Source organism: Dasypus novemcinctus, chromosome 3 (genome assembly GCF_030445035.2).
Source record: "Dasypus novemcinctus isolate mDasNov1 chromosome 3, mDasNov1.1.hap2, whole genome shotgun sequence".
In the NCBI taxonomy this organism is placed as follows: Eukaryota; Metazoa; Chordata; class Mammalia; order Cingulata; family Dasypodidae; genus Dasypus; species Dasypus novemcinctus.
Window position 1 is genome coordinate 38,194,773 of NC_080675.1, and position 72,089 is coordinate 38,266,861.

The following is a 72,089-nucleotide window of genomic DNA, read 5'->3' on the forward strand; positions in this document are numbered from 1 at the left end:
GCTCATGGTGACTGTCTCAAACCTTATCCCATATTATACCCAGGAAAAGGAGAAATAAAGCATTGACACTTACTCACCCTGACCTGAAATGTACTCCTCTCTCACCACTGTGGCACCATTCCTCAGTCATTTGGAGCAACTGACATTTCTCAAAGTTGCCATGCAACCTCTTCTTCCAGGCCTTTGTTATTTGCCATCTGCGATGTTCTTCACTTGGTCAACTATTGTTGCCTTTTCCGTCTCCACCCAATAGGCACCCCATCAGGAAAATCTTTCCTGATCCTCTGGGTTTGGTATAGATGCCCCTTCTACATATGTCTGTGGTGTTTTTTGCTTTTTTTAAAAGATTTATTTTTTATTTATTTCTCTCCCCTTCCTGGCCCTTCTCTTCTGCCCCCCCCCCCAGTTGTCTGCTCTCTGTGTCCATTCTCTGTGTGTTCTTCAGTGTCCACTTGTATTCTTGTCAGTGGCACTGGGAATCTGTGTCTCTTTTTGTCACGTCATCCGGCTGCATCAGCTCTCCGTGTGTGTGGCGCCATTCCTGGGCAGGCTGCACTTTTTATGCACTGGGCGGCTCTCCTTATGAGGTGCACTCCTTGTGTGGGGGCTCCCTTAAGCAGGGGACACCCCTGTGTGGCAGGGTACTCCTTGCGCACATCAGCACTGTGCATGGGCCAGCTCATCACATGGGTCAGGAGGCCCGGGATTTGAACCCTGAACCTCTCATGTGGTAGGTGGACGCTGTACCCATTGAGCCAAATCTGCTTCCCTGTCTGTGGTGTTTTTGAAGCATTTATTACACAGAATTGAGGTTGCCTATTTTCTTTCTCCCCTAGTAAACTGTAGAAGAGGCAAGATCTTATTAACCATTGTATTACCTACTGAAGTTATAGGAATGATGAATTTTGAGTGAGAGAATGAAATGAATGAGGACTGTGTTTCTTCTCTCTTGAGAAAAGAATACATTTTACAGCATTAAAATACTTAAAAAAAAGTGCTTTATAAGTAAATTTTGGTTTGGTGGAAAGAATACTAAGTTTGTTGTCAGAAAACTGACATAAGTTCCAGTTCTGACTTTGCTACTTCCTAGCTATGTGACCTTAAAGAAGTCACTTGACTTCTCAGGGGTTGATTCTTCATCAGTAAGACGAGAATATAAGATCTCCAAGGTTCCTTCCAGCCCTAATATTGTGTGAGACTTTGAAAACAAGGCAAGTATAGGATTCAAATATAGGCTCCCATCCAAATAAGCAATTCAGTGGAACAGCTGAGTTCCCCAACCTTTTGCCTCCTCCCCTTCTTCCATCTCTAAGCAAATATTAATAGCCAAGTGCCTTGATGAGCATGGTTTTTAATAGAATCCAATTTCAGTCCATTTAGAGTGGGACTGTTCTTGCTGACTTGGTAATTTGAACTCTGTCATGCCTGATGGACCAAATGCATTTTCCCTGCCTCTGCTGCCCACCCTGGGCTGCTGGTGAGAGTGTGCAGGCATTGGGAGCAGGGAGAAGTGGCATCTTAATCAAAGCAGTCGCAGATCAGTTCTTTTGACCTTACAGCACAGCCAGTCTTGCCTTTCCTGCCCTCAGGTTTGTGAAGAGGATACCAGGGACATTGGAAGGTGAGAGGGGCAATTATCACTCTGTCTCCTTACAACCACCCATCTGTACCCTGACGGTGCAAGCACTTTTTCTTTGCAGCTCAGAGGCTGCTGTCCTCTAGGTGGACTAGTAGGAAGACATTGGTCCTGAAAAACATTCTAGTTAATTGCTGTGGAGTCTCTGATATGCTTAGAAAGGGCATGGAGAGGGGATATTGGGCTTCCTGTGCCTCCTAAATCTACAGCACTTGTCCTATATGATCAGAAAGTGACCTAAAGAGCCTGTTGGAAGGTCCCTTCCTTCTGGAGTGCAGAGCATGGGAATGTGGAAGGCAAACATGCAAGTGTAAGCAACCATGCTATATTTGAGGAAATTGAGGCTGAGAAGGGTGGGAGTAAAGGAAGGAATGTTTATTGCATGCTTACCCTGTGCCAGGCATGGAGCCAGAAGACAGGTTATTATTATTTTTTTAAGATTTATTTATTTATCCCCCTACCCCCAGCCCATCCCTCACTGTCTTTCTGTATCTATTCTCTGTGCATTCTTCTGTGTCTGCTTGTCTTCTCTTTAGGAGTCACTGGGAACCGATTCTGGGACCATCAGAAGTGGGAGAGAGGTGCTCAATCTCTTGTGCCATCTCAGCTCCTGGTTTGCTGCATCTCTTATTGTCTCTCCTCTGTGTCACTTTTTGTTGCATCATCTTGCTGCGCCAGCTCTCTGTGTGGGTCAGCACTCCTGCATAGCCCAGCACTCCACATGGGCCTGCTCTCCACCTGCCTTCACCAGGAGACCCTGGGAATCGAACTCTGAGCTTCCCATATGGTAGATGGGAGTCCAATTGCTTAAGCTATATCTGCTTCCTTTTTTTTAAAAAGGTCTGTTTTATTTCTTTATCTCCCCGTATTGTTTGAGGTCACTGTCTTTTCTTTAGGAGGCATTGGAATAGAACCCAGGACCTTCCATGTGGTAGGCAGAAGCCCAATTGCTTGAGCCACATCTGCTTCCCAGAAGACAGTTAATTCTTAATCCTCGAATACCATTTTAAGGGGCAAAACATTATATCCAATTATAAGTGAGGAAAATGAGGATCAGAAAAAGTTAAAAAATCCCCCCAAGGTCATACAGTGAGTAGATGTCAAAGATTGGATTCAAACAAAGCTCCTTCTATCCATTCCAAAAGATCACATGGTTTGAAATGGTGGAACTGGGTGCACTGAAGTTCATCTGCTGGTCTACCTCAGCAGTGGCTCCTTAATTTGGCCGGTCATCAGAATCACTCTAGAACATTTAAAAAAATTACAGTATCTTGAGCACTATCCCTGTCAGTCTGATTCAATGGGTCTGGGACAAAGCCCAAGATGATGTGTTTTTTTATAAAGCTCTCCAAGAGCTTCTGATGGTCAGCCCATTTTGGAAAGCACAGCATTGGAACACGTGGCTTCTCTCCTGACCTAACTGTGCTGGGATTTCTTCAATTCTCAGAAGCACAGATCCAGCTCAGCTCTGTATTTACCTCAAGTAACATTTGCCACTGAATTCATTATTCATTCATTCCATGCTTTATGCTCAATATTTATTGAACATCTATTATGTGCCAGGCAATGTGCTAGACATTCTGGCTGCAATATGCCACAGCACCGCCCCTTGAGGAATACACAAGTAATTTGGGAGATGGAAGTGTAAATAGGAAATTCCAATACATTGAGGCAAACTCTAGGCTGAGGGAGGCTCATGCTGCTTTAGGAGGACAGACTAATGGGTCAAGACAGCCTTTCAAGCAGCAGTGCCTGAGTCAAGTCCTATAGGCATTAGAGAAGTCAGAAAAGGGTTGAAGAGGTGAGGAGTGATGGCAGAGGGAACAAAATATAAAGGCACAGACTGTATTTCAGGGAATCATGAGAAGCTGTGTAGCAGTGGAATGCAGAGGACTTTGAAAAGAGGAGCAGGAGGTATGCCTGGAGAAGTAGGTGGGAGAAATCTCATTAAAGAGTTTGGGCTGTAGCCTAAAAGTGGTGAGAAGCCATAAAGATTTTTAAGTAATGGAGTGAAATGAGCAAATTGTGTTTTAGAAGGGTCTCTCTGGTGGAAGTGAGAAGTTGAACTAGAGGCAGGAGAAGCTGGCAAGAAAGGGACAAATAAATTGCAGGATTAAGAATTGATGTAGGGGAAACGGACTTGGCCCAGTGGTTAGGGCATCTGTCTACCACATGGGAGGTCCGCGGTTCAAACCCTGGGCCTCCTTGACCTGTGTGGAGCTGGCCCACGCGCAGTGCTGATGCGCGCAAGGAGTGCTGTGCCATGCAGGGGTGTCCCCCGCGTAGGGAAGTCCCACGTGCAAGGAGTGCGCCCGTAAGGAGAGCCGCCCAGCGTGAAAGAAAGTGCAGCCTGCCCAGGAATGGCACTGCCCACACTTCCCGGGCCGCTGACGACAACAGAAGCGGACAAAGAAACAAGACGCAGCAAATAGACACAGAGAAGAGACAACTGAGGGAGGGGGGGAGTTAAATAAATAAATAAATCTTAAAAAAAAAAATTGATGTATGTCAAAAAGCACCACAAACAAAATTTGAAAGCGAAGCATTTGGGAAGCACTTTTTGACAAAAATAATATTCTTAATAAAGTTACATATTAACGATAGAAATAAACATACTTATATCAAAGAAACAAAATTCACAAAGTACAGATGTTCAATAGCATATGAAAATATTACTCACTAATAATCAAAGAAGTGCAACTTAAAACATTGAAATATTATTTTGTTTGGTTGTCAAGTGGGTTAAGATGAGATGATAATACCCAGTGTTTGTGAAGATGCCAGGAACAGTGCATTCTGGATATTGCAAATAGGAGATTGTTTTGATACAAACTTCCTGGAAGGTAATTGACAACACATATCAAAATTCTTAAAAATAGTCAAGCAATTTTCCTCCTTGGATTTTATTTTAGGATATTGTCATAGCTATGTACAAATATTTAGCTATAAGAACATCTGTTGCAACATTATTTACAATAAAAATTGAGAAACCATGAAGTAATCATTAATACTAATTGTCTGCAAAATGAGGGTTCATCTGTGTAATGAGGTTGTGGTTGAAAACGTTCCTGATACATTCAGGGAAATATCAGAAGAGGGGCAAAGTATGTCCAAAATGCTATCATTAGCACATGATAAAGAGTATATATACATATATATTTGAAAATGCATCAAGATCTGTAGAAGATACAGGTAATCAGGACAGACAGGGTTGTAGGGAGCTTTATGTCTTACTATAGAGCCTCACTTTTTGGAATTTTTGAATATTAAATCAGTGTATCTAGTGCATGTTCTAAAATATAAATACACATTTTGAAAAGTAAATTATTAAAGAGTATAGACAGTGTGATCCAATTTTTGTTTCAAAAAGTTGCATGAGTATGTGCATTTGTAAAAAAAAAAAACAAAAAGCATATCCAAAATGATAACAATATTTATCTTATGGGTTAGGTTTTGTCTTTAATTTTTTTTTTCCTAAAATGTCTACAATAAACATGTAATGCTTTTATAATAACGAAAAGTAGATATATAAATGTGTGTGTGTATATATATATATAGTTTTTCTTTTTAACCAATGAATCTATCAGAAAAGTCCAGACAGGAGAATGACAAAGCAGGTCAAGTCCAGGGCTAGTGTTCTGTACATAGCTCAGCAGTGATGGCTGCAAACAATGTGTTAATTTAATGGCAGTTCCCATGTGGGGAAGGGATGGGGAGCAGCAAATCAAAGATTTGGTGATGTGAAGTGACCTGTTTTTGCTTAGTAGCTCTCTGAAGTCTTTGTTGGATAAACACACAGATAATTCAGCCCCACCAACCCCAAACTTCCTCAACCAATAACCCAGGCAGCTTTATTTTTTGGGATCATTGAACTTTAGGTCAGAGTGAACGGTGTTCCAGTAAGCATGTGATTCTAAGTCACCAAATAGATGGGCTGTGCACTTTTCTATGAGGTTCTTTGGGGTTGTCCTCACTTTGTACTGGTTTTCATTCCTCCTTGAAATGGCAACAATCTTATCCCCATCAATCCAGTTCTGCCACAACACAATGGTTTAGGCAAGACCTCTCTCTTACTACCATCTTAGGAAGTTAGAGACTCTAGGTCTTTCCTGATGGCTTGAAGACCAAAGGAAGATTGCCAGTTTGAACTGGTCCTGTAGGCCACCTCTGACCTCATTGTCATCCTTCAGATCTTAAACTGTTTGCCAACTCACAGACTTTCTGGGCTGGATGCCTGGGATGGGGTCATTTCCCTCTTATGCCTGTGCTATGCCTTAGCATGGGTTTGAGTTAGGGTCATGCGAAGCCATTTTGGAGGAAGAGCCAGAGAGAAGGATATGGGAGGGATAAGGAGAGAACGTGGCAACAGGAACAGCTTTTTCCTCTTACTCTTCTCCAGAGGATAAGCTATAGGCAATCAACCGTGGTTCTCTGGTTATTTCTAGCGCCTTCCAGGAGCCCCCTTCAAAAGCCTTAGGGAGCCATGTGCGCATGACCTGTGCGTCTGGCGTCTGGGCCCCTGGGCAGTGACTGGGTCCTGCAGGGATGGAGCCTCTGATTAAACAAATAACCCATAATTAGCTTTGTGTTTCTTTTCAGTCTCTACCTATAATTGTGACTCCTCTCTGATGCTGGGATGAGTGAGGAAAGCTGGGAGATGTACCCGCCCAATCAGTAAGTAGAACAAACAATACACAGAAATGTTTGTTGAGTTGAACTGTCTTTTGGGGCCTGCCACTGATTTGACTCATGAGGGAGTCTCAGGGAATTTTTCTGCTTTGGGCTAAATACAAGAGGAAGTCCATGTACCACCACTGACATGGTCATACCTTTTCATCTTATTGCACATTCTCTTGCACCCAAATGGTTGTAACTGCCCAATATTATAAGTTATGAAGAGGCAATATATAGGGTAATTAATAGCGAGAACTCTGGAGTCAGGCAGAGTTGGTTCAAATCCCAACTTGGTCACTAAGGGTTGTGCAATCTTGGGTTAATTTTTCTGGTTTTCATTTTTCTTATGCATGAAATGGGAACAGTATTCATAGGTAATTGCACGAAAGAAATGAGATTATACATATAAAGATCTGAGGATAGTACATTTAATAAATGCTAACTATTAACATTATTGCATCTGTATATATTTTAATTTTGTACAATATTGTCTCTTTCACTAGTCACATGAAAAATACATGAAAGTGCTTTGAAACTTTTAAAGCATCATATAAATTAAAGGTGTCATTGGTAATAATCTCATATGCCTATTTTTCAAGTCCTCCATCCCCTTGAAGTTCGAGACCACATTCTGTGTCCCACAGCATATTGCACCATGATGGGCAAGCAGTAAGCCCTCAGTAAATGCTTCTACTTTGACTGAAGCAACATGGCATAGCATAAAGAGCATAGACATCAGGAGACTAGGCTGGGATAAAATTAGTTTAAGGCAGGAGAGCCAGTCTGCAGTCATAATTTATTCATTCAACAAATATTTCTTGGACACAGTCTATGAGTTAGATATTGAGTTCAGATAATTTCGTCAAAAAGAGGCTGTACAAGTTCTCATAAAGCCAAGCGGCTGGGCAGTCTCCACAATCCCAGCCCACTCTAAAAGTACAAAGGCTGCAGCCAGCATGGCATACCACTGGATAAATGGCCAATTGCTTTGGGGGAAGCCCCATCCTGTCTGGCTGAAAGTAGCTCTGATGGAGGGCTGGGAAGGGATGTTAAAGGGAGGGAGTAGGCAGCTTCCAGCAGAAGTGACAGGAACTACAGCCTGTTCATTTATTTGTTTTTCAAAGATTTATTTATTTACTTTATTTTTCTTTATGCCCCCCTCCCAGATGGATCGCTCATCTGCCTGCTTATTGTTTGCTTGCCTTCTCCAGGAGGCACCAGGAACCAAACCCAGGACCTCCCACATGAGCTGTCTGCTGGCTTGTGGCCCCAGCTAGTTGCGGTGGGGGTGGCATCTGCTCAACTTCTTTTAGGAGGCACCAGGACCTCCCATGTGGTAGGTGGGTGCCCAACTGGTTGAACCGCATCCGCTTCCCTCATTTATTTTTATTTACACTTAATTAATCCACAGATCTATCCCCTAATCTATACAATGCTCTTTCCCCTAGGCATTATCTCTCCCTCCCCACATCATCTACATGGTCTGCCCTGCCCAACCTTTGCCCCACCCTGCCCTGCCCTCTGCTGTCACTGTGTGTAGGAGTATGGGAGAATGGTATGTATGGTCATCAGAGGGCGATGAGAGTAGGCTTCAGTGGCATGTGAATCCTGGCAGCTCGTGTCATAGATTCCTGATGGGGAGAGAAGAAAGCACAAGCCAAGAAAACAAGTGAAGGAGGGAGGCAGGGGCTGAGGTTACTGAGAGGGACTCCAGTGTACAAACTCATGGTCTCTTTGTTGGCTTAAGCAACACTTTTGGTGTTTGTCTGATCCCTGGGTTTGTCAGTTGGCTTGAGATGCTCTGGTCTGTCAGGGGGGAGTAAAGAAGGGTCCAGCTCCTGGGCTCAGTGCCTGCTGCCTAAGGGATGGTATACTGGCCAAGCTCTGCCTCTGTCAGAAGCACCAGCCAAGTCAAAGCCGAACCGTGAGACTCCTTTCTGGCTGTGCAGGTAGAAGTCAGTCCCTTCTCAGTCGCTGACCTGCTGAAGAAGACGATTTCTCCATTGTCCAGGCAACCCACCAGATTCCAAAGTTGCATCTCCCCTTCTTTCACACCGGGAGTAGACAAAGAATTGAGGGGCAATAGGAAGAAGGGGATGCTGGAAGAGGTGGGGGAGAAAGGAAGAGAACCCAGGGAGGAGCTTTCCACCAGGGGCTGCTGGGAGGTCCTGGGTCAGGCATGGGTGTAGCTCTGGAGAGGCTTCCTCGTTACACGGCTTCTTTCTCTCTCTGGGCGCATCTGCTGAGTTTCATCTCTGTCAGCTGGATATATCGAATCACGTTGGTGTCTGTGTGGAGAGAAACACACCTTAGGGAACATCTGCTGAAGGGAACCATTGCAGCTACGTAGACTGAGGCTAAAGCTACGTCTGTAGATAATGCACAGGCCAGACTCAGCCAAAGTGCCTGCAGCCTATCCGTCTCCTTTGCTGTTTCCCTAGCAGGTGTGGACCTGGTCACTGTGGCCCAGGGGGGCAGAAAGCAAGGAGAGGAGAGGGTATTTCTGCCCTTATTTCTGTATAGCAGCTTCTCCCCGCAGCCCTCCAGTCAGCATAGTCAGTGGCGACCCCATTAAAGTTTAATCTCAGGCAAGCTACAACTTTTCTGAGTCTCATTATCATGTCTGCAGGCCATGATAATGTCTTATCAGGTACCGCAGATTGAACCTGGGACCTTGTATATATGAAGCGGGCTCTCAACTGTGGAGCTACACCCACTCCAGCCTCTACTTTTTCTTAGCTGTTAAAAAGTCCTTTATTGTAAAACTGAAAAATAGATTAAAAGAAATTACAAATTTTAAAAGAGAGTACAAGGCCAGGTTATATTTAATATAATCAATTATAAAAAATAGCATAACAACAAACATTTATCAATGTAAATAATAACTCAAATACAATAGAAATGAATTATAATGGAATTCTAATTTTTACATTATATCTCTATCGGACTAATACTCTCTAAGAATGAAATAGATTATTGGTTCAGTTATTTAATTTCAATTTATTTATTTATTTAATTTCTCCCTCCTACCTCCCCGTTCCCCCTGTTGTCTGCTTTCTGTGTCCACTCGCTGTGTCTTCTTTTTTTTTTTTTAATTTTTTTCTCTTTATTTTTCTTAAAATGTTACATTAAAAAAATATAAGAGGTCCTCATATACCTCCCACCCCCCTCATCCCACTCCTCCCACATCAACAACCTCTTTCATCATCATGGCACATTCATTGCATTTGGTGAATACATTTTGGAGCACTGCTGCACCACATGGATAATGATTTACATTGTAGTTTACACTCTCCCCCAGTCTACCTATTGGGCCATGGCAGGACATACAATGCCCAGCATCTGTCCCTGCAGTACCACCCAGGACAACTTCAAGTCCTGAAAATGCCCCCACGTCATATCTCTTCTTCCCACTCCCTACCCTCAGCATCTACCATGGCCACTTTCTCCACATCAATGCTACAATTTCTACTATTACTAATCACAATATTTCCATAGTAGAATATCAGTAAATCCACTCTAATCCATACTCTATTTCTCCATCCTGTGGACCCTGGGATGGTTATGTCACTCCATCTCTATATCGAGAAGGGGCTTAGATTCTACTTGGATGCTGGATGCAATTCTCCTGCTTGCAGTTGTAGGCACTCTTGTCTCCCTGGTGTGGTGGTTGACCTTCTTCACCTCCCTGTTAGCTGGCCAGGGTAAGTCCAATAAACCAGAGGGTAGGAGTTACAAGTCTGCTGAGGCTCAGGGCCTGGCTGTCATATGGACAGTCCAGAGATTCAGGTCTCTTGAGTATACACCAATCCCAGGGCCAACCACAAGACCAGTAAAAGTGACAGAAGAGAGCGGCTGAGTAGGGTTGGAATCTTGCACTGTGTGTTCTTTTGTGCCTGTTGGTATTCTCATTAGGTGGCTCCAGGAACTGATCATGGGACCTTCTGGAGTAGGAGAGCGGTGATTACTCTCTTGTGCCACCTCGGCTCCCCGTTTTGCTACTTCTTCTTAGTTTCTCTCCTCCACGTCTTGTTGCATCATCTTGCTACGCCAGTTCTCTGTGTTGGCCGGCACTCCTATGCAGGGCAGCTTTCCCGTGTGGGGCGGCATTCCCATGCAGGGGGACACTCCTGTGCATTCCCACGTGGGCCAGCTCACTACATGGGCCAGACTGCCCTCACCAGGAGGCCCTGGGGATCAAACCCTGGACTTCCTGTATGGTAGACAGGAGTCCACTTGGTTGAGCCACATCCCATTTCCCTAATTTCCATTTAGGCCACAATTATTTCAAGATAATCAAATTCCTATTTGGGAATTCTTCACATCTTATTGGAATGAAATATAGCAGATAACAATTTGCCAACTCTTAATTTTATGTCCAGCTTCTATTTTTGAATCCTACTTTGTGCCAGGTTTTTTTTTTATCTTCATCATCTCATTTAATCCTCACTACAATCTCGTAAGGTATGTATCATCAGCCACACTGTGACAAAAGCAAAATCTGGGCCTTAGAGAGAGACTAACATGCCCAAGAAGATGCTTAGTAAGTAGTGTTGTCTGAGGCCAAAGTTTGCCTCTCCCAGGGATAATAACTTTCTTCATAAAATTGCTTTGAGGAACAAATTAGATAAACATAAAAGTGCTTGATACAATGATAAATAAAATATTAGCTTGAATGTAATTTTTTTAAACTTGAAGAGTTTAAAATGATTTTGGTTCATTGTCCTATTTTGTCCTTATAAACAGGGCCAGACAACTACCTCACCACAAACTGGGGGATTTCCTTCAATTCTAGTCCTTAAATAAGCAGTGCATGACATTGTATAGCCGCTCAATTCTGCATATACCAGAAGATAAGAATTAGAGACGTGATTGGGATATCACTTCCAGATGCAGGTGTGAATGTGGAAAAATGCTCTGAAATGGCAGGCATAGCACCCAGAACAGTGCTAGCATAGAGCAGGTGCTCAAGAAGAACTTATTGAATGAGTTCAGTTCTTAGTCCTCAAGTTGATTATGGATGGAATAGGGGGAACACAACTTATATACAGAAAACGAACCAACAACATAAAAAAATGAAGATCTTGATATGCTTAAAAAAGAAAGGAAAAGGTAGACATACAGTTGGATTTTTCCAAATTGGTCCTAAAGTTCTTAAAGACTCCTTGGAAGGAGGGTTGCAGTTTTTAAAAATTAAAATGAACCAGCAGCAGCAGCAGCAGCAAGTCAAAGTCAGTGTTAAAATGTTACTCTTCAGAGAGGTTTTTCCTGACCATCTGGTCTAAAATAGCATCCCCATCGCTCCATCTCTTTAGCCTGCTTTATTTTTGCCACATCACTTATCATTATTTACTTGTCCATTTGTTTATTGCCTATTTTCTTCATTATAACATATGCTCCTTGAAGGTAGCAACTTTTTATTTTTATTTTTTGAGGTACCTGGGCCGAGAATTGAGCCTGGGACCTCATATGTGGGAAGCCAGCGCTCAACCACTGAGCAACATTGGCTCCCTTGAGTATTTTTTTTTTATTTGTTGTTTGTTTTGTTTTTAGGAGGTACCAGGGATCAAACCCAGGACTTCCTATGTGGGAAGTGGGTGCTCAACTGTTTGAGCAACATCTGCTCAGACAACTTTTTTTGTTATTGTTGCTCTCTGCTATATACTCAACACCTAGAAATAGTACCTGGCCCATTGCAGTTGCTCAATAAATATCTGTGGAGTGAATGAATGAATGGGAAAGCTAGTGGATAGGATCTAAGTGTGTGGTACAGATAACATGTGCTCTTAGGAATGGGATCTGACTGCAGAATTCAGAGCACATTTCCTGGTGGATGGTGGGCTTAGCCCCAAAGTGGTCTGTTTGAGTTCTCTCTCACCAACCTAATTGTGAACTCCTTAAGGTAGAGACCATGTCTTCTCATCTATCTATGTCCCTGGTGCCAGCACGCATCTTGGCACATTATAAGAATGCAAATTGTGTTTATAAGAATGCAATTTGTGAGAATGAAGGGAGCTGGATTCAGGTTTGGAAAAGATGAAGAATTCTGTTCTCCATTTGAAGAGATGAGGCAGCCATGCTCCCTGGACCCGGACAGTATGGCCTGTGCGCTCTCCTTGCTTTGGATCCTAGCACATATCCTGACCTCTCATTTGCCATTTCTGCCCTTGCCTGGCCCTCATCTCAATAACATGGTCCCAGGAGCAGCAAGACAGGGTGATAGAGTGAAAATGGTATTTGCTGCCTTACCTGTTGGCTGTCGTGTTCTTGCTTCTTTCAGGTAGTAGAGTGCTTTGTCATAGTCCCCAAGGTGGTAGAAGGCCACACCAGACCGGTAAAGGGCCTTGAAATTCTCCCCTTCCTTCTTTAGGACTTTGAGGCAGTATTCCTTGACTCGCTCGTAGTTTACCAGTTCAGCCTGGAGCAGGCAGGCTATGCAAGAAGGGGGAAAGAAAGGGAAATGCCATCAACCAATAGCAGCAGGCGTGGAATGCTTCTCCTTGGTTCTTTCTCCCCAGAGAAGCTTTAGCAGTGTGGGACTGTGGTTTACAACATGAGATTTGTCATCAGGTAATCCTGGGTCTCACAACCAGTTTCATCATTAATAAGTTGTATAGCCTTGAGCAAGTTACTATCCTTGTAAAGCTGCAAGAGGCAATGATAATAACAACCACGGTTAATGTTTGTTGAGTACTTACCTTGTGCAAGATACTTGTCTCACTGCTTTACATGTATAACCAGATGCAATCCTCAGACTACTATGATGTAGGTATTCTTATTATTATTCCCATTTCACAGATGAGGAAGTTGAGGCCCAGAGAGGTTATATAATCAGAAAGGCACAAAGCTGGGTTTTAAACCAAAGACATCTAGCTCCAGAGGCCAAGTTCTTTCTCGTTGAGTTTTTTGGGGAATTTTATAAAATTAAGGCCATAAAATGCCTAACACAGGCTTAACACATAAGCATTCAAAGAGTGCCAGTTAATGTTATTATCCTTTCTGGCCCCTGTGCCAGTGACATCTACCTCTGACTCCCCTCAAGTTGCTCTTCATCCTCTGTCATGTTTGTCTCTGTAGTTCCTGAGAGCAGGAGCCTTCTGGTTGGCTAATGACCATCCTCATCCAGGGTAAACCTCTGGACATCAGAGGCCTGGACATCCCAGGGAAGAGGAAGCCATTGTTGGCAGGTGCCTCTGGTAGGGACCCTTTCCCATCCCACACACAGTCACCTCCCCTGGACACTTTCTCTCACTAGCTCCAAGCCACAGGGCCAAGACTCGGGTGGGGAAGCTTGCACGGTCCTGGCGAGGGAGTGCTTCCTTAAATTTTGTACCCTAGTCCCAGACCTGCTGAGCCACCACTGCCTCCATTATTCACTCAGTATTTAGTAGGCATTGACTAAGGAAAAAGAGGTGTTTTATACGCTTTCGAGGGATTACCAAAAAAGGGAAAAGCCACCCGACTGCCTCTTCATAGTGAGTAAGAGGAGGCAAAATGTTGCTTCCTGTCAAAACTTAGCTGGGTGGGGGGAGATGGGGGGGATGCTGAGGTGCCGCTCCCTCTCTGCATTCAGATTTTTCCCAACTTGGAAGCACTGCCCTTGGCATAGAGGCCAATCTCTGCTTTTAATATGGTGAGGACCTAACTTCAGTCGTTTTGATCAGTTAAATAGCTTCTCAGGTAAAACTCAGAATTGCTGAGTTTTAGAGACCAGTCCTTAAATTGTGCAAATATCCTTTTGCAGACGAGGAGGAGTTGAACCACTCAGACTCTCAAGGTGGAAGTGTGAGAATCAGGAAGTGCCAGATGAGTCCAGGTCTAGCAACTGACCCATCAGGTTTCACTGGCCGAGGGGCAGGAAGCCAAACAAGTCAACAGAAGCGACAGGCTGGCCAGGAAACCTTCTTATCTTTGCCTCTCCATTCCATCAGGGAAGAGCCCTTAGAAAGGTCTGCTGGGCATTGGGGCTTAAACGGTGGCAGGAGGCAGGGACCACAACTCTGTGGATGACTCCTACTCACAGTGAACCACAGTCTGTTGGTGGGCCTGGGGGTCAATCCCACCGAACTGACGTCACAAGCTCCCTTTTCTTCTCCTCCCTCAACTCTGCCCATCCTCCCCATCCCTACACCAGTGGCAGCTTTAGATTCAGATAGCTCTGCAGACTGGGAGGTGTTTCTGATAACTACCTGTGGGGAACTTGGCTCCATCTGTTTCCAGAGCTAAAGGATTTCCTGTCTGTAGCTTCTGCTGTGCCCTGTCTGATGTCCTCTCTGACCAGGCTGAGGTCTTCCTGACCTCCATCCTCAAACGGACACTTCTGTTTGCTGACCTAAGGAAATGGATCTTTGTTTCTTTTCAATACAGTTTTCAAATATCTAAAATGGGAGTGAGAGGAAGCAAAGGGGCCTGGAAATGGAAAAGCTCCCCACCCGAGGGTAAAAGGAACTATCACCAACAATGTCTGGAATTCATTCAGTGAAAATGTTTCCAGTTCCCCTGCAGATTTGGTGGGAACCGAGATACATACCTGACTGAGGGCTGGGGACACAGACCTGGTGGGAGGTGGGGTCAGGTTGGTTAGAGGGTGTGGAGTCTCTGTTGACACAAGGGTGAGCCCAGGAAGACCCAGAGATCCCTAGCTTGGTAGGGGCCAACTGTCCTCACCAGTAGATGCCTGTAGTAAACCACCCACCGTTCCCCACCAGTTGTGTCAATCAAAAAATACCTCCATTGTCCAGTGTCCCCTGGAGATAAAAATCACCCCTGATTGAGAACAACTGATCTTGGCAAAAAGAAGCAGCTTTTTCTTGGCAGAGCTAAGAGATGGAGAGGAAACCAGGGCCTATTTGAGGAATGTTAAGAAGCCACGTCAGGCTGGAGCACAGAGACAGAAGGGAAGGATGAAAGCGTGAAACTGGATAAGCAAGATGAAACCAGGACACACAGGCCCTTCTGCTCCAAGTTGAGGAGGGGATTTTATTTTAAGGGCAAGAGTGGACTGAGATGATGGGATGATGGTGACTAGGTTGACTAGAGGGGAGACAGAAAGGCGAAGAGAAATGGATCTAAATCTAGGAGGTAGGAAAATGAATGGCATTAGGGAACCTCTGAAATATTTTCCCTCTGTTTTCCATATTCACGTGGGTAGAGCTTTTCATCCAGGAGACTGGAGATTGCCATTTTTGATGGACTGATGATCCAGGCTTGTTCTTTCAAGTTGTAGTAACCCAGGCTTATTTGAATTAAGGTTCATAGTATGACAGTCTCCATAGTCTGCCATGTGGAATGAATCAATATATTAAAGAGCACTGGGCTAGGAATCAGAAGAGCCAGACCTAGACCCAACTCTGCCACTAGCCAACTTTATGAAAATTACTAACCCTTTTTGGGCCCTGGTTTCTTATTTGTAAAATGCGGCGCCTGAACCTCACTAAATAATCTTTGCTGTCTGTTTAGATCTTAAGACTATGAATACAAACTTTCACCATCTAATAGAAGGACAGTTTTCTCCCAGTGGTTCCTCTTCCAAAGGAATTCCACTCTCTAATTTAAGGACAGCAAGGTACCTTCTGTTGGGGATGACTGTTGTGGGAAACCGGCTTGCCTGTTCCTTATCGTAAATGTTACACCTGTTCTATTGTAGATGTTGCATTTGTTCCCTATTATTGTAGATGATGTTGCAGTTCTAAGAGCAAACAGGGAAGTGGACTTGGCCCAGTGGTTAGGGCGTCCGTCTATCACATGGGAGGTCCAAGGTTCAAACCCCGGGCCTCCTTGACCCGTGTGGAGCTGGCCCATGCACAGTGCTGATATACGCAAGGAGTGCTGTGCCACGCAGGGGTGCCCCCGCCCCTGCGTGAGGGAGCCCCATGCACAAGGAGTGTGCCCTGTAAGGAGAGCTGCCCAGCGTGAAAGAAAGTGCAGCCTGCCCAGGAATGGCGCCGCACACACGCAGAGCTGACGCAGCAAGATTATGCAACAAAAAGAAACACAGATTACCATGCCGCTGACAACAACAGAAGCGGGCAAAGACAAACACGCAGCAACTAAGACACAGAGAACAGACAACTGGGGTGGAGGGGAGGAAGGGGAGAGAAATAAAATAAATAAATAAATCTTTAAAAAAAAAAAGGAGCAAAGAGCTGCATGGGAGTTTCCAATAAATACGATGTGGAAAGTAGGGTCAAGGCTCTCAGTTCCAGAAGCTGGGTAGTCCCCTGTTCCCATCTTTATGCCCTCTCTTGTGTCTTTCTGTCCTTAATTTCTTTAAGTTCTATGACACAGTCCCTTTGAGCCAACCTTCTGTGAGCTGATCGCAGCAACTGGTGCCCAACGTGGAGCATGAAGAGAAAAAGGCTCACAACAACTGCAACATCTAAAACTGCAACATCTACAATGGAACAGGTATAACATTTCCACTAAGGAACAGGTAAGCCAGTTTCCCACAACAGATGACAATCAGAACTGGTAGGGCAGGGATTAAAGGGGCTTCCGTAAGACAGCAATTCTCCTACTGTGAAGATTGTTTTAGCTTTTCTTACATAGACCTTGGATTATGTTCTGATGTGGCCTTCCCTGAGCAAGGTTCTGGGATAGGATCTTTCCTGAAAGAAAGCATTTCTGTTCTCAGTCATGTTCAGAAGGGGAGGCTGTCAAACGGGGAAGACAGGCCTAACACTGGATGGAGAGAAAGCTTGTTTGTGTCTGTGGCCTGGACTTGGAAGATATATTTGGATTTAAAGATGCAGTCACTTGGTGACAGAAGAGGTGCAGGCCAGGGAGACACATCTGCAGTGGGCACATGAAGATGGACAGGAGTTCCCCAACAGCCATGTCCCGAAGCCGTTTTGAAAGAAATGTTATTAACCTTCTGATCTCCCCTGGTTTTCTGAAAAGTGTGAATAAGTGCTGCAGCCTGAAAACAACATGCTGGGGAGAATTAAGACAAGCCTCTATCCATGCTTGGGAAGCTCTAGAAGAGAAACAGCCTTCCCTGAGCCTAATATGGTGATGGCAGGTAGGACTGGTACAATTTACAATGGAAAGGTAACTTTGGGGGACCAGAATTGGGGCTGTAAGCTTCCAACCACCCCTCTCATGTGGACATTCCTCCTTCCCTGCCAATCTTGCATGAGTGGAGTATGATTTTTAAGAAAGCTCCACAAAGGGGCCTATGGTCAGAGAAAGTTAGAATATCAGCACCTTACAGAGCCCCAGTGCACACTCATGCACACATACAGGGAAAATTATGTTTTGATGTTCCCCAAAGCAGCCACACCAAGACCTCGGGTTAATCCATGTAAGGTTCTTCTAGTCTCTCAGCTCTGCAGCTCTGACCCCTGTTTTATTTGTGTTTTTCCTGGTGCATACAGGGCAAAGTGGCCGTCTGGGCAAAATGCCACCCACTGTCATGAGATGACAGCAAGCCAGATGAGAGAAAGAACTTCGTGTGGCCAAGAACGAGTTCATTGGTTTTCTTCATGTAGGTGATTCACTATAGTTTGGCCTTACCTGCTGAAAGAGAAGGGATGCATGGGTGGATGGAGAGGAAAGAAAGCCCTCTCTGGGGCCAGGAGTAAGGAGAAGGAAACCAAACTGAATAGTCACACGTAGTCGTGCCATTTCTGGGGTATGCTAGCCAAGGATCGATGCTGGGTCTGGAGAGGGTCCCAGGTTGGAATCTGAGCTTTGCCACTTACTATCCCAGGCCTTGGGCAAGTTATTTAATCTCTCTGGGCCTCATTCTTCTCATGTATTAAAGATAGTACCTATTTTGTGGGAGTGCTGGTAGTGACGAAATGAGAGAGATAATGTGTGCTATATGCCTTATACAGTGCTGGGCACAAAAATTGGTTCTCAGTTAATACTAGTTCTTCTTCAGGAAGTCATTTGTCAAATATAGCTTGCCCAGCAGTGTGTGCACTAATCAGAGAAAACTTCCATTTTAAGTACCACACACAATGTGTGATACATATATGAAGCTACAGATCTATTCAAATCAAATTTTCAAGAGTGGGTCAGATACATGAGAAGCCTGGCTTAACATAAATGATTTCGGAAGGCAATTTAGAGGGTTCCTTCTACAGAGGAGCAATGACAATGCAGTGTGTGCAGTGAGAGGATAGTAATTTTTACTCTGTGAGGCTCCGTATTCGGGCGTGCAATGACCCACTCAATTTCACCATTTCTCTTCTACCTCTACAAATGCTTGCATTCACAGTTCTGAAAACAACTCTTGTTAGCCTTCTCATTTTTCTTTCACGGTCTAGAATGTACAAAAACTCAAATTTGCCCCAATTATTTCCCAAATCTAAGTTTGATGTTTGGTTTTAACAAGTTTCCCTTTCAAAGGGGTATTTTTCTCTCTTGGGGCGGGGAGTGGGGGTGGGTAAATGCAGAGAACATTACAAAAGCAGCTTCACAGCCAGAAAAGGGGAATGTGGGGAGGAGGGGGGAGAGCACCCCAAGCCCCCACACTACAAAGACTAGTGCAGTCTGCTCCCTGCTCTCAGCACCACCCTCACGACAAACGTCAGTACCTGGCTGACAGCTCGATGGATGGGGTAGGAGAGCCAGCAGCTCTAAAAGTTGCCTGTGGCAGGAAAATGAGTAGGCCGGGTACCTAATTCTCCAGAGCATCAGCAGGCCTTTGAGGGAAGAGGAAGGTATTTTTAGCAGAGAAGTTGCTAAAGTTACCTGTTCCTCCCAGCTAGTTAAATGGACAATGAGCAGCACTGGCAGTCACTTGTGTGTCCTTGGGCTCAAACACCCCCCCTCTTTGGGTCTCAGTGTTGATGCTGGTAGATATGAAGGCCATTATGGTTGCTATCTGCCTTTTCCTCAAAGCCTGGTTGGCAAGATGAAAAAAGTCAGTGGCTCCCACATACGAGAGCCTGTGCATCTGAAGAGGACCCCACAGACCAGCGGTTCTCAAAATTCACCTGGGAAGAGTCCCAGGCTCCAACCCCAGGGAAGCAATTTCCAGGGCTAGGGCAGAGCCCAGGGATTCACATTTTCAGTAAGTACCTGGTGGGCTCCTGGAGGTGGGCCTCCTCACCTCCTGAGTCAGGACTTTACATTCTAGCACACTGGATATGTGTTTCTTTTGTGTGTGTATGTGTGTGTGTGTTTTGGATATGTGTTTCTTAACGGAGAGCCCAGGACAGCTACAGGAGGCTCTGGGATTACTTATGAAGGCAGACAGGTCTCAGAGGGCCACTCTTGGAGCGGGAAATTTGCACAGGTGGGCAAATATTGTTCTCAGACAAATGATCACTTGGGGACATTTTGGAAACAGGGCAGAAGAATGAGAGGCTCCATGATGAGCTTAGGAGAATCCATCCCTACACCAGAGATAATATCCATCCATCTTCTCAGAGGGGTAATAAGCACAAGAGCAGGTAATTTTTATTAAGCATGAATGAGCCAGGCACTGTTCTAAGCATTGGTTTGTTTAATCTTGACAAGAATTTATGTGGTTGATTCTAGTATTGTGCCAACTTTCCAGATGGCGGAACTGAGGCCCAAGAAAGTTGAGTCACAAATTTCATGTGTCTGAGCTAGGATTTAAACCTAGGATTTCTGGCACCTGAGACTGTGCTTCTAGCCATTAAGCATACTGTCCTTGGATGCTCAAACATCTAAAATGGATTTTGACTCAGTTCCTTCATTAGGCGGATTTGAGGCCTGGGTTCTGCTTCCGGTGAGGCAAAGTCTGAGACTCTGATGTGAGCTGTGCTCACTTTTTATGGAAATACTTCTGATCTAGGAACTTCCCACATAATCCTCTAGGAGTTTCTAGCCTGCTTGTTCCTCCGCACTCAGAAAGAAAACCAAAACAAAACAAGTGCAGTTTCCACAACAGTTTGTTTTTAAAAGTTCCTGTAATAAGCTCAGGTTAAAACTATCAGCATCTCCAATTCCATTAAGAGTCTATTCTTACCTGAAGAGGGTTAACATGACACATTTCTAGTTTCTCCCTGAAACAACCCCTACTTTAGCTGGTGCTTGCAAAACTCACTCCAAATCATTTTTTTTAAACAGGGATGAAAAGCCTTTTTAATTTACAAAATAAATAATTTTATTTATGCATATAATGTAAAACTGGGACCATATTGCCTATTCTGTTTTATAATTTGCTGTCTGTATTTAACAATATTTTACTTTCCCTTGACATTAAATATTACTAATTCATCCTTATTAATGGTTATGTACTATCCAGTTACGTAAAGGTTCCATATTTTCTTTAGTCATTTTCTTATTTTTGAACATTGTGTACATGTTTAATTTTTTCCTATTACAAATATTACTGCATTGCATGTTTGTATCTAAATATTTATATATTAACTTTTACCTTAGAATGAACTCCTAGAAGTGTACTTTTGTTTAGATTTAAAAAAGCATTTATTCAAGTATATCATTCATATACGAACACGCATAAAATAGAAGGATATAGTAAAAGTTGTGAACTTACAAAACAAACATGCATAATATCATACAGGGGTCCGATACATTACCCCACCACAAACACCTTGCATTGTTGTGAATATTTGTTACAAATTATGAAACAAATCATTATTTTACTTTTTAAAGGTGTATTTTATTTATTTACCCTCCTCCACATTGTCTGAGGTCACTGTTTTTTCTTTAGGAGGCCCCAGGAACTGAACTCAGGACCTTCCATGTGGTAGGCAGAAGCCCAATCACTTGAACCACATCTGCTTCCCCAAATCACTACTTTTAATGAAATTTTTATTGAGGTAATTTTAGATTTACATGCTGTTGTAAGAAAGAGCACAGAGCGATCCCCTCTATCCTTTACCCAGTTTCTCCCAATGGTAATATCTTGTAAACTAGTATAATTTCACAACCATGATACTCACATTGATATAATTTACCCATCTTGTTCAGATTTCCCCAGTTTTACTTGTACTCATTTGCATATGTGTGTATTTAGTTCTATACAATTTTTGCCACACATGTAAGATCAAGTCAAGATACAGAATAGTTCCATCACCTCCTGTTGCTCTTTTATAACTCTTTTTATAATTACACCTACCTCCCTCCTGCCTACCTTTTCTCCTCCTTAATTAAATCCTGGCAATCACTAACCTCTCCATTTCTAAAATTCTGTCATTCCAAAAATGTTACATAAATGGGGGATACAGGATGAAATCTTTTGGAACTAGCTTTTTTGATTGATCATCATTCCCTTAAGAGGCATTTGAGTTGTTTGATTCAATAGTACATCCTTTTTTGTAGCTGAGTGATGTTCCATGGCATGTGTGTAGCACAGGTTTTTTTTAAAGATTTATTTATTTATTTATTTCTCTCCCCTTCCCCCTACCCGCCGGTTGTCTGTTCTCTGTGTCTATTTGCTGTGTCTTCTTTGTCTGCTTCTGTTGTTGTTGGCGGCACGGGAATCTGTGTTTCTTTTTGTTGCGTCATCTTGTGTGTCAGCTCTCCGTGTGTGCAGCACCATTCCTGGGCAGGCTACACTTTCTTTCGCGCTGGGCGGCTCTCCTTACGGGGTGCACTCCCTTGCGCCTGGGGCTCCCCTACACAGGGGACACTATTGCGTGGCATGGCACTCCTTGTGTGCATCAGCACTGTGCATGGGCCAGCTGCACACGGGTCAAGGAGGCCCAGGGTTTGAACCACGGACCTCCCATGTGGTAGATGGATGCCCTAACCACTGGGCCAAGTCTGCTGCCCACCTTCATTTCTTGAAAACGCTATCCTTCTTCCATTGAATTGCTTTTTTACCTTTGTCAATAACCAGCTGGACAAATTTGATTGGATTTATTTCTGAGTTGTCTGTTCTGTTCCACTGATCTTTGTGTGTATCCTACACTGCTTTGATTACTATAGTTATATAGTAAGTCTTAATATTGGGTAGAAGTCTTAATATTGGGTAAGTCCTCCTACTTTGTTCTCCTTTTTCAAGATTGGCTTAACTATTCCAGGGCCTGTGCCTTTATTTATACATTTTGGAATGACTACAAAAAAATCTTGCTGGGATTTTGATAGGAACTCTGTTAAACATAGATTAATTTGAGGAGAACTGAAGTCTTTATTATGTTGAACCTTCCAATTCATGAACATAGTATGCCTCTCCATTTATTTAGGTCTCCTTTAATTTCTTTCGTCAGCATTTTGTGAGTTTCAGCATAAAAATCCTATACATATTTTATTAAGTACATACTTATTTCACTTTTTTGGAGTGATTGTAAAAGGCATTGTGTTTATGATTTTGGTTTCCGTACATTTATTGTTAGCATATAGTAATGTGGTTGATAAATTTTTTAAAGCCCTCCCCCCCACGTTTGTGCTCAATGTCTGCTCTCTGTGTCCATTCGTTGTCCATTCCCTGTGTGTTCTTCTGTGTCTGCTTGTATTCTCATTAAGTGGCTCCAGGAACCAATCCTGGGACCTTCCAGAGTAGGAGAGAGACTATCACTCTCTTGTGCCACCTCAGCACACTGTTCTGCTATGCCTTCTTATTGTCTCTCGTCTGTGTCTCTTGTTGTATCATCTTGCTGCACCAGCTCTCCGTGTTGGCTGGCACTCCTGTGCGGGGCAGCATTCCTGCATGGGGTGGCACTCCTGTGTGGGGCAGCACTCCCACATGGGCTGGCACTCTGTGGGCCAGCTCGCCATGCGGGCCATCTTGCCCTCACCAGGAGACCCTGGGCATCAAATCCTGGACCTTCTATATGGTAGATGGGAGTCCAACTGCTCCCAATGAGCCACATCCATTTCCAGGTTTTTGTCTCTTCAGGAGGCACCAGGAACTGAATCTGGGACCTCCCATATAGGAGAGAGGTGCTCAATTGCTTGAGCCACTTCCATTCCCTGCCTTGTTGTGTCTCTCACTGTGTTTCCTCTTTGACTCCTCGTTGCATCATCTTGTTGTGTCAGCTTGCCATGCCAGCCCATTGGGCCAGCTTGCTGTCTTCTTCGTCTTCTCTGGGAGGCACTAGGAACCGAAACTGGGACCTCCCATGTGGTAGGTGGGTGCCCAAATTCTTGAGCGACATCCACTTCCCTGTGGTTGATTTGTTTTTTCAATTTAAATTTTTTTTTCTATGATTTCTTTATTTTTTTAAATGTTATGTTCAAAAAATATAAGAGGTTCCCATATACCTCCCTTGCCCCACTCCTCCCACATCAACAACCTCTTTCATCATTGTGGCACATTCATTACATTTGATGAATACATTTTGGAGCATTGCTGCACGACATGGATAATAGTTTACATTGCAGTTTACACTCTCCCCCAGTACATTCAGTGGGTTATGGCAGGATATATAATGTTTAGCATCTGTCCCTGCAATATCATTTAGGACAGCTCCAAGTCTCAGAAATGCCCCCACATCACATCTCTTCTTTCTTCTCCCTGCCCTCAGCAACTACTGTGGCCACTTTCTCCACATGAATGCTACAATTTCTTCCATTACTAGTTACAATAGTTTCATAGTAGAATATCAGTAAGTCTACTCTAATCTATATTTTATTCCTCCATCCTGTGGACCCTCAGATGGTGATGTCCACTCTACCTCTATATCAAGAGAGGCATTCTCGGTTCCCTGGTGTGGTGGTTGACCACCTTCACCTCCCTGTTAGCTGCCCTGGGTAAGTCCAACGAACTCTGCTGAGGCTCAGGGCCCAGCTGACATATGGACACATGGACAGTCCAGAGATTCAAGTCTCCTGAGTATACACCAACCCTAGCACCAACCTGTGGTTGATTCTTATGAGTTGATCTTGTGCCCTGCAACCTTGCTGAACTCATTTATCAGTTCTAGGAGTTTTGTTGTTTTTTCCTTTTGCTTTTTTTATAGATTCCTGGGGATTTTCCCATAAATAATTATGTCATCTGCAAATAAGAACAGTTTCACTTTTTCCTTTCTTTTATTTCTTATTGTCTTATTGCAGTGTCTGGGACTATGTTGAAGAAGAATGGTGACAGCAGACATCCTTGCCTTGTTCCCAGTTTTAGGGGGAAAACATTCAGTCTTTCACCATTAAAGTATGATGTTAGATGTAGTTTTTTGTAGATGTTCTTTATCAAAATCTGGTAATTTCCTTCTATTTATAACATGCAGAGAAATTATTGTTTTTTAAAATCTGTGATTCGTAGCACATACCTATCTAATGGTAATACTTTCACAGTACATGTTGGGTAGTTTTTTTCCTAATGAGGCCATATCTACAGAAACAGTCATCAAGTGGACCATTTAGTTTTACAAAGAATGAAATTATTTTCCACAGCCACATTCTTAAATCAGGAGATTTTCATCATTGCAGTTATATATGAAATATGTCTTCTTTGCCCTTCCAGACAGGCATCTCTAAATCCTCACCCAGCACCTATCATTGATATTTGTACATAGTATACACTCAAAAAATACCTAATATTTGTATGGTGTTTTACAACTCACTTGACCCTCAACTCTGATAAGTTGGTATTAGTAGCTGCTTTCAGAAGCTGAGGCTCATGGAAGTTAAGCGACTTGTTAAGGTTGTTCAGTCGGAGGGAAAGAGCCAGGATTGTGTAACCCCAAGTCCCATGTGGGTTCCATTCCAGCAGAACTGGTGGCAAAGGGTGGAAACCTGAATTTGCTGATCTCTAAAAGTCTTTTCCAAGTTTAAGGCACTGCAAAGCTATGATGAACAGGAGGATATCTGGATCAGGGAGTTAGCACCCTACATGGGCTATATCTTTTTTCACACCAACATCTGCTTTCCCTGGCCTACCACATAGATAGAGTTGTCCTCCTACTGTTGTTGCTACTCCTGCTATCATGAGTCCTTTGGCTTTATCCAGTGGGTTCAATCTCATCTTATTTTATTCACATTAATTTCTGACCTATTTTACCAATCTAGCACATGCTTGCACTAGATTCAAATAAACAAATGTTGGCAAGTGTTTCTTTTGTTCTCTTTGTTTAGCCATGCTGTCTTTGGAGATCTTTCCTTTTCACCATTATGAAGCTGCTCCTATGAATCTCTCAGTATTGGGGTCCCTGCTGCTGCTTCCCTCTCACCGTCACTGTACAATTCTGGGCAGATGTTCTTAGTAAAGAAAATGTATTCAACAAGGATTCATTGATCATAGCATGTGTTCAGTGCTCCACAAAGAGCATGGAAGATAATCAAAAGGTACTGATTTATCTTCAAAGAGCTTATAATCTTTTTACCCTTTGTTAGCAATATAGCATTGTATAGCTTTCAATGTGATAGGTGAGAGAGGTAAGGTGGAAAGCCAGTCTAAAATCCTAGAAGCTGAAGGCTTGTGTTGACAATATTTTTATGGATACTGGAATCTGCTCAAGAGAGCTACCATGTAAAAGCCTGAAGTCAGAGCAGTTCTTTGGTGCCTACTGGTGCTATGGCAGTTGTCCCATCTACGGCCCCTAACACCCACTCTTGACCCTGAGGGGACTTTGGAGGGGCCAACTTGGTCATGTGAAGTGGTGATGTGTATACATTCAGAAATACCAAGAAGAAACTCATTGCCTAGTATTATCTTTTCCTTATCAGTTTCTGGCCAAGAACATGTGTCCTGTCCATTGGCAGGAACATTGAGCCAAAACATCTCAAAAACAAAAATCCCATTCTGTTCTCTTTTTGGACTTTAAAGACCACCTTCCCACCATTCCAACACCTTTCCCACTAACCCTCTGTAATACCAGTGATGTCTTTCCTGTTCTGATCACCTCTGCCACCATTCCTCGGTGACACCACTGAAAACTATCATGTCAACCAGATATGTTTTCGGATAGGTTACATAACAGGCACACAAGTAACACTGTGTATAATTGCAAAGTATTGGAAACAACCTAGTAGGAGACGGTTACTAATAGACATTGGTGCAATGGAACACTTGTGGCCATTAAAAACCTGCTGCAGAAAAAATACTTACACTAGAAAAAGTTTTCAATGGAAAAAAGTGGTGGAAAATACAGGTGCAAAAGTTTGCACAATACAACCTGAATCTTGTAAAAAAAATAAAGCTATGAGACACAGACACACACACACCCTATTTCAGAAGGAAGACTTTTTTTTTTTTTCCTTAAGGAAAATGCCCTCACCAACTGCTTAGGGTGGGGAAAGTGATTTAGCTAGATGAAGAGAAGGCCAAATTTCTCTGCATATGAAATGACAGGAATTTGAAAATGAGGGAACCTAAGAAGTAGAGCCAGGTTGAAGGGAAACAAGAGTCTAGAAAGCAGGCAGGTGGGCTGGAACTGTCCAAAAGGTAACTGGTCAATAAGAAATTTCTGGTGGCCTAATGGCCAAAGGGGTTCCAGAATTAAGAATTTCTAATATTCCAATTTTGACATGTGAACTCCTTCTTTATCCCCTGACCTTCAGTGCACTCTTGTGTCGGACATGAAAGGAAAGCAGGGCAAAGGAAAGTAGAGATGTCGTTCGGTTGACAGGCAGAGAGAGTAGCATCCTGTGGGAGCAGAGGGGCAGAAGGGAGGCCAGGAGTTCCTGGCAATGGCCCCAGAATATGTGAGACAAACTGTTTGTTTCCTAAATAAACTGGAGAAAGCTAGACCTTGATGCAGGCTGGTTGATGTTTGTTTAACACACAAATGGTTATGTACACACAGAAAAAAGACTGGGAGGAAATAAACCAAAACAGGTAAGAGCTGTCATCTTGGGGTAGTGGATGACAAGTGATTTTTATTTTCTTTGTAATTTCCTATATTTTCAATACCTTCTACAATTATGTTGTTTTATTATACTTTTGGAATTAGAAAACTATATTGAAAAAAAAATCACTACCACCCATTTGCCCTTCAAAGTGAGCTGTAGTGGAACTCAGGAGGAGAGGTGTGAAAAAGGGCTCTGTAGGGTTTTCTGACTGTTCATGGGGCACTGGCTGGGGAGACCTGGGATAATGAGAGGACCCTGAGCATTTTGGTGAAGGAGCACCCATAAGGAGGGGTCAAAAGGAGAACCCAAAGGACACAGAATACTACTTACTCATGCTCTCACTGCCAGAATGCCTGACCCACTAGTCAGACTGAAGTCAGGGGCTTTCCTCATCCTAAACCAATAAGTTAAGTCTGCTGGCACCAGTATGATGCACAACAGGGAGGCAGAGTTGGCATCCTGTAGATGCTTCCTTCTCCCACAGGCCTCTGCCTTCCTCCATTTCCCCTTCCCACTAGTGAGCTTGCCAAACCCTTCTTCTTTGCTGTCAGACTCTGAACTGGTCTAACCTGTAAGAGAGCCAGTGGTCCTTTCATTGCTGGTTTAGTTCAAAGAGAGGGTCAGGGGAATCCCGGGCACAGTGTGGAAAAGTGGCAGGGAACAGGCCAAGCTCATGCCAGGAAACCATGTCTACCTAACACCTGGCAGTGTTCCAGTGTTTTCTGAATTGACCTGAATCCTGGGAGGCTGGAAGGAAGCACAGACCTCACGGTCCAAGGGCCTTTAGTCTTGCTGGAGCTTAGCTGCCCTTGTGTTACTTGTTCACTCAGCCTCCCTGGCCCAGGAATGTTCCAGGTAGGAAATGCCCACACAGACAGCTGTTGGGCACACCTTGCTCATCTCCCCTGTCCTTCACTTAGGAAGATGAAACTCTTCCCCTGACTCCTCTTTTGTGCTTGCATCCCATGTTCCCCTGTAGTCTCCTTTGCTGCACCCCTTTTCTCTCCCATCTCACCTGCTTTGTTCTTAGTAAATACTAAGGAGGTAGGTTTGCATATTACCCTCATTTATGAAGCATCTACTATGTGCCAAGCACCATGCTTGGCACATGTGCGTATTATTTAACTTAATCACCACCACAATCCTATGAGGTATGCATTATGACTCCTATGCTGTCAGGGAAACAGAAGTTCATAGACGTTGATGGAGGTTAATGGAGGACTCAGTGGGAAAGCCTGGATTTAAACCCAGATCCTCTCACACTAAGTAAAGTTCTTTTTCCATTAATGCACATTGCCTCTCAGGATGTCAGGGGTTGGGGTCAGATGCCCTTCTTTTCCTCTGTGTTCTCTCTCTTCCCTCCCATCTATATTGGTACACACAGGGATACAGCCCTTTTGCCTTTGCAGGAATCAGGGAAGAAAGAGTCCACTCAAGTTCCCAATGACCATGTGATCTCTAAAACCTGAGGGTGCAGCTCCTTTAGAGACAGCAGCTCAGTTATGATGCATTTGTGAGCAACAGGCCCAGAATTGTACCCAAAAAGGCTCACATCTGGCCAAAGCGTCTCAGGCCTCTCCAGCATTGGGCAATGAAGGGCAACTCTATGAGATGCTTTAACTAAGCAGCAACTGTTCCCTGAAACTCTTGGCCTTGACAGTACCATCCCCAAAAGCCTTTCTTTTCCCTTCCCACCAGTATCTTCTGGCCTAATGTAGTCAGTATTGCAGGGGTTCTTGATGGTGAATGACTGCCTGTTCAGAATCCAAGTCTAAATATTGAAATAATCAGGGAAGATATGCCATTGATTTAGATTCCAAGGCCCAGGTAACATTTTACATAGGCTTCAACCTTATTTCTCTCAGAAACCCCCCTGTCTGCCTCTATCGTCCTGGGACGCTGGGAGCATACTTTGGTTTTTCCTTAAATTTGCAAAGGTTGCCTTGGTGATCTCAGTTGGGACCTCTTCATGATTATTTGTCAGCACACACCAGTAAACTGGAATAAAAGAGAGCTTGACTCCTGTTCCTTCCCCCAAATCTGGTAGCAAATCCAGAGGGAAAGGGGGAAGGGGCTGGAGGTCCTTCAAAATCCTAAGTGGTTCTGCACGTATGAAATGAAACTTGAAGGGCATCTGGCCCAACCCTGACTGTTTGATGGAGAAACAGATTCAGAGTGAAATGACTTGCCCAAAGTTCACAGAGCCAAGTTGGCAGTGAAGCCTGGGCTAGAACCCTGGTTCCCACTTGTCCCTATGCCACATTTTGAGGAGAACAGATACGGCTTAGGTTTGGGCGGTGAGGAGCCATAGCAGGCATCCAGTGAAAATGGGATGGATGAGTGTGCCCTATTTCCAGGTGCCCAGGCTTCTCTGTCTTACTGGCAGGTTTTCCTAGACTGAGACAATCTTACCCTTCAAAGAGCATACATTGCATTCTCTTCATCAGATGCATTCTTTAAGAGTTGAAAATGCACTCCCACTCCTAACACTTCCACTTTCCAGATCTCTTAACTGGAATTCACACACTCTGGAACATGTGGAGAAAAAGGGGGAGGTGATGTGGGTAGGGTTTCTGTAGTCTCTAGTCTCCTTAGGAACCATGACTCACTGGACTCCTCACTCCTCTCTGTCCAGGCAAGTTCAGGTCACCATCCTCATGACATGGGAATACTATGACTTGGTAACAGAACTCAGGACATTTTCTTTAACCACCCAGAGTGGCCATAAAATGGGACTCATAATCATCTAAAGGTATGTTTAACCTCCAGAAGAAGAGACTGGAAGATGGGCAAGAGGGTTGCCCTAGAATGTCAAAGCCCCCCCTTGTTACAGTGAGGAGATATATTCTACTTTGCTTCAAAGGGTATAATATGGATTTACTGATAGAATTTCAAAGAGGCAAATTTTAGTAACTAAGGAAGAAACACCTAAAGATGGTGCCTGCGGGGTGAATGGTTGACTGTGGGCTTTGGAATTACAACCTGGAGGATGAGAAATTTTAATTTGCCCCTTACTACTGTGCCACCATGGGCAAGTTACTTAACTGTTCCAAACTTGAGCTTTCTATCTCACAAAGTTGTATAGATCAAATGAGATTACATATGTATATATATAAATTCATCAAGGCAGGGACCTTGCTCTTCAGGTTTACTGCTGCATACTAAGGTCTCATTAAATATTAATAGAAGGATTAAATGTATTAGATCCTTAACATTAGACAAATGCTGGGGTAAACATTTTCATTCATTTCAAACACATTCATTGAACATCTACTGTATGTCAAGAATTGGGCTCTTTGTGGTTGTCTTCACTGTCATTATGATTACTAGTATTATTAGTATTATTATGGTGGTGGTATCATTGTCAAATAGGCCACTTTGAGTGCTGGCACATTCCTGATATTAGAAGTAACTAAGCTGAATCCAGATGACAAGTTAGTGATGTTCACAAGGAGACTGATGTACCCAAGTAAGGTTTGGGGGCATATTCAAATGTGAAATCAAAATTCTGATTTTATATAACTCTGAAGCCACTTTTGTTCTTTCCATACAGAAACACTGTGAAAGGGAAACATTTACCCCATGAGCTTTCTCAGCATAAACCATGTCTGTAAGTTAGGTGTTCTTTATAAAGCCCTTTTGGCAGAAAGGTCTTGAAGAGTAGGGAAAGAAAGGAAGGTCCACCTAGATACATTTCAACCCTAGATTATTCTAGTTCAAGTCAAACTTCCTTGGCATTACAAACCCTGTTTCTTTTTCAAAAATTTTTGGAAACTCTTGGTTTGGGGTCCTTCTAGATATAATATTTCAGTGCTGATATGAAAATGTGTATGTATGTAGAGAAAGATAAGGAGGTTAAACTCGTAATGAATAACTTCAAGGCCATGTGAATGCCACTAGGAAGGCAAAGATCCTTTACTACATTGTAGCGTTATCTTTGGCCTTTTTATGTCTGGTACATTGTCAGACTAGAGCCTGTGGTAGGGACTGAGCTGCACTGATCATCTAAGGTGAAAATGGAAAAATCTCTTCCAAACATGCATATCTGACTTTTCCCAAACCAAACACCTGTATATTAGGAAAGGTCTAGTTTGTTGGCAGATACCAGTTTTCATCTTGTTTGGAGACACAGTCTAGTTGTGAAAGAGAACAGTTGGAAGGAGAGAACTTCCCATCTGGAAGTCACTCACAACCTGCAAAGTCTGGGAGCAGCTGTTGGCTGCTCCACATCTTGGCCTTCCTGTCCGCAATGCAGCAAAGTCCCCTTGCCTTGGATGGGGCACGCCTATGTATTGTTGTCGTAAGGACTCGGAATTCAAGATGTCACCTAATGAGTTTCTGGCTAAAAGTCACCCAACTCATTTCCCTTGGAGGTAGAGTAGATTAAGGAGCTTCGGAATCCACTTTAGAAACTGAGCCCCAAATCTACATTCAGCATGTTTTCCCAGGACCTTCCTTGAAAGGATTCTACAAATTTCAATTCTCACATCCTTCCTTGGAAGATGGTCTTAGAAGCCACATCTCGGGCTCCTGAAGATCTACTGGCCAAGCTGCTGCCCAAGGAACAATGTCCTACAAACAATGGCTTAGCCATTTCAGCTCTCCAGTCCACATGACAGAAATTGGCTGAGCACCCTGGCATGAGGCCCCTCCTCTCTCTCCATCCTTTGATCACTTCTTTTTTTTTTAAGATTCTTTTTTTATCTCCCTCCCCCCTCCCACCCCCACCCGGTTGTCTGCTCTCTGTGTCCATTCGCTGTGTGTTCTTCTGGGACCGCTCTTCTATCCTTATCAGCAGCACGGGGAATCTGTGTTTCTTTTTGTTGCGTAATCTTGCTCTGTCAGCTCTCCGTGTGTGTGGCGCCATTCTTGGGCAGGCTGCACTCTCTTTTGCACTGGGCGGCTCTCATTATGGGGCACACTTCTTGAGCATGGGGCTCCCCTACGTGGGGGACACCCCTGCGTGGCAGGGCACTCCTTGTGTGCATCAGCACTGCACATGGGCCAGCTCCACACGGGTCAAGGAGGCCCGGGGCTTGAACCGCGGACCTCCCATGTGGTAGGCGGACGCCCTATCCATTGGGCCAAGTTCACATCCCCCTTTGATCAATTCTTATCCCCACAACTTACCTTCTAGCTACTAGATTATTGTTTGTCCCTAGCTGTTGACCTCCTTTCTACTGTTGAGTTTTGTATTTGTAATTCATCCTTCTTTATGTTTGGTTTTCTGGTTCCACATCAGTTTCTTGGGACCTGCCTCAGAGTCTATAACCAATTTTTTATAACTTGTATCCACTCTGTTGTCTTCTTTTTTTTTTTTTAATTTATTTTTATTTACACACCCCCGCCTCCTCCCGCACTTCATTTGTGCTATCTGTTCTCTGTGTACTTTTGCTGTGTGCTTGCCTTCTCTTTAGGAGGCACCAGGAACCAAACCTGGGACCTCCCATGTGGGACAGAGGTGCTCAATTGTTTGAGCCACCTCAGTTCCCTGCTTTATTGTGTCTTCTTGTTGTGCCATCTTGTTGAATCAGCTTGCTGCGCCTGCCTGTCGTGCTAGATCACTGTTTGGTTGTCCTCTCCAGGAGGCACCTGGAACTGAACCCGGGAAGCCCCATGTGTTAGGTGGGAGCTCAGTCACTTGAACCACATCTGCTTCCCTCTGTTGTCTTCTAATGTTCCATGGAGGGCTGGCTTGGGCGGTCACATAGGGCCCTGCACTTAGAAGGGCCCTATTCTTGGCTTAATGGTTTGCTGTTGCCTTTTGAAATTCTTAATCACGTGATCTTTGCACTCATATTTTTATAGTGAAATCTGATAAGACAATAGAACATGACCAGAGGAGACATGCACAATTTGGGCATCTCCCACTCCTTGCCACCCCTTCACATATAGCATCTACAATACCCCATGAGCACAGGATTCCAGTGGATCCACGATTTGAGAGTTCAGTGAGACTCAATGGGAATATAAGGCAAGGGTGAGTAAGCAGGAAAGCTAACAGCCCTGAGAGACACCATGCTTTTCATTCAAACAGGAAATGGCTTCAAATGCAGACAGAAGGCAATGGTGTTCTAAGAAACACAAGTGACCAAGGAATCCTGTCATATTCTTTCTTACTTATCTGACTTCCTGTATTAGCCAACTCCTTATGCTGAGAATGATGACATAAAGGAAAGGAAAAGATAGGGGAACCCATAGTTCCTTTTCTATTCTGTCCTTCCTTAGGAAAGAAAAGATAGAGAGTACTGGTAGAAACTACACTATAAAGAGGTGAACTAAAAAGAGCAGAGTTAGTTTTGTGCAGCATTTCCACTAACCTGGTAAGAACAAAATACATATACATACATGAGCTATGAAATATGAATTATGAAATTTGTAGGATTCCACATACAAATTAAGTGCTTTTATATTTTCATTCAAAACTGGCATTGCACAATATAAGGAGGAATAGTAAAATTCATGCCAAAATTTTAAATTTTAATTTTCTTTACTTGGAATGACATTAGATAGCAAATAAAAAAGAGACCATAGAAGAAAGGAAAGTTTTATATTTTAGTACCTTTAATGACACTTTTTCCTGCTTTTTGAACAAAGAGCCCCATATTTTTACTTTGCATTTGGCTGCAAATTATGTAGCTGGCCCTGGTCCCAAGTTTCAAGGCAGGTTGACAAGCACTGATCAGGCTGCTTCCAGATGGCCCCAACCCAGGCCTTTTCCCAGAGTGACCTCTCAGGGCCTTGCATTCCCTGCCATGCCCCTGTCCTGGGGTTTCAACTGGGATCACTGGATACCAGTTGAATTTGGCCCTTGGAAAAATAAGCCAGAGAACAAAATCCAAAAACACCCCTTCCAAACATAGCTCTAAATGAATGGAAAAATGGAGGTAAAATGAAGGGACAGGGGCTTATCCAAGGTCACCGAGTATGCCAGGATTCATGCACAAGCTGATTCTCATACTCTTAGCCTTGAGGTCCAGTGCTGTGACCTGTCAGCATCCTCCTATTGCTGGCATTTGAGCCTTGAACACCATTTGAAAATACTAGCAAAGTCATTGTGCTGCAATCTTTTGATCATACCCCAGCTGGAGCCATCGTAGCCCCAAAGAAACAGATGTAGAGTAAGAGGCTCTGCCCTTCAAGGGGTTGTACAAGGAACAGCCCGAGCCCCAAGGGAGGTCCTGTGTCTTGTTCAATGTCAGAGCAATCAATAGGCCAGCACAGGCTTCCTCTGCTACCTCTGTAGGGATTAGATTCCTAGGTCTCTCCAGGCAGGTCAGAATGTCTTTTCTAAACATTATATGAGTGTTGTTTGAAATTCTGAAGAGACAGGATGGCCCCCTACCCCTTTCCTTGAATTTCTTAGAGAATGAGGCATGCAAAATCAAGCTCAGGGGGGCACCTTATGAAATGGTCAGATCCCTTCCAATTAGAAGGAGGTGCAAGCCAGAACAGACAACAACCATGGGCATTTTGCAAATCACCTGTACACCTTTCATGTGGTCCCCTCAAGTCATCCAAATAGATTTTTTTCACTACCATCCCTTAGCACATTCTATCTGCTTCCTTTCCATTCTCTTGGAGCCTTCCGTGTAGAGTGCAAGGTTTCCTCCAGAAGCCTCACAACAGCCTCCTGTTTGGAGCAGACATACCCTTAGCAACAAAGCCTAATCCTCCAGGTACTTCTGGGTTAGTCCAAGTTCCTTTTAAACTCCAAGCCTCTCCCCGTATGCACAGCTCTGTGAAGGAGGAAGATAGAGCCTTCAGAGAACAGCTTCAGCTGCTCACACCTGGAGCACATTGGGCTACTCATCCAGTACTGCAGCCCTAATGGAAGGCTTAGCAGGCTTTTTGCCAGAATGAACCTACAGTTGTTGGTCTACCTCCTTTTAGCAGACACACAGGGAAAATGAGATCATATGGGGCATGCTGCACTGTTCTGGCTCTAAAAACAAGAACACTGATCATCTTCCCTTCCCTTTCTGTCAAATGATAATTGTAAACCCACAGTTTTAAATTTTATGTTGCCACTTAAAATACTCTCTGTGCAAGTATTTTAATGCAATGTAAAAATGCTTCTGACATAATGCTAAGTGGGAATAAAAGCAGGATACATGACTGTAGATATAGGGGGTCCACAGCTTTGGAAACAGTTTACATTTATGTATGGGAAAAAGTCACAAGAAGGAAATACACCACAATGGATTTCAGTGGTGGGAGAAGAGGCAATTTTCTATTTCTTCTTTAAACTGTTTGGTATTTTCTAAAAGAGAACACATTTCATAATGTGTTACTTTTGTAATAAAACAACAACAAAAAAAGATACTGTCCTATTAGCTGGAACTTATGATAGCATAATTAATTTTATGTATCACCCCAAAGGAAACCAACATCAGGATTCAACTTTCCCTCATGACATCTATGTGGAACCCTGCTTTCAGCTGAATCTTCCATACAGGATATAGGATTTTGGCTTTGACAAAAAATGCTCGGTTTGAAATCATCTTTGCTTTCTTCTGTGAAACCTGACAACATTGAAAATAGCACTATTAGAGCCCTGAATCAAGGGACTATATTTCTTTCTCCTGGTTACCAGGGCTGAGAGCTTCCCAAAGAAACTTAGGAAGGGCAGGGCTTGGGAGTCCACCTGAGACTGGGCGCATGGGACACGGTGGCCCGGTGGATGCTGATTTTGTGCATCAAGGTGTGATGACCAGAACATGGGCTTTGGAGTTGGACAGTTCTGGAGCCTTCAGTTTTTTTCCTCTGCAAAACCGATGATCATATTCTTTCATCAAATTGTTATGAAGATTAAAAAGGATAACATACACAGGGTGCCTAGCACAGTGAACACATTAAATTATTAACATTAAGAAGTGGTGGGGAATGGAGACAAAGGCAGGGAGGGGAAAAGCTGCTATTATCAACCGTTCCCTCACCACAAGTTCTCCAAAGTATGTGGGGTGGGGGTGGAAGTGGAAAAGCTGTGGAGACCTCAGCCATGTCTAACTGGGCTGGCCTGACCAAGGACATATCTTTGGTTTCAGGATGGAAATGTTGCCACTTCAGGGGTGGAAGGCAGGCAGTGGTAGCCGCTGGCAGGCGGCCAGAAGTATGGGGTGAGGGGCAGCCCTAGAACACTCGTGAATACTACTGAATATGAAACTCCATTATCACTCAGACGTCACCACATTAGCAATCCAAAGCGCCTCTTCTTCCACCCATGGCCACTGTGGCTTTTATTTATTGGACAACAGCCTGAATGCCAGAGAATTAATGGAAAAAAGGCAATGGAGCCAGATCTCATGATGGATTTAAATACTCCGTCTTTGGTGTCCTACGACTTCATCTACTGCTCTTATTAACTAGCACTGACACTAGCAACACCATTCCTGCACCTGCTGCTACTACCACTACTACTATTAATCCTACTTTACACTTTGCAACGTGCCTCCCTGACCTGGGTTTCGCCTGATTAAAAACAATACTGGACATGGCATTATGGGAAGGCATAGGCAGGCTGGTACGAGAAACCTCAAAAAAACCCAGCAGGTCTGCACTTAGGAAGAGTGCGGAAGTATAGATATTTACTTTCACCCCCCAAATGCCTGGCACCAGACACATCCACCATCCCCAGTCACAGCCTTTCCCACTCCTAATCCTACCATGCTTCAGCTGTTCAGAGCTAACTTAGGCGACTTCAAGGGTCAGGAACTGGAAGGAATGGACTTCTAATTGGTCAGAGGAGCTCGACAATGGCAAAAATCCCACCAAACGGGATGGGGGAAGAGGAAAGAATGCTTCTCAAATAAAAGGTCATTGCCTCTGCCAACATCACCCACCTCACAGGAAGGTCCTGGAATGACCCAGACTCTTCTTTTTTTATTTAAATTTTCCTGCGCCTAAATTAATTTTAAAAAAAAATTTTTTACACTGCCTGCCTTTGATCCTAATTCCCAAAGTAAACTCTGGAATGTGTGCCTTCTTATGTCAATAGAAGGGTCCCCTTTTCCTTATCCTAGCAACCAGCTAGTGAGGATGGCGTGGGGGGTGGGTGCCAAGATTTCTCCACCCAAGTGGAAAGAGAGTGCAGCACAGCTCGAGCCCAGCCAAGAACTATGTTCCCTTTGAGATCTCTCTCCTCACCTGGCAACCGGCAGCTCCAGCAGAGCGCAAAGAAATTAAAGTGGCAAATTGGAATCCATTTTGCCGGTAAGATGCTGAAAGCATCTTAGTAAACTGCCCTTTGCCACTGGGGCCAAAGGAACTTGGGGAAGGACCTTACTCACAAGAATGCGGTCAGGTGGGGAGAAGGTGAGGAGGGTCAGCTCTGGTGCGGACCATACCTGAGCAGAGCAGTCAGGTGCGGTGGGCTGCCCTTAGGACCCTTCGGCAGGCAAACGCGGGGCGTGCCGTGGGTACGGGTGACCTAACCTGGGTGATTCTTCTGCATTTGGTCCTAGGTCCCCTGGTGAGTAGTAGCAGCAGCGCCGCCAGGCCAGCTGGGTCCCTTTCTAGTCTGTCCCAGTTATTTATAGGTGAGATTTACGATGCATGCGGGGAAAGGGACGCGGGATGACTACGGCCTTTGGAAGGCATCATCCTAAAAGTCACACTTTCTCCAAAGCTCCCCCCTCCCGGGTTCTCCTCCCCAGGGCAGGGACGGGTACAGAGGGGGAGTCAGCACCGCAGGCGCACCGCAGTGGTCAACCGTGATAGAAGAGTGGGGGAGCGAGGAATGGGGGCCCGCGCCCCGCCGCAGGCGCGAGAACGCGGGAAGGAGGGGCCGGGGAGCGGCGCGGGCGGCTCACCTGCCAGGCTGTTGTAGCAGTCGATCTCGATGGCTTCCACCGTCTTGCTCTGCTCCTCCGAGAGGCGGCCGGGTTTCGGGGCCCCGACCGGGGAGGCCGAGCGCGAGTCCCGCTCGGGTTCCCCGGGGGTCGGCAGCAGCCCCTTCAGCTCCAACAACGCGCGGTGGTATTTGCCAATGGCTTCGCGGAATTTCTTGTCCTTGTAGCACTGAGCCCCTTGGCTCTTGAACTCGTGGGCGCGCCGGATGAGCTCGGCGGGCTCGGCCGCCGCCCCAGCCTGGCCCCTCGCCGGGGCCCCTCCGCCGCCACCGGGGACGCACAGCGGCGGCGGTGGCCGCTGCCCGTCGCCGGCCGCGGGCGGGCTCGGGTTCCCCTTAGCCGCGGCCGCCGAGCTCTTCCTCTCCATTCGGCCGCGGCTCGGGCGCCCTGCGCGCGCCGCGATCCGCCAGCCGCTGCCGCCGCGCCCTCCCGGGTTTAAAAGCGGCGGGCTCCGGCCCCGCGCCTCGCAGGCTTCGCCGAGGCCGTGACACCCCGCGGTGGTCTGGCGCCCCGCACTCCCATTCTCCTCGCCCGCTGCCAGAGGCTGCTCTCTCCTCCTCCTTCTCCTCGGATTGCCTTCCCCTCCTGCCTTCCCTCCCCCACTCTCGCGCCGCCCGCCCTCCTCTCCGCCCTCCTCCCCTCCAGCAACCTGCCCGGCGCCGGCGACCCAGCCCTCGCGCACTCTGGGGCTTTTCGGTAAGGGGGGACCGCTGGCCTGTTTGGGGTAGTGGTGATGATCGCTGACCCGGAAGAAGCTTGGATCACCCAAAGAAGGGGAGGATTAATGACAAAGACAGCCCCGCTCTTTCCCATTCAATCCAGCTCTCGGAGAGGCGCGCCTAGTCTGAAAGACACGAATGGGGAAAAGGCGTGTGTGTATGTGTGGTTGGGGAGTAGCAACGAAATGCATGCCCACCCACCCGCAACATATTTCTTAAATACTAAAAAGAAAGGCGCTGTGGGGACGAGAGACGTAGGCACAATCCACAGCTTCTTGTTCTTTGCAGAATGACATTAACGTTTTTAAGATGGCAGAGCCCCCTTTTTGTGGACCCAGGTTGTCGCTGAGGTGTGCCTCCGTATGTCCACCCGGGAGCCCAGAAGAGGAGTGTACTTCAAATATGGGGTGTCGTCTTCCAGGAGCCTATGTGTGTTTACGCCTCTGTGTGCGCACAGCTGTGCAGAATGAATCACGGACATCAGAGATGGAAAACACCTGTTACTGTTGGTCATCGTCTTGGCATGCGTGCATTCTAGCTTCCATTTACGGGCCAGTTTCATGTCCTTCTTCAGGAGGCTCCACTCCTTCATTCATTCTTTCATTCAGTCAACTTTGAGGGTCAACAGTCTGCTGGGTATTTGCAGAATGGAGATAAACCATTCACTGGCAGAATCACTCACTATAGGAGGTAGAGAATGGCATCGCTGGGGAGGAACAGTGCTGTGGAGCTCGGAGGAGGGGAGGACATGGTGGTTTTGGGATGGTGGTGAATCAGGAAGCTGTATGGAAGAAATAGCCTTTGAAGGCCTTGAAAGATGGACTGGATGTGGGCATGAGGAAATACTACGAAGTGACATATCAGCCAGAGTGAGGAGATAGAACAGAAGTCCTGAAGTTAGAGATCTCAAGTGTGCTTAGAACGTGGTTTGATTTTGTGGCCTAAATAAAAGTGGTGAAAATGATGGTAGTAGGTACTGGAAGCTTTTGGGTGGTGAATTTGGATTTGATTTTGTAGGCAATGGTGAAGGCTAATATATTTCTTAGCACCCCGCTCCTTTATAATGCTAAGAAAAATATATATTAAAAAGTAGTGGATCTTAGTATGGTCTATCTGACCTGCAACTTCAGCATCTCTTAGGAACCTGTTAAAATGTAAATTCTAGGGTCCTATCACAGACTTACTAAATCTGAAACTTTGGAGGTGGGGCCGAACCATCTGTACTCTAATAAATACTCCAGTGGATTCATAAGTACCATCAAGTTTTCAAATCTCTGCTCTAAAACTTTGGTACTCAAAGTGTAAGCCTGGGGTCACCAACATCAGCATCTCCCAGAAATTTGTCAGAAATACAGAATCTGGGGCCCATCCCAGACCTACTGAATCAGAATTTGCATTTTAACAAGATCCTAGGTCATTCATAAGCCTACTAAAGAGTGAGAAGTTTGTTCTAGATTTGGAGAAAACAGAAATGTATAAAGAAGAACTCCCCAGCCCTATACCACACCCAGATATATTCTTTGTTAATATTTTGATGTAATTCCTAGCAGATTTCTATATTTATACGAAGTTTTCTATGTATCTATATTAGCAAATATAACTGGTATGGACTAATACACATGATTATGTTTCCAACTCTTTTTTACTTTACATTATATGATGCGAGCAAATATTTTTAAAGCATTGGTTTTAATGGCTGCATAATATGCCATTATACATGCCTGTACCTGGATTTACTCATTTTTCTATGGTCAGTCATATTGATTCCAATTGTTTGCTACTATCATTAATGCACAGATAATAAAAATAATAGATACCACTTATATATATTGCTTACTTTGTGCCAGGCACTAGGCTAAGCACTTTACATATAATAATTCATTTAATTCTAACAATCCTATGGAGTAAGTACTATTACTGTCCCCATTTTGGACACCAAATTACAGTGATTGCCCAAGGTCACACTGTGTCCAGTAAGTAGTGAAACTGGCATTTAAATCCAAGCCATCTGGCTCCAGAGTCTATGATCTTAATTATCTCTTTACTTAAATTTTTCGCCCTAATTAATTTTTCCTTATAAAAAATTATTAGGTCAATTTTTTTTTTTACAGTTTTGAAACAAAGTGTTTTACAGAACCTTACTTTTTAAAGTGTTTTTGCATCTTTAATTTTAGTTGATCCTCACATTAGCCCCATAGGAGGCAAATGATTATTTTTTCACACAGTGAGTTTGCAGTAGTTTTTCACAAGTGACAGGTCATTAGTTCCAGTAGTTAAGAGGCTTTGGGCTCGGGCAGATATGGGCTGGAATTCCATCACTGCTACTTCCTGGGCAAATTATTCAACTTCTGCAAACTTCAAATTTCCTCACCCATTAAATGGGGATGCTATTTACTTTATAGTGATGTCGTGAAGCATATTATAAGTGCTCGATTGATACCTATTACTCATTAAATCCTGTCATTACTGGATCCCATAATAATGTTGTGGCAGAACTCCAGCTAATCCATAAATATTTGGCAATTGCTAGCCTTTTAAAATTTAAGGTATTGTGTCAGTAGAGCAAAGAGCAGAAATTGGGTGTTAGGTGCTCTGAAGTTTCTCTATTACCAGAGCTTAAAGTCACTCGGATAGGAAGGGCTACTGAAGGCAAATATTGGATGAAGACCCAGGCCTGGGATTTGACTATTGTCAGAAATAAGACATGAATTGGGTCATCATGGTAACAATCATTTAAATTTGAGAAGTACTGATGTGCCAAATTGCTTTTTGTTTTCCCACTGTGCCCTGGCTTAATGGTATAGTATCTCATTCTTAGATGGTGAGTTTGAGGACAGGATTTCAAGAGACATGATCCACATGGTACTACCCTGTATATGAAACAGAACTCAATACAAGAGCTTACGAGTAGTGTGGATGAAGGAAAGCATGAGTGAGGAAGGGAGGGGGTATTATAGTTAGGTGCGGTGGGAGGAGATTCACTATGCCCATCTGTCCTGCCTGGCAGATTTGTGTCTGTATTTCTACAACTGTTTTATTTGCTTGTTTTTAGCATGCTTTCATCTGTCTGTCTAAGCCACTCATGGGTAATTGTGTGCTGGTTTCCCAGAAATGCTCCCCTCCCTTCAAATGGAATTTGAAGTTCTCAAATGTCCTTTCATTAACTATTTGACATACACAGAGATCTATTATAGGAAGTTCAATAACTTCCTACGGATTTATGGGCATGGATTTAGGAGTCAGAACTCAGAGCTTCTCAAACCTTAACAAGCATATGAATTGTCTGGGAGCTTATTAAAATGCGGTTCTCTGATTCTGTTCATCTAGTGTGGGGCCCGCGAGCGTGAATGTCTAACACGTGAGGTCTACTGGGTGATGCTGATGTTCCTGGTTCCTGGCCCACATTTTGAGCAGCAAAGTGTTTAGAGGAAAGGCAAGTTTTGTATCTCCCCTGTTCTCTTGGCTTTCACTTTCTCCCAGAGAGGAGTTTTTCATTTGATGGGTCAGATTCCAGGAAATTAATTGGTCCACATTTAACAAGGGCAAGGTTATAACCCCCCATGCAGCTTTTTCTGCCATTTTATGCAACAGGAATCAGTAAGCTGAGGCAGGGTCTTCTTTTGGGATCTGGCCATTTTGTTTTCTCTTCCTCAAATGCATAGCCAAGCATTTTTTTTTTTTTTTTTTTTTTTTTTTTGCTCCAACCTAGTTTTTACAAGAGAGCCCTGCACTAAGAAGTTGGCTATTTATTTAGGTGAAAATAAAGAGGTGTTTGATTTCTCATCTCTAGGTGGCCCTTGACTATGTTACTTCCTCACCAACTTTATAGGGGAGAGAGATGATTGAGCAGGTTTCTGGTACTTGCAATTCCCTAGAGCCAACATTGTTGAAACCTCTCCTTTCATTTCCTAAGAGGCAAGCAGAGGGCACAGGCCAATGAATCCTTTGGATGATAACACCACTAATGAAATAACTCATTACTGCTGATGTGTGCTGGAAGGATTCTTAGAGAAGGTGTATGTGGAACTATTTTGAAGGAGAGGACTTAGTGTGGTGAACTGCAGAAGGCACAATGCACCTGCAGGCATTTTGGGTCTCAGGTTCCGTGTCTGCCCTGGTTCTTGACCTTGTTTCTGTTTCTCTGACTCCCTGCCTCTTTCACCTCCCAGTGGTCTTAGAAAACTGAAGCTCTCTTTCTTTCCATTCTCACTCTGGAGCTTGCATACCTCCTGGACAGATGGCGTGGGCTGCTTTGTCTCTCCTTCAGCTCAGTTCTTAAGCATATGTGAAAGACATGTCTTTGAATCTTTTTTATACTAATCTAAGCTAGTCAGGGTTTGGTTACATGCCAACCAAAACAAAGCTATTTTGGGGATGTTTTTCTAATTGCTTTGAACTTTGCAATTTACCTGACAAAATTATAGCATTTTATCATGAGTTTTTATCCATATTCAATTTTCAATCATCTGTCTATGGAAAAGTGGGAGATATTTAACTGTTTTATACCCAGATGTAGCTCTATTTCCCTCCCCAACAGGGACTGGTTCAGGGATGGGCATAAGACCCAAGTAGAGAGAGAGAGAGTTTGCCTTGAAATTAGCATACAGACACTGGGAGAGAAAACATTTCCCATTGGGGTTGTTTTTTGTTTTGTTTTGTTTTGTTTTTTTAAAGATTTATTTTTTATTTATTTCTCTCCCCATCCCCCCCAACCCCCCCATTGTCTGCCTTCTGTGTCCATTTTGCTGCGTGGTCTTCTTTGTCCGCTTCTGTTGTTGTCAGCGGCATGGGAATCTGTGTTTCTTTTTGTTGGGTCATCTTGTGTGTCAGCTCTCCGTGTGTGTGGCACCATTCCTGGGCAGGCTGAACTTTCTTTCATGCTGGGCAGCTCTCCTTATGGGGCACGCTCCTTGTGCATGGGGCTCCCCTATGCGGGGACACCCCTGCATGGCACGACACTCCTTGTGCGCATCAGCACTGTACATGGGCCAACTCCACACGGGTCAAGGAGGCCCAGGGTTTGAACCGTGGACCTGCCATGTAGTAAACAGACGCCCTATCCACTGGGCTAAGTCTGCTTCCCTCCTTGGGGTTCTAAATTGCGGGGATTTAAGGCAGAGGCTATCAATGGCTATCTTGCCTACCACTTGGAGAAAGCCTATCTGAAAAATGAAGTTAGACACATGCACACAAACAAACAAACAAAAAACAAGAAGGAGAGAGAGAGAGTGAGAGAGATGAGGGTAAACAGAGCTCAGACCCAGTTGTTTTTAATGCCAGATGTATTAGAGAAGTTGTGAGCTTACAGAACAGCCAAATGTAATGTGCTGAATTCCTGTACCGCACCCCTCTACCAACACCTTGCACTGTTGTGGGACATTTGTTACAGATTATGAAGGAACCCCATAACCCTTTAATGAATTCCTTTTCTGCTTAAGTCAGTCAGATTTAAGTATGTGAATGGTACAGCATGGTTCCTCTGGAGTCATGATATTGGAACTGAGAAACTATCAAGGTCTGATGAAAGATTGGGGCTATTTAAGGCCCAGCGAGAGAGAGTTCTTTCTGAGCAGGTGGTTATTTCCCTGCATCTCAAATCACACCCCTGACCTCCACAGATGTTTGGATTTTATGTAGCTTCTCTTGTGGCCCTGGGATAAGTGTGAAAAGTGGGCTCCCGGTCATGGCACTGCTAAAGTTGGCCAGATTTTTCTTTCCCTTCTCTTGACCCCAAGGTCTCTTCAGATCTGCAGAATTGCATCTGAACTCCTGCAGACTCTGCTGCGGCTGCAGCAATCTGTAACCAGCCAAGCTAATCATTCATAATTTATTTCCTTTCCTTACATTCTGCCCCAACTCTCCCACATACAGGCTGTAGAGGCTTCCTCAGGAAACTCAGAGCAGGGGTGTGGGCCTAGGAGAGAGATATTTGGTCATAAGGATGAACAGAGAAAAGAGAATTAGGAATAAAGAACATATAGCTTCATTTCCACTTATATCTGTGATATGATCTTACATTGTGAGTTTAAGATATCTGACCTGTCAAGACCACATATCCAGGACTCTCTGGGTTTTCCCTATAAATCAAAGTTCAGGCTCAACAGTGGGGATTAAGAAGGCAGCTGAAGGCTAATATTAAAACACATGAAGCATATATTAGTACCACGTAGAAGAAGTTTATTAACAATTTCCATTCTTTTTTTATCTCTTTCCTTTCTCCTCCCAATCTTTCTTTACTTTCTATTTTCCATCAACTAAGTTGCATTACAGTTGATAGATTAGTTTTATCTTTATCTGTGCTAAGTTAAGGTACTGAATTCTTTTCTGAGTTGGCTATCCCTTAAGTCACAAAGTACTAGCATTATCAGGGTCACCAGAGCATATGGGAAAAGCTTAAAAAGGTAGTTTGTGATTGGGAAGAAGAGAAGGAAGGTCTGGAGAAGAGGTTAGAATCAGAATGGATAGAACTGAACGGGGGCTCGGCTGGGGGCTGAGCCAAGGTATATGGGGGTTGTGGCCTGTGAGAGCGAGGGGGAAAGTACAAAAAGGAAGGCCAAGTAGTCATTTCCAAGTCTAGTCCATTAGTTTGTAGACTTTGGGTAGTACTATGCTCATGATTTATTTATTTTTAAATTAATATGGGGGTGGAGAGCAGATATAGCTCAATTGGTTGAGTGCCTGCTTCTCACCTATAAGGTCCCCAGTTCATCCCTGGTACCTCCTAAAAGCAAACAAACAAACTGAAAAAAAAAAAAAACAAACCCAACTTTCATTGGGGAGGGGATGTAGTTTAGTGGTTGAACACCTGCTTCCCAGTATCTGGGTTCAATCCCCAGTACCTCTTAAAAATAATAATAATAGAAATAATAATAATATGGTTGCCTGCCTATGTTATCAACCCTCTTTTGGTTACAAAAAAAAAAAAAGCCGAAGAGAAAGGTGAAATGTTTTGTTTTTTTGTCCTAGTAAATCTGAGGTGCTAGATTTCCTCCTGAGTGCTGAGAAGGAAATCCAGCCAGCTTAATTCTCCTGTAGCCAAAGGAAGGGCCGTCCAAAATTGCTCAGTGAAGCAGAGGCTCCTGCTGGCAAAGGTGGCTTATGCTGTATGAGGAGGCACTCCAAAGCTGTGGAGTGGGGAGCCAACACACAGGTCTTTCCTCTGCACTTTTCGGATTGAAAAATAAGCCTCTCTGGCTCAGCTCAACCCTGGACCAACTCACCTGCCTGCCTCTTCCTCCTCACTTGCTTCCAATGCTTAGACCAGACAAAACACTTGTTATCATAAATATAAAGTTTCCAAAACTAAATATTCTAATATTAGGAATGTACTACAGTCATTCAAAGCAATAATTTTTAATAATGTAACAAGTGAAATAAAATGTGATGAAGCACCCTGTGTAGGAAAAAAATCACTGATTCTTTGAATGGGTGGCAGTGGTGGGAACGAGCGGGAGGGACCTCTGAGGCACCTAGACCAGCGTAGCCATCACAGTGACGGCTCGGAAGTCAGGCTTTGTGTGTTCCAGTCCTGGCTCTGCCACTTATTACCTGTGGGACTTTCAGCAGATGAGAGCTTCTCTTGGTTTCAGATTTCTCATCTTAAAAATGGGACAACAGAGAAAAATAGCTAGAGGACAGGCTGAAACATCCTGGAAAAAGATCTTCTAGGGTTTAAAACACCAGGCAAAGTCTGAACACCATCCAGAGGAGAGAGGGACAAAGGAAGGGAATCACAATGACAGAACTGTGAGCTGAAACCAACGGCTGCTGCTCCCGGCACCCTGCACTAAAGACACTTTAGAATAATCAGGACTCTGGACCTGCTGATACAGACAAAGGGGGCTCCAGGGATCCACCACCCCAGGAAAGGGGAGAGAGAGGGTTACAGCCTAAGGCTGAGTCAGCTTCTGACTCACAAATTTGGTCTGCTGTGGCCCAGGAGCCCTTCCAGGCTAGGTGGCGCCACACTGTGGTTTGCCCTGGGAGCCATCTCAGAACTGAAGGAAAGCAACCCTCTCAATCTCCCACTCTTCTAGCCAGGACTGATTGTTGACAATGCACGTTCCCAGGAAAGGGAAGAGAGAGGGACACAGCCTAAGGGAGAGAGAGGAACATGCCTAAGGCTGACTTAGCTCTTGACCTATAAATGTGGTCTGCTGTGTCCCATGAGCCCTTCCAGGCTGGGTGGGGCCACAGCATTGTTTGCCTTGGAGACAGCAAGGAGTTAAAGATACACCACCCTCCCAATCTCCTCCACCTGGGAAAAGGGAGGGGGCTGCCAGAGAAGGTTGGAGAACTGTCACTGAGAAAGTTTGAATTACAAGGCTGATAGCGTCCAGGAAGGAAGCTCTAGCACATTGATCCCTCTGTGTTGCAACAAACACAGTCCAACAAGGCACTGAACTGAGAGGGCTGCCAAAGAGTGCCATCTGCTGGCAGACCAAGGAAGTGCACATGAGAAAATTAAAAGAGGGAAGTGGATGTGGCTCAAACGATGTTCTCCCACCTACTTATGGAAGGTCCCTGATTCAGTTCCTGGTGCCTCCTAAAGAGGGCAGTAGCTGATGCAATGGGCAAGAATGGCAAACTGATGCAACAAGAGACACAAGAAGAAAACATAATGAAAAATGTAACAGCAGGGAGTGGAGGTTCCCAGGTGCTTCCTAAAGAAGATGACCAAGACAGCAAGTTGACACGATGGGCAGGTACGGCAAGCTGATGTAACAAGATGACACAACAGGAGACTCAAGAAGGAAAACATAAGAGACACAGCAAAAAGCAGGGAATAGAGGTGGTTCAAGTGATTAGGCATCTCCCTCCCACACTGGAGGTCCTGGGTTTGGTTCCCAGTTTCTCCTAAAGGAACAAGGAAGATGAACAGATACAGCATGTGCAAACAATGAAGGGGGGTGGGGGGAGAAAGAAATAAGTCTTTTAAAAAATAAAAAAATAAGTAAGAGAGGCTTTTTCCAACTTTTATAACCTCCCTCTCGAAGCCCTAGGAAGTAGGTCTGCAACCAGCCCAGTTACGAGCAACTAGCAGGAACAATCCTGATAATTCAGGTCACACCAAGAATCAAAGAGCAGCAGTAACACACAGCCTCCCACCACTAAATCCCTACACAAGAGAAAGAAGTTGAGCATCTGAGTAAACTACATCCTAATTTGCTGATGCCTAGACATCAGCAAAAAATTATGAGCCATACTAAGAAAATGGAAGACATGACCCAAGAAAAGGAATATATCTAAGCTCCAGAAGAGATGCAGGATTTGAGAGAACTAATTAGCAAGATGCACACAAATTTCCAAAATCAAATAAATGAGTTGAAAGACAATGTGGCTAAAGAGAATAATGATGTGAAGAAGACATTGAGCAAATGCAAAGAAGAATTCGAAATCCTGAACAGAAAAGTAAAGAGCTCATGGGAATGAAAGACACAATAGGCGAGATTTAAAAAACACATAAAAGGCATACAACAGCATGGGAAGCAGACTTGGCTCAATGGATAGAGCGCCCGCCTACCACATGGGAGGTCTGCGGTTCAAACCCAGGACCTCCTTGACCCATGTGGAGCTGGCCCACGTGCATTGCTGATGCATGCAAGGAGTGCCCTGCCATGCAGGGGTGTCCCCTGCATAGGGGAGCCCACACGCAAGGAGTGCACCCCGTAAGGAGAGCTGCCCAGCATGAAAGAAAGTCCAGCCTGCCCAGGAGTGGCGCCACACACACGGAGAGCTGATTCAGCAAGATGATGCAACAAAAAAGAGACGCAGTTTCCTAGTGCCGCCTGATAATGCAAGCGGATGCAGAAGAACACAAAGTGAATGGACACAGAGAGCAGACAACAGGGGGAAGGGGAAATAAATAAATAAAGTAAAATCTTGAAAAAAAAAAAAAGAAGATATTATGAGAAACTGTAGGCCAAAAATTAGACAACCTAGATGAAATGCACGAATAACCTACACTGATACTACAAGAAGTACAAGAACTTAAGAAACCAATCACACTTAAAGAGACTGAATCCATCATTAAAATCTCCCAGCAAAGAAAAGTCCAGGACCAGATGGCTTCACAGGTGAATTCTACCAAGCATTTCAAAAAGAATTAACACCAATCCTGTTTAAACTCTTGCAAAAAATTGGAGAGCAGGGAAAATTACCCAACACATTTTATGAAGTCAACATCACTTTAATACAAAGCCAGATAAAGATACTATAAGAAAAGAAAATTACAGACCAATTTCTCTGTTGAACATAGATACAAAAATTCTCAACAAAAAACTTGCAAATCAAATCCAACAGCATATCAAAAGACTTATACACATAACCAAGTGGGAATTATTCCTGGTATGCAAGGCTGGTTCAACACAAGAAAATCAACCAAAGTAATAGACCATATTAACAAAATGAAAAAAAAAAAAACAAACACATGATCATCTCAATCGATGCAGAAAAGGCATTCAACAAAATCCGGCATTCTTTTTTGATAAAAACACATCAAGAGATAGGAATAGATGAAAAATTCCTCAATATGATGAAAGGTATATATGAAAATCCCATAGTCAACATCATACTTAATGGGGAAAGGTTGAAAGCTTACCCTCTAAGATTGGGAACAAAACAAGAATGCCTGCTGTCACTATTGTTATTCAGTGTTATATTAAAAGTTCTAGCTAGGGCAATTAGACAAGAAAAAATAATTAAAGGCATCCGAATAGGAAAAGAGGAAGTAAAACTCTCACTATTTGTGGATGACAGAAAATTCTAAAATATCCATGACAAAGCTTACTTGGGCTAATGAAAGAGTTCAGCAAAGTGGCAGGATATAAGATCAACATGCAAAAATCAGCAATGTTTTTGTACACTAGTACTGAACAATCTGAGGAGGAAATATTCCTTTTACAATAGACTCAAATACTTAGGAATTAATTTAACCAAAGAAGTACAAGACCTATATGCAGAAAACTACAAATAATGCTAAAATAAATAAATGAGGACCTAAACAAATGGAAAGATATCTGTGTCATGGATTAGGAGACTACATATTGTGAAGATGTCAATTCTACCCAAACTGATTTATAGATTCAATGCAATACCAATCAAAAATCCAACAGCCTAGTTTACAGAATTAGAAAGGGCAATTACCAATTTCATTTGGAAAGGAAAGTGCACCCAAATAGCCAAAAGCACTCTAAAAAAGAAGAGAGATGTGGGAGGAATTCACTGCTTGACCTTAAAACATACAACAAAGCTACAGTGGTCAAAACAGCATGGTACTGACATAAAGATAGACATATTGGCCAGTGGAATAGAATTAAGAATCCAGAAATAAACCCTCACTTATACAGTCAACTGGTTTTTGACAAACCTACCAAGTCCATGTTAGTGGGATGAAACAGTCTCTTCAGTGGTGCTGGGGGAACTGTGTATCTCTAACCAAAAGACTGAAAGAGGACCCCTATCTCACTCCCTATACAAGAATCAACTCAAAATGGATCAGAGACCTAAATATAAAAGCAAGACTATAAAACTACTAGAAGAAAATGTAGGGAAACATCTTTAAGACCTTGGTGACCACCAAACGACCTTTCTTGGACCTTACACCCAAGGCATGTGCAACAAAAGAAAAAATAGATAAATGCAATCTCCTGATTTTGCTCCTCACAGGACTTTGTGAAAGGGGTGAAAAGGCAGCTGACTCAATGGGAGAATATATTTGGAAATCACATGTTTGATAAGGGTTTAATATCTGTGATTTATAAAGAGATGTTACAACTCAACAATAAAAAGACAAATGACCCAATTAAAAGATGGGCAAAAGACTTTAATAGACATTTGACCAAAGAAGAAATAAAAAATGGCAAAAAACACATGAAAAAATGCTCAACATCACTAATGATTAGGGGAAGGCAAATCAAAACTACAATGAGATATCATTTCTCACCTATCAAAATGGCCACTTTTGGTTATTATTTAGACAAAAAAAGGAGTTTAGGAATTACCCTGTCCTAAACTCTTTTTAAAAAGCCAGTTGTTTTTTTCCAGCAAACAATGTCATCTTCTTTACCACCCTCTTTGAGTCATTGCTCTCAAATGTAGTACAGGTAGCTTACTGGAATGAAGACGATCTAGAGGATCTTAGCAGATAGGAATTGCTTCATAACAAACAATGGGTTTCAGGAGGTCTCCATTCAACAGGTAAGGCCAGGAAGCCAGAACATGGTAGGGCAATAAAAGATACCCATCAAACCTGCCTCCTTTAATATTAGTGTGGCCCCACTCTTCCACTGCATGCTCTGTGGCTGCTAGATCTTCTAAGTGCATATCTCTGATTCATGGATTTTTCTTAGTTTTATCTGTCCATTAGATATTTTCACTTGGATGATTCACAGGCACTTCAAATTCAACACACCTGAAACTAAACCCACTTATTCTATCCCTTCTCCAAACTACTCTTCCATCTATGTTTCCTATCTCGGTAAATCTTCCACCCAACTACCAAACTGGATATCTTCAATTCTCCCTCTCCTCAAATCCTGCTATTCACCAATTCCTATCAATTCCATCTCCCAAAGATCTGTCATTTTAGTTTATTTCTCTTTACTCTCATTGTACTTCCTCATATAGGCCATTCTCTTTACAGTCTTAGATTAAGAAAGTTCTAAATTCAAATAGAATCTTGTAAATTGCTCCTTAAAATTTTTCATTAGTATTCCAATGCTCTTAGAATAATGTCCAAATCCCTTTCAACAATCTTGTCCTCTTCAGCCTTATCTCTTCCGATCTTCTCATATGTTCTAGGCTCCAGCCATTCTGAACATTTTTTACTTTATTATTCTGTACTGCCTCCTGGCTCTGGTTCATGTTCTTCCCTCTGCCTTGCATTTTCTCACCTCTCCTCTTCAGCTGGCGAACTCCTACTCATCCTTCATGTGTCTGCTTACACATCCATTCTTCCAAGAAGTCTTCCCCCATCTCCCTTATGTGTTCAGTACCCTCTTTCCAGGCTCTCTTACTACCTGACTTCCTCCATCACAGCTCTTATTACAATGTAGCTAATTATCAGTGTGTCTTTGTCCCACACTTGCTGAAAAGTTGAGACCATGTCTATCTTGTTCAGCACTATTTCTCAGCCACCTATCAGAGTGGTGACAGCAAGGAATTACACTGTAAGAAAATTTCAAATGAATATTAATAATTCCAAAATATCCTTTTTAAAATTACAGCTCTTTCAAGGTTAACTCAACCATACTTGGTGATATCATCATATCATCAAACTGAAAGATCCTGAAGTTCTGTCTCTTGATCTGCATTCCTAGAATTCCATCATTGGAAACTATTGGTGCCATTACATGCTCATTCCAGTGCATGGCAGCTTACAGAAAAGAGGGAGTGAGAGTATGCAGTCGATGCAGAGGTACTGAAGTGCTGACTATAATAGCAGCTCGAAATGTCAAAAATTTCCATTCTTACAGATTCAAGAACCTAGAAAGTCTCTGGGTTTCTCATGTGTATATTTAGAAGTGACATTTGACACACTATGCTTGCACTGAACAATCAATAGATATTTATTGAGTACCTACTATAAGCCAGGTGGACCCTGTTATGAACATCAGACAAAAATCCTTGCCTTTGAGGGGCTTTCCATAGCAGGCGCTTTTAGCAAGGGGTCTGTGAGCTTGAATTTAAATAAAAAAATGTTATCCTTGTGGGTCATGTTGGTGTGGGTGTGATATATTTATTAAATAATACACAGTATAATGTGGACTTAGTAGGGGTCTGTGGTTTTCACCTGAGTGGCCAAGGGTCCGTGGAAGAAAAAAGGTTACTAACCCCTGGTTTAGAGGTTTACTCAATCCTCTGACAAACTGAAACTGCAGAAACCCTCATCACTATGTGGTGTTACAGTTGCTGGAAAGACCACATCAGACCTGTAAGTTTTGGTCAGCATGTGGACTGGGTTTCTTATATCTTGGAAAATTGTTCTTGTGTCTGGGACAATTGTGTAGGCTCTGAAGGGATCATAGCTAAATTGATAGAGAATATCTTTATAGGAAATTCCAATTTTTTGTCTCCCCCCCCCCATTCCTTCTATGAGTTCTGCTGAATTAATTTCTGATAAGAGAGTGCAGAGGTGTGTTCTTTTCCAAAAGATAGAGTACACATGTGGAAAGGAAGTGCGGCTGGAAAATGGAAAATTCAAAACAAAAGTAATCCAAGAGTAACTGTCTGGGACAGCAGAGCAGTCAGCTGAATATTACTTGAGTTTCTTCCCCAAAGAAGGCAAGGGACAAAGCTGCAGTCTTCTTTTTAAACAAATCTTATCATGGAGAGCAATGGGAGCTCTCATGTACTGCAGGTGAGTGTAAAGTTGTGTAGCCACTCTGATAAATTAGGTATTATCTTCTGAAGTTGAATATATGCATACTCATATGACCCAGAAATACCACTTTTAAGTTTATACCCTACAGAAATGTATGCACAAATGCACCAGGACATAGGTTCAAAAGTGTCTGTGACAGTGTTATTCAAAATAGCCCCACACTGGAAACAACCTAAATGTTTATTATCAGCAAAAAGAATAACTAAGTGGTAGCATATTAATACAATGGAACACTATTCAGCAATATAAATGAATACATTATAGCTACAAGCATTTATTATTTATTTATTTATTTATTTTTAAGGCAGTAATGGGGATTGAACCCAGGATCTCATACATGGGAAGCAGGCATTCAAACACCAAGCTACACCTGCTCCTGGACTACAAGCATTTAGATCAATCTTATAAAGTTGAACAAATAAATTCAGATATGAAGGAAAACATACAGTATGATCTCATTCATATAAGTTTCCTGAAAAAGGAAGAGGTAATCCATTGTGTTTGGAAATGTATCATTAAGAGGTAAAAAAGAAAAACAAAGAGTCATTATAAAAGTCAGGATTAGGTTTACCTTCAGCAAGGAGGGTGGGGGTTGAGATAAGGAGAGACACAAGAGCAGACAGGCCCTATTTCTTGACCTGGGTGGTGGTTAAATTGTGGTTATTTTGTAAAAAATTAATTAAGAGCAGACAGGCCCTATTTCTTGACCTGGGTGGTGGTTAAATTGTGGTTATTTTGTAAAAAATTAATTAAACTACTTATGTAAATTTTGTCACTTTCCTGTGCATGTGTGTATATACTAAAATAAACAGGGTTAAAAAGCCACTCTTGTATGAGGTAGTCAAGCTTAAATGGTTAAGAAACTGAGGCTTGGAGTTCATCAACTTTGGATCCAAATGTGGTGCCACTGCTCATTAGCTGTGTGATTTTGGGTACTTTAAGCTTACTAAGCCTCACTTTCCTTCTCTGTGAAGTAGGAATAATAATAACATTCCTCTCATAGGCTTGTGATTATTTATACAGTGTTTAGCCCAGTGCATAATATTTGGTTCACTGCTCAATCAATGATAACTATACCTAAAAGACAAAAATTCAATGTCAAAAAATTGTTGCTGTACCTACATAATTTGCCAAGTCAGGTGAATTTCTCTCCAAAGCAAGATAAGAAGTATATCTGGAGATGGAGGCAAAGCAAGGAACTCCCTTCACATTCTTTTGTCTAGGATAGTCATACTAACTACAATAGGGGGCTTTTGGAGAAGTTTTAAAAATGGAACCGCATGGGAAATGTCCATTGTTGGCCATTGAATATATATATATATTTTTTAAGATTTATTTATTTATTTAATTCCCCCCCTCCCCTGGTTGTCTGTTCTCTGTGTCTTTTTGCTGCGTCTTGTTTCTTTGTCCGCTTCTGTTGTCGTCAGCAGCACGGGAAGTGTCGGCAGCGCCATTCCTGGGCAGGCTGCGCTTTCTTTCGAGCTGGCCGGCTCTCCTTACGGGTGCACTCCTTGCTTGTGGGGCTCCCCTACGCGGGGGACACCCCTGCGTGGGGCAGCACTCCTTGCAAGCATCAGCACTGCACATGGGCCAGCTCCACACGGGTCAAGGAGGCCCGGGGTTTGAACCGCGGACCTCCCATGTGGTAGACGGACGCCCTAACCACTGGGCCAAGTCCGTTTCCCCATTGAATATTAATATATATCTTCAGTCAAGGGGTGACTGTTCAAGTAGGACCCAAAAAGAGTTGGGATTTTTCTTTTTCAAAGAGGAAATTTAGAGTTTGTTCAAAGGGGCCTTAGTAGAAACTCTGAAGAGATGTGGAAATTAATCTGGTTTAACAAGAACAAACTTGACGATACAAAAGTTCAAAGTGAATATAAGAAGACAGTAAAAAGAGCATCATGGAAGAGGAAATGGTTAATAAACTCAAAAGGAATGGACAAATGTATCTAGGCAGAGACGAAAATTTGCGTTCAATTTCAGGGAGTTCATAGTCTCCCAGAAGTCCATCTATAAGTTCTCTGGATTCTTCATGACCTTCTGAATATAGAATTCTCCAGAAGGAGAGCAAAAAAGAACCAGGAAGATGTAGTAGAAGCACAGCATGGAAACTATGGTATGGGAGTGGCTTCTGAACTGTGTTAGACAGACCATGGGAAATATAATGAATATATCATAAATATATATAAAATATTAAATATATTTGTATGGTTTTTAAATATTTTCATGTGATAATCTCTCTTAAGGAAACAGTGTATCATACCTGATAAGTTGCATTTGAGATAATGTGACACTTAGGTACACAGTATTGAAACGCATGTTATTGTATTAGCATTTACTAAATATTCTTACATTGATGGATATGGCTCTTTGATGATGGCTGGTTCATGTACCTTGTCTTATCAAAATATATTTGTGCTGTTATTAAGCGTTAGTTGTATATTCAGTGGATGCTATACAAACTCATTCTCTATGGTTCTGTAATAGACAGAATAAATTCATCTGGAAGCAACCAAGATATCTCCTAAGTTTCTTTTGGTGTTCTTCAATACATCAGTTCTCACCCTTGTGAAAAGCCGGGTGTATTGAATCCATGATGCACCACCCAGATATCTCTTTAGGAATGAAAGGTTTACACCCAGCTGTTGGGGCAACTCTGAAGGACCATCTAAGCTCTAGAGAGCCTCTTGGAGTTGGCTGAGTCTGTTTCCAGGTCTGCATCACAGATCAACTTCTCCCTTCTGCCAAATTTTGCCCCCTTCTCCTCTGTTCCATAGGTGTTGATTCCAAGTGCACTCTCCAATAAATTCCACACATGCTAACCACTTGAGTTGGTCTCCCAGGGAATCTAACCTGTGTCACTCAGAGTCCTCTTCTCAGGGACCCTCTAGTAGTCTCAAGCAACCTAATATGATCCCTGCAGGGCGCCTATGATTCCTGGTCCTTGTAAGCCATGCTTTCCCCCAACCAGTTCCCAACCCATCTAACCTGTCTTAGGGACCAAGCTCTGAGCAGCAAATTTAATTCCTGGCTCCACGTACTGGTAGAGAGGAGGCCCAGTGGGCACTGCCTGGCTTGGATATAGGATCAGGAACTGTTCAGGCTAAGTAAGAATGATCTGTCATCACAGATGTTTAGGCTAGGGAATACAATGATTGGAAATGATGGCTTTTGGATCCAAAGCAATGACTCTCTCTCTCTCAGGAGACTTTTAAAAATATTTTCCTAACTTCCATCTCCTTCTCCCCCAAAATATTTTTTAGGAGAGAAGCTTTTTGTTTGTTTTTGTTCTTGGGTGTTTTTTTTTAAACTATGAGGTATAATTTACATGCCATGCAATCCACCCATTTAAAGTGTACACATCAATGATTGTTAGTGTATTCATAGAGTTGTGCAACCATCACCACCACAATCAATTAAAATATTTTGATCACCTCCAAAATAAACCTGGTACCCTTTAGTTATCCTTCCAACTTTTCCAGCCTCCAGACCCTAGACAACCGCTAATCTACTTTCTATCTCTATAGGTTTGCCTGGTCTGGGCATTTCATATAAAAGGAATAGTGTAATATGTGGTCCCATGAGATTTTTTTTAAAAAGATTTATTTATTTATTTCTCCCCACCCCCTCATTGTTTGCACTTGCTGTGTCTGTTTGTCTTTGTTTCTTTAGGAGCAACCGAACCCAGGACCTCTGATGTGGGAGGGAGGCACCTAATTGCTTGACACGCCTCTGTTCCCTGCTTTGTTGTGCCTCTCATTATGTTCTTCCTCTTGTGTTTCTTGTTGGGTCATCTTGTTGCATCAGCTCACCATGCCTGCCCATCTTCTCTAGGAGGTACCTGGACCCAAAGCACTAGCCACATCTACTTTCCTCCCATGAAATTTTAATACCACAGATATACAGTATACTTGTTTATATATTGTATGCATATTTCTGTTTTATACATAAAAAGAGTAAGATTTTTTCACATCCCGCCCGAGAACCAGTTTCTCTCCCACTGAGAATTCATGATCAAGGTGACAATTTCTCTACAGAATTTTCCTAACAAACTGTGGATGCTGAAACTGAGTCATTTGCTGACAATACCTAATGATCAAAATGAAGGTCTTTGTGTAATTGGTTTTAATTACTACCACCACCCCCAGAAACTGGTTACAAAATGAACTCTTCATGAGCTTAAATAGAAGTGAATGAAATTTTTCTGATTAAGCCCCAATATAATTATTTTTCATTGGTCCAAATATGATTTTAAAAGTGGAAAAATCTAGTCAAAAGAAGTAGCAATCTGGACTCTGCCTTTGAATGGACCTGCTGAATAGCTTCAAGTATCCTGCCTTGTCTGCCAGCAGAGTACCTGGAGATGTCTCAGAGTGATCAGAACTGGCAGTCAAAACTCTCCAGGACTCTGGAATCAGTTTAGGAGAACATAAAGATGTTTAAAGAAAAAATTGATATAGTTTATGAGGTGCTTTAAATCTTTTTGAAATAAATATAGCCTGAGGTTTTGCAAATACTCTTCTTCCTTATGTAGTTAAATGTCAAAATAGCAGTGGAACCACCTTTTATTTTTTACTGGGGTCGGGGATTGAACCCAGGAGCTAGTATGGGAGAAGCCAGTGTTCAATACTGAGCCACAGTGGTTTGCTTGTTTGTTGCTGTTGTTGTTATTGTTTTTAGGCGGCACCATGAACCGCACATAGGACCTGCCACGTGGAAAGCAAGCACTCAGCCACTCCAGCCACATCTGCTTCCCTGGAGCTCCCTTTTGCAGACAGTTTTCTTCTAAGTAGCTTTTCGCTTCTTATAAATTTAGATATTTTGTTCTTTAGAACCATTAGTAATTTATACTGGGCAGCCAGTATCATAAAGAAACCAACCCTGGCCTCTGCCTATCATGAATTACTATAAATGTGACTATGAAAATCATCTCAGAAGTCCTAATTTATAAGATTATTAATTGACTCAGACATGCCAGAACAGGTAGCTCTATCCTGACAAGTTGGGAATGGTGCTTTACAAGTGACTCTTTCAAGGACTGATAATTAGGGAAGAAAACCTGGGCTAGGAAATAGGTTGATATTAGCCAGAAGTTCTGAATTCCATTTCCAAGTGAATCAATCTAGGTACTTTCCTCTTTTTTCTCTTAATCTGTGATTCTTGACCCTGTCTATACATTGGACTCACTTGGAGAGCTTTAAAAATTCTGATGCTTATGCCCCATCCCCAGAGATTCCAATTTAACTGGTCAGGATTGTAGTCCAGGCATCAGAATTTTTAACCTGACTAAATTAAAGTCTCCAGAGTTGGACTCCAGACACCAGTTTTTTTAAAGCTCTCCAAGTGACTGCAGGGCACAACCAGACTGAGAGTCACTGCCACTGCCTAAAGCCTACCTTCTCATTGAGCAAATAAGACAAAGCCCGCTCTGTAAGGTAGGTACATACTTAATTTTTAATATCATTGATGGTTTAATCATATAGTAAACACACTGAACAAGATTTAGAAAGCCTAGGTTTTACTTCCAACCTTGTTACTAACTAGCTATGCAAGTTACTTACCCCTTCCTGAGCCTTAATAAACTTATCTGCAAAATGAGGAAAATGAGTCTGGTGACATCTAAGACCTTTTACAATTTTTTATCATTGATACGAATTGTTTCTATATATTTTAAAGCTAAATATTTCTAAGGGATTTGGAAGCTTTGTGTGATTTTGTATATCAGATGAAGTAAAAGTGAATAATAGTGTCACCATTCTTCTTTGCTCAGCTTAATTTTCACTGAACAATTCTAGAGAACAAACAGTTATCAACCAGTTACTGGGCATTGAACAAACCCAATATAACTTCTGTCATGAAGCTTAGAGGCTGTTGGAGAGAATACAGGGACGGGTAGGGGGAAGTAAACAGTCACGAAAATATTTACAATTAGTGGTAAGTGCCAAAAAGTAATAAACAAACAAGCAAACAAGCCCAGCAGGGGGCTCACTTACAGTTAAAGGGGAAGGGAAGCTGCCCTTTGATGGGGTGAACAGGGAAGACCTCTCTGTGGAAGTTACAATTAAGTAGCGACCACCTAGGAGGAGTTAAATCATTCAACGTTCAACACTCAACAAATAAATATTGAGTTCTTCCTATATGCCAGCACTACTCTTGGCTGTTAGAAATAGAACAGCAAAAAAAAAAAAAAAAAAAAAAAATACAAAATCCTGCCTTCAAGGGGTTTATATTTTGGAAGCGAAAGGGAGGCAAAGATGGAGGCTGTGTGTGTTTGTGCACATGTATGTTTGCGGTGGGTGGGATAGGGTGCATTACAAGCAGAGGAACTAGCTGGTGGGAAGATTCTGCAGATGGCAGCCGTGTATCTCAGAAAGTGAAAGCAGGCTGGAGTGTAGTGAACAGTGGTTCACAGGAGACTTGGTTGTAGAGGTGGACATAAGCTATATCATAAAATTTTCCTAAGCCATGGAACATGGATATGAGTTATGAAAGTTAAATGAATATGGTTTGTGGAAAGTACCTAGAATAATTTGAATTGAGTCAACTGACTAGTTTAAAACTGCTGTGCTGGGCTAGAAGCTTAGCTGCTGAAAGGTCTGCACATCTATATTTCAGTTAGCAGTGTTCTTGAATCTGAAAATTCAGGAACTTCTGCCACATCTACTGTATTGTTTATCTACAGCACTTCTGTGGTAACAGTTACTTGATAGAATGATGGCACTGGCAAGTATGTGTGCATCCCTGGGATAGGGGCTAGGGCTACAGCCCCTCGAAAGTCAAATATCCAGGACCCATAAAAGAAGAGGCCCCGTAAAAGAAGAGGCCCCATCAAAGGATTAGATCAGTAGGAGTTGCAATAGCACCAAGAAACATATTTGGTCATTTATTTATTCTACAATGAATATTTATGAAAGCTAACTACCACATTATGAACTGTGCTAAATATTAGACAAACATTATTTGGTCCCTGTTGTTAAGGAGTTTCTCCCAGAAGAGAAACAATTTAACTATATAATACCATGTGATAAGGGTGATGACAGATGTGCAAAGTGATGGGGAGGGTCTAGGGAGAATTCCAACTCAACTAACTTGAGTTGCTTCAATTAAGCTTTGAAGGACTTATAGGAGTTGGCTGGGTGAAGGGAAGGATATTATAGGTAGAGAAAACTCCATGGGTAAAGGAATCAAGATAAGAGATTAAAATGTATTGCTAGGTCAATAACAGGGGAAACTATGTGTGTGGATGTGTGTGTGTGTGTGTGTGTAGGGGGATGCTATATGGAAATTCCCTATACTTTTGATGTAACTTCTCCGTAAATCTAAAAATTGCCTAAAATAAAATTAATTATTAAATAAATAAAAATTTAAAAAATGTATTGCTAGAGACAAAAGGATGAAGAGTGAATAATGATTAGGGCATAGATCTAGGAGTAAGGGATCAAGGAAGTCCCTCCACCGGCTTTTTAAAATAAGTATATTTTAAATTTATTTTTAAAAGATACGTAGATTATATAAAATGTTACATAAAGGAATATAAAAGATTCCCATATGCCCCACTCCCCATACCTCCCACTTTTCCCCACATTAACAGCTTCTTTCATTAGTGTGGTACATTCATTGCAATTGATGAACACATTTTGAAGCACTGTCACACAGCATGGACTATAGTTTACATTGTAGTTTACAAACTCTCCCACTCCATTGTGTAGATTACGGCAGGATATATAATGCCCTGTATCTGTCTTTGGAATGTCATTCAGGACAATTCCAAGTCCCCAAAATGCCCCCATATTACACCTCTTATTCCCTTTTCCTGCCTTCAGCAACTCCAGTGGCCACTGTCTCCACATCAATGATATAATTTCTTCCATTGCTAGAATCATAATAAGTCTATAGTAGAATACCAGGAAGTCCACTCTAGTCCATATTTTATTCCCCAATCCTGAGGATTCTGGGATGGTGATGCCCTTTCCACCTCTAACTGAGAGGGGGCTTCGATCCCATATGGTTGATAGATGGCACTCTCTTGCTTGCACTTGTAGACTCTCTTGGTTCCTTGATGTGGTGGTTGTCCATCCTCACCTCCTTATTAGTTGTCCTGCATGAATTCAATGAACCGAAGAGTAGGTGTTGTAACTCTGCTGAGGCTCAGGGCCCAGATGGCATATGAACAGCCCAGAGATTCAAGTCTCTTGGACATATACCTACCAACTCCAGTGCCAACTATAGGTTCAATAAAAGGGACAGAAGAGGCATGTGTAAAGAAGTCACATCTGAGTCCAACTCTGTCACACTCAGGAGTGCAAACTCCAAAGTAGGGCCCACTGACAAGGTACCAAACTCCAGAGTGATCTGCCATGACTGTAGGACCTGGGAGTCGCCAGAGCTCTCAGGAGCCCCACTATTTGGGGGCAGTATCTACTTTGGTTGTCTATGAGATCCTGATGAGATGTGCATAAGCATTACCTCTCTGATGACCTCCCAACTCATTTTGAAGTCTCTTAGCCATGTAAACTCATTTGTCTTTACCATCTCCCCCTTTTATTCAAGGTCTTTTTCCAGTTGCATCACCACTGGTGCTTGATAGTAATCCCTTGGTGCCAGGGCAGCTCATCCACAGGAGTCATGTCCCATGCTGAGGGGAAGGTAATGCATTTATATGCTGAGTTTGGCTTAGAGAGCCTCCACCAACTTTTCATCTAGAGTTTTTAGAACTCACCATTCTAGATGACTCATATATGGTCCCTTCATGTTCTCTAGGAAAATACATTGGGGTTTGGGGCCAAAGCAGGTAACAAAAAGCAACTGTTTTCTTGGTGTGGCTGAGGCCTCATGGTGGCTGTTGAAGGCAACTTGTCAAGGATTTGTAGGCTCAGGGCCTTTGCTATCTCTTTCCAGAGAACAATCAACAGACATGAAAGTAGGAACATTTTCCCAAGATATCCTTGGAAAAATTGTGAAATTCAATATATTTGTAAGATGGGATATAAAAACTGGTATCTTTAATGAGGTTGCTCTATGCTCTGTCAAGAAACCAAAGAAAGAAGTGAAGTATAGATGTGTTTATTTTAGACTTGAGGTAGGTATCCACTATAAGTGTTAAGTGAAAGAAAATACACATTGTATTTTAGAAATATCACTCTGAAGGGAATGTGAAGAATGGGCTGAAAAGGGTAGAGCCTGAAGTTCAGTAAAAAGGCTGTTTTAATGATTCAAAGGAAAGGGAATAAGGTCATGAGCAAAGTCATTGGTAGGAATACAGAGAGGAAAGATGAATTCTCTTTGCTGCGAACACTGCCTATGTGCACATGACTACAGTCCACAGATTTCTGTTGACCTCTAACTCTTAGTCCAGCTGCCTTCTGGATCTCATTATTTATATGCTGTATAGTCAGATCGAGGTTAAAACGTGTAGAACTCTCCTCTTGAGGAGTGGATGAAGCTCAAGTGGTTGAATGCCTGCTTCCATGTATGAGGTCCTGGGTTCAATCACTGGTACCTCCTAAAACAAAACAAATTAAAACAAAGGCCCTCTTGTTCTCCATTATTCTATATTTCTTTCTTTTTTTTATTGATTTTGTAAAAATATTACATTAAAAAATATATATATGAGGTCCCATTCAACCCCACCACCCCCACCCCCACCACTCCCCCCCCAGCAACACTCACTCCCATCATCATGACACATCCATTGCATTTGGTAAGTACATCTCTGGGCATCTTTGCACCTCATGGTCAATGGTCCACATCATGGCCCATACTCTTCCACATTCCATCCAGTGGGCCCTGGGAGGATTTACAATGTCCGGTGATTGCCCCTGCAGCACCATCCAGGGCAACTCTAAGTCCCAAAGGCGCCTCCACATCTCATCTCTTCCTGCCATTCCCCATACCCATCAGCCACCATGTCCACTTTTCCCACTGCAATGCCACCTTTTCTCTGTGGACCTTGGATTGGTTGTGTCCGTTGCACTTCTATGTCAAGAGGAGGCTCAGATTCCACATGGATACTGGATGCAATCCTCCTGCTTTCAGTTGTAGGCACTCTAGGCTCCATGGTGTGGTGGTTGTCCTTCTTCAACTCCATCTTAGCTGAGTGAGGTGAGTCCAATAAATCAGATTGTAGGAGCTGAAGTTTGTTGAGGCTCAGGGCCTGGCTATCATATTGTCAGTCCAGAGATTCAAATCCCCTAAATATATCTTAAACCCCAACACCAACTACAATTCCAGTAAAGTAGCATGAAAGTCTTATGAAAAGAGATCCCATCTGAGTCCAGTTTCATCACGCAGAAACACCAGCTCCAAAGAAGGACCATCTGACGTGGCAGTGAACCCCATCTGCCATGACCATAGAGCCCGTGGGTCTCTTTAGCCCTCAAGGGAACCAATACCTGGGGTTGTATCTACTTTATCTGTCTCTTAGACTCTGCTCAGTTGTGCATAAGGGCAATCCTTCTGACATCCTCCAGACTCTTTTTTAGAGACTCGTAGCCATATAAACTCATTTCTCCTTTCCATTTCCCCCTTACATTAGGTCAAACAGCATTTTAAAGTCATGTTATTATATGTAGACAGGGATATTCTGCTGATCCGCATTGAACCTTCAATTCAAGGTCATTTTCCAGGTGCATCATCAGTTGGTACTTGATAGTGACCCCTCGGTGCCAGGGAGGCTCATCCCCGGGTGTCATGTCCCACGCTGAGGGGAAGGCATCGCATTTACATGCTGAGTTTGGCTTTGAGACTGGCCACATTTGAGTAACATGAAGGCTGTCAGGAGGAAATTCCCAGGCACAGTGCTGCTCTAGGCCTTGTTCTTATTTCAGGTGTATAGGCTCACAAGCATAGTCATTAGTATCATGCTCTCACTGTTGGACCCTCATTCCTTCCTGGTCCTTACCGTTGCACCTGGGGTACTGCTGCTGCTCTGCTAGGGACCATGACAGAGCACCCCCGGCCAGGAACCCAGTACCCCCCCCATCTGTAGTTTTTAATTGTTGCCACTATGAGTATATCCAAACATTATTCTATATTCCAATGAATGCCATCACTCATTCACCCAAGCCAAATACTTGGAAGTTATCCTGGACCTTCTCACTCACCCCTGCATCCATTCAGTCACTAAATTCTTTAAATTCTATTAATATTTCTTTGGTGCCACACACATCTACTCCTCTTCATAGCCATTGCTATTTTCCCAATTTGGGCCCATAATCTTTATCATTTAAACTATAGGCTGTAGTGCCTCCAGTCATCTGTACCCTCTAATCCATCCTTCCTATAACTGCAAAATTGGGCTTTCTAAAACCCAAATGTAACCTCATTATCATTCTAAGTAAAACTCTCCAATGGTTTTTCCACTGCCTACAGGATAAAATCCAAATTACTTATGGAATACAAGTCTCCCAGTCAAGAGGTTTCAGTTTGCCTTTTGCTACATCTTACACCTGTCCCTCTCATTCCTTCTCTTTACCCCCAATTTCCAGAAATGGGGAAATGCTTGCAAAACTGAATATGCCTAGAAGCTGCAAGTCCACATATTTTTTCCTCCTTTCTCTCTCTTCTCTTCTCTGTCTCCCTTTCCCAACCTCTTCTGGAATATGCCTCATCTTTCATGCCAGTTCAAATGTCATCTACTATATAAAGCCTTTCCTGAAAATACTATCCTACAGCCCCTATTTTTTCCCTATGTAGAATTTTTTAACCCCTAAAGTGTAGTAACTATATAATAACGAATAATCATAATGATTATTTACTGAATAAATGAAACATGGGTGTATGCTCTTTCCCCTAGTTCATGAGTAGAGTTCTTTGGTTTTTTTTTTTTTCCAAAGGCTATGTCTCTGTCTAGCAGACCTTGTCCATTTCCATGGGCTTCAGTTACCAACTCTACATAACCAACTTCTAAAGAAGCTCCAGTTCTGTGTATTTTATTGCCTACCAGATATTCAAGTGGGAAAAATAAACCAGAAGCAGGGACAGTAATCAGGAGTCTACTACAATAATCTAAGTGGGAGGCAGTGAGAATGTAAATGAGGGGACAGATTTAAGAGATTTCTGAGATATGAGTTGCATCCAAGCCAGATGGGGAGGCTGTTGCCAGTGCTCTGAAATTATAAAATACATGCAGATGCTTACTTTCTCTGTGGTGAAAGTTGACATAATAAGTGCTCACAGGAGTGAGGGAGGTCAGTCATTTTTAGAATACCATTCTTTTTACCTTCCCTTCTCAAAGTCTGATGTACAGATGGGTGAGAAAGCAGAGTTGAGTAACAAGGAAGAAAATTCCAGTTTCTCCTCTCCCTACCCAAACCTCGGTGTCTAATCTTTGCACTTAGGCTTCTTTAATGTAATATATAAAATTAAGAATGCCAAGCTACATATAGTAATTCATAATATTAGACCAAAACATTTCCCTTACATCCTCTATTCAAAATTTATGGGTTTTGGCTGGACATCAAATCTCAATTCATTACCAGATCTGCATTCTCCTGGATTCACATTTGTTTGGTTTCCCTGTGTTTTAATTATGAATAAGGATATTTCATCCCAACACCATTCTAGTAATCCCTCTGGGTTTCTGAAATGAAAGTTTTTATTAGTCTCTATATTTTACTTTTTCTTTTCCTTCTATCAACAAGGGGAATGGATAATCCTAATGCACATGAATACATGAATGAAGACTGAGAAGGCAACTTGTTTCTTTGATTTGTCTATGAATTGGATAAATGTCTTCAGATGTATATATATATAGCACACGTATTTTTTTAAAGTATTAAATGTTGATACATATGCAACATGATTTTTCCTTTTACATAGCTATATTGTATATCCTGAAATGATATGCACTGATACTTTTCATTTGAATATAACTTGAGAATAACTATAGTATGAGCTGATGATATGAGGAAGGACCTGTATTACAAAATCCATCATTTCAACCTTTTTTTCCCTGTTATTAAGGTTTATTTGACTGCTAGCAATAATTAAAATCTTCTGTTAATCCATTTCAGTGAAATGTCATTGAATCTTACCCTTTACCACCCATCCAGTAAAGAATTAGCTCAAGTTCTATGCCAGGTTTGCATAAAGCCATACTCACAAGGATAGAGTTCTGTGGAGAAAATGGTCACTTTTGGCTGGCAAGAAATGGAACATAATCCCAGAAAATTTCTTCCTACCAATAAATATTTGGTAAAATGTTTTTATATAAAGATACTCTACACATAGTTCTAAGGAAAAATCATTTCTTTATTTCTACATATTATAGACTTAGAAATAATAAAACATGAACTGTAGGAAAACCCAGCAGGGGATGATTATTGGAGAATACACGGAGCATAATTACTAGGAAGGCAAGTTTGGGATCAGAGTTACCAGGCAACCAATCCCAAGAGGAAGTAACATGAAAGTGGATTGAGGGATAGTTATCCAATTGCCCAAATACCTGGGCAGTTAGGTGTTTGAGAAGAAGTGGAAATGAACTTACCATTTCCTGGAGGCTTAAGAAAATTTCCTAAAAAGTCAGCAGAGAGAGGATGAAGAAAAGGGAACTATTTACTGACATGGACATTATTAATCAGTTTCTGCCTCCTTCCTATCTACCTACTCCCCTCCACCTAAAATCATATTAATCACTAATTATCAGCATTCGAACAATGAATGGATTTAAAAAAAATTTTCCCCATTCTAATCTTGTTTACACATGAGTAGAATTTTCCAGATAAATGTGCGTGTTTGTGTTTGTGTGCATGTGTGTGCACACTAACCTTTACTTTTGTGTATTGGGCTGAGAGTGTGAGTGAGGAGAGGGAGAGAACAGCATTCAAGGTTTCCAGGTAGAAAATTTCCAAGGGCCTAAAGACATAAGCACCCCATGCAGTCCTGGAATCTGTGAGAAGCTCAGTGTTGTAGGGGTTTGGTGTGTGGGGTGGTGGTTTAGGATGGGGAGATAAAGCTGAAAGGAAGGTTGAGGCCCATTTATACTCATCCTGTGGGCAGAAAAGAGTAGGTGGAGATTTTAGAACAAGGAAATGCTTTGGCTACCACTTCTTAAAGAAAAATTACCTTAGAAATACTGTTCAGGTAAGACAGAAGAGCTGTTGGAATTAAAGGAGTAGTAGTGAAGATGCAGAGGAAAAGGCTGACTCAAGAGAGGTGCCTGAGGAGAATGGACAAGATTTGGTGCTAGAACTGGATGTGGGGAGTAAGAAAGAGGGAAAGGCAAGGTTCTTATCTAAGGTAAAAAATAGAGGCAAGAATGATGATCTTTAAATCTGAGACACAGAACAGCAAGTTAGAACCATCCAGTGGACACTTGTGAATATGCTCCTGATATTCAGGAGAGAAGTCTGGAATAGGTTACTCTGTAAACCATGATAACATAGATAGAAAATGAAGCCAGAGTATGTATTAGACCATCTAGAAAAGAGAGTGTGTTGTGGAAAAATAGTAGGAACATGGTTTGAAGTTGAAACGTTTCCATAGTGCAGACAAAAATTGTGGGCATAGGAACACCAGGCCTTGACTAGAAGGAAAACTGTTTGGTCAGCATGAAAAAATGCTTGTGTGATGAAGCGTTTGAACTTTGTATGACCTGTTCCTTATTAATGTAAATGTTGCTCCCGTTCCTTATTATTGTAAATAACAAACAGCTTCTTATTACTTCCTAAATAAATATGATGTGAAAACTAGGGTTGAGGCTCTCAGTTCCAGAAGCTGTGAGTCCCCTGGTCCCATCTTTATTTCCGGTCTTGCATCTTTCCCTCTGTCCTTTATTTCTTTAAGTTCTGCATCACCTTCCCTTCGAGCAAACCTATTGCTGAGCTGGCTTACAGCAAGAGTGAAAAAGAGAAAGGTACAATGGCGGACTTGGCCCAGTGGTTAGGGCGTCCATCTACCACATGGGAGGTCCGCGGTTCAGACCCCAGACCTCCTTGACCCGTGTGCAGCTGGCCCATACGCAGTGCTGATGCACGCAAGGAGTGCCCTGCCACGCAGGGGTGTCCCCCGTGTAGGGGAGCCCCACGCGCAAGGAGAGTGCCCATAAGGAGAGCCGCCCAGCACGAAAGAAAGTGCAGCCTGCCCAAGAATGGTGCTGCCCACACAGAGAGCTGACACAACAAGATGATGCAACAAAAGGAAACACAGATTCCTGTGCTGCTGACAACAACAGAAGCGGACAAAGAAGAAGACTCAGCAAATAGACACAGAGAACAGACAACCAGGGTGGGGGTGGGGGTGGGGGGAGGGGAGAGAAATAAGTAAATAAATACATCTTAAAAAAAAAAGAGGAAGGTAGAAAAGAATGAGGATGGAACTAAGGACTGAGAATTTTTGGGTAAAACAGAGAAAAAGAAATCAGTGTAAGAGAAAAGGACTCATTTGAGAGGTAGTAGGAATATTAGAGGAAGGTAATGCTATAGAAACTAGAAACACTAGGGGAAGATATGTCTGAAAAGAGATTTTTGGGAAGTTAGGAATATATTATATTTAGGATATAGGTGTTATGCAACAGATATTACATAGAATATGTTTTCTGAGAACTATCAATTGTTAAAAGTTATTAACAAAGAGATAAATTTAAAAATTCAATATATTTGGAAACATTTGAAAATATACATATAAGTAACTGATAGGTCAAGGAAGAAATCAAATTAAAACTTAAAAACACTTAGAACTGACTGATAATGAAAACACTATACACCAAAACTGAAAATAGGGGTAGGTTAACCTTATATACCAGGATAGAACCATATGGGGATGGGGGGTTGGTGGGGGGGGGGGTGAGGCTTAGCAAAGAACCTTATGGGGCCAGGGGAAAAGGTGTGAGTGAGCTTTGTTTATAGATATATACACATATGGTGGAGGGTGAGACTTATATATAAGTATATGTCCATATGGGGGAAGAGTAGGGGAATGGATGAGCTTTATACTCAGGCATATACCTATATGGGGGTGGGGTGGTATATTAGTCAGCCAAAGGATTGCTGATGTAAAATACTAGCAATCCTTTGGTTTTTATAAAGGGTATTTATTTGGGGTTGAAGCTTACAGTTCCAGGCCATAAAGTATGTTACTTGTGATGGAACAAGATGGCTGCCAATGCTCAGCCTTCCTCTTCCTCTTAAGGCTCCATGGTCTCAGCTTCTTCAAATATCAGCTGTAGGCCATTAGGTTCTCTAGGCTTTGTCTCTCTCCTTGGGGCTCAATTCTCTCTGGGTTCAGGCTTGCTTTTTTCCACAAAGTCAGCTGTAGACTATCAGGCAAATGACTCGTCTGTCTTCCCAAGGGCCTCTGCTGTGTCTGAAGCTGTGGAGCTGTCTTTATTCCTTTGTGTTCTTTTCCTATGTGTTTACTTCCTAGGTTCCAGCTCAAAACTCCAACTTTCTTCCCTGCCATGTGATTTTCTCCGTGAGTCCCTGCCCACCAAGAGAGTGGGGACTTGATGTCCTACTGATGTGGCCCAATTAAAGCCTTAATCATTATTTAATCAAGTAAAAGTGAATCCTCTGAATCCAATATAATCTAATATGTTCAGTGGGACAGATCAGTTTATGAACATAATCCAAAATCTATTTTGGAATTCATAAACAATATCAAATTGCCACAGGTGGGGTGGTGGGTGTCTCACATTTAGGCATAGAGCCATATGGGGGCTGGTAGAGATGAGTGAAACTTACACAGGAATAGAGACATATGAGGGTTGGGGTAGAGGAGTGGGTGGGAAAAAAAAAACCCTGAATATAGCCTATACTCTATAGTTTAACTCCATGAGTATACTCTATGTAATTAGTTCATATTAATGAGACCACTCAGTATTTGTCCTTTTGTGTCTCACTTATTTCACTCAACATAATGTCCCTGTCCATAATGTTCATTCATGTTGTCACATGTATCAGGACTGAATTCCTTTTTACAGCTGAATAATATTCCATCATATGTCTATATTATATTTTGTTTATCCATTCATCAATTGAGGGACATTTGGGCTGTTTCCATCTTTTGGCTATTGTGAATAATGCCATTAGGAACATCAATGTGCAAATGTCAGTTCACCAAACTGTCTTCCACAGTGGCTGCACCATTCTATATTCCCACCAACAGGGAAGGAGTGTTCCTATTTCTTCAAGTCCTCTTCAACACATGTAGTTTTCTGGTTTTTAATAGTGGCCATTCTAGTGGGTATGAAATATCTCATTATGGTTTTGATTTGCATTTTCCTAATAGCTGAGCATCTTTTTATATGCATTTTAGTGATTTGTATTTCCCCTTTGGAAAAATGTCTATTCCAGTCTTTTGCCCATTTTTAATTGGGTTAAATTATTTGTCTTTTTATCATGGAGTTCTAGTATCTCTTTATATGTCCTGGATATTAAACCTTTATGGAATATATAGTTTCCAAATATTTTCTCCCATTGAGTAGTCTGCCTTTTCACCTTCTTGACAAACTCCTATAAGACACAAAAGTGTTCTATTTTGAGGTAGTCCCATATATGCAGTTTTTCTTTCATTACTCCTGCTTTGAGTGTAAGGTATAAGAAACCACCTCCTACTGCAAGATTTTGAATATTTTTTTCCTACATTTTCTTCTAGGAGTTTTATGATGCTGGCTGTTATATTTAGGTCTTTGAGCCAGTTTGAGATAATTTTTGTATAAGTTGTGAGAAGGGGTCCTCTTTCTCTTTTTTGGACATGGATATCCAGTTTTCCCAGCACTGTTTGTAGAAGAGACTGTTCTGTCCCAGCTGGGTGGTCTTGACAACTTTGTAAAAAATAAATTGAGTGTATATGTCAGGGTCTATTTCTGAACTCTGAGTTTGATTCCATTGGTCAGTATGTCTATCTTTATGTCAGTACCATGTCATTTTTACTACTGTAGCTTTGTAATATGTTTTAGTCAGGAAGTGAAGGTCCTCCAACTCTGTTCTTTTTCAAGATTTTTTTTTGGCAATTCAGGGTCCCTGACCCTTCCAAATAAATTTCATGATTGTCTTTTCCATCTGAAAAGTAGGCTGTTGGAATTTTATTGGGATTTTGCTGAATCTGTAAATCAGTTTGGGTGAAATTGACATCTTAACAATATTTATTTGTCCAAAACATGTACATGGAATGTTCTTACATGTTTTCTTTGATTTCTATTAGCAATGTTTTGTAGTCTTCTGAATACAGGTCCTTTACATCCTGGGTTTATTAAAAAATATTTGATTTTTTAATTTGCTATTGTAAATGAAATGTTTTTCCTGATTTCCTCCTCTAATTACTCATTACTATTATATAGAAGCACTACTGATTTTTTACATGTTCATTTTGCATCCTGCCATGTTGCTGAAATTGTTTATTAGTTCTAGTAGCTTCATTATTAATTTTGGGGGACTTTCTAGTTATAGGATCATGTCTTCTGCAAATAGCAAAAGTTTTACTTCTTCCTATCTGATTTGGATGACTTTTATTTCTTTTTCTTGCCTTATTGCTCTATGTAGAACTTCTAGCAAAATATTGAATAACAGTTGTGACAGTGGGCATCCTTATATTAGTCCAGATGTCAGGGAGGAAGCTTTCAGTCTTTCAGCATTGAGTACAATGTTAGCCATGGGTTTTTCATTTATGCTCTTCATTGTGTTGAGAAAGTTTCCTTCTATTCCTATGTTTTGGAATAAACCAGTAAAGGTGCTGGATTTTGTCGAATGCCTTTTCTGCATCAATCAAGATAATCATGTGGTTTTTCCTCCTTTGATTTGTTAATGTGGTGTATTACATTAATTGGCTTTCTTTTGTTGAAACACCCTTCCATACATGGGATAAAATCCACTTGATCATGATTGTATAATTCTTTCACTGTGCTATTGGATTCGATTTGCAAGTATTTTGTTGAGGATTTTTGCATCTATATTCATTAGAGAGGAGGGTCTGTAATTTCCTTTCTTGTAGTATCTTTGTCTGGCTTTGGTATTAGGGTGATGTTGAACACTTTGAATGAGTTAGGAAATGTTCCTAACTTTTTTGGAAGAGTTTGAGCGGGATTGTTAGTAATTCTTCTTGGAATGATTGGTAGAATTAAACTGTGAAGTCACCTGGTCCTGGGCTTTTCTTCGTTGGGAGCTTTTAGATGATGGATTCAGTCTCTTTACTTGTAATTGGTCTGTTGATGT

The 72,089-nt window shown here is 42.5% G+C and overlaps 1 protein-coding gene across 1 annotated transcript; it reads right to left on the reverse strand.

The window, feature by feature from the left end:
* Positions 1 to 4,523: 4,523 nt before the first annotated feature.
* Positions 4,524 to 38,594, reverse strand: TTC9 (tetratricopeptide repeat domain 9). Its single transcript, XM_004451995.5, has 3 exons — positions 37,795 to 38,594; positions 12,560 to 12,742; positions 4,524 to 8,598 (listed from the first exon to the last, which is right to left on the reverse strand). The coding sequence occupies exons 1-3, from the start codon at positions 38,198 to 38,200 to the stop codon at positions 8,519 to 8,521; spliced, it is 669 nt and encodes a 222-aa protein (XP_004452052.1). The 5' UTR covers positions 38,201 to 38,594; the 3' UTR covers positions 4,524 to 8,518.
* Between the last annotated feature and the right edge of the window lie 33,495 nt (positions 38,595 to 72,089).

What these genes read in the sequence shown, in the direction of transcription:
- TTC9 (XM_004451995.5), bottom strand. Translation starts at nt 38,200, where the DNA reads ATGGAGAGGAAGAGCTCGGCGGCCGCGGCTAAGGGGAACCCGAGCCCG. An exon ending in CTGCTACAACAGCCTGGCAG is followed by an intron (nt 12,743 to 37,794) that starts GTGAGCCGCCCG and finishes CTTCTTGCATAG; the next exon opens with CCTGCCTGCTCCAGGCTGAA. An exon ending in AAGAACACGACAGCCAACAG is followed by an intron (nt 8,599 to 12,559) that starts GTAAGGCAGCAA and finishes CTCTCCACACAG; the next exon opens with ACACCAACGTGATTCGATAT.